This window comes from Jaculus jaculus, chromosome 6 (genome assembly GCF_020740685.1).
Source record: "Jaculus jaculus isolate mJacJac1 chromosome 6, mJacJac1.mat.Y.cur, whole genome shotgun sequence".
Classification (NCBI taxonomy): Eukaryota; Metazoa; Chordata; class Mammalia; order Rodentia; family Dipodidae; genus Jaculus; species Jaculus jaculus.
Window position 1 is genome coordinate 74,863,083 of NC_059107.1, and position 72,089 is coordinate 74,935,171.

A 72,089-nucleotide genomic window follows, 5' to 3' on the forward strand; every position below is an offset into this window, starting at 1 on the left:
TTAACTTTATCTAACAGATGTGACTTTAGAACTTTCAGAAGAGCTCTTATTCCATGAATCTGAGATATATCTATATCTATCTCTATCTCTCTATCTCTCTATCTCTCTATCTCTCTATCTATCTATCTATCTATCTATCTATCTATCTATCTATCTATCTATCTATATTGGTGGGAGGCAATGTTACCCATGACAGAGAAAGATTACAAATGCCAAGACCAGAGGGCAATGTTCCTGAGGGCTGATTAGCACATGGGGGATTCCCCAAAGCTCCAGGTGTGAGCCTGTCCACAAGTTTAAGAGGCTGGTGACCTGCCCTACAGGCTTTTAAGAGGTTGGTGTGTTACTGGGGTTTTTGTGTGTGTGTGTGTGTGTCAGAGAGAAATAGATAGAGGGTTTTTGCCAACACCCAATGGAACATCAGGCTCCAGGCAAAGGACGGCTGGCCTTCAGCCAATACCAAAGAGTGGCCTTGGCCAAGAGACATCAGATGCCAGTTCATCGTGTCTGGTCCCACGCGATGGTGTGAACTGAAAATAAAGGAGGAGAAAGAGAAACCTGCCAGCCCTCAAAAACATGGAGGCAAGGCCGCATGGGCTGATGTTTCCCGGTCCCTCTGGGAGAGCACTCATCCACCCTGTCCATCTCATCAGTGCCCCCACAAGAATTGGGGCTGAGGCTTCAGCAGTGGGCTTGGTGTCTCTTCTGGGTGTTACTGCCAGCACCTATAAAGGAGGGGGCAAGGAAGGGAGGAAAGACTTCACCCAGGGGAGAGGCTCTTCTATCACGTTCCTCCAGGTCACAATATAAGGGATTTGATCAGGTGTCCACTCCTAAGGTGAAAAACATTTTTTTTTTAACCTCAAGTATAGTATTTAGATGAAAGGTCCCCTCTGGTAGCCATCCTACATTGAAGGTAGGCCATTTAGTGGAACAAAATGTAATCCATCTGTCTTTTTTTTTTTTTTTAACTTTACCCCATTTTTATGGGCAACTGCTTTGATGTCCTTCCAGTGCACAAGGCAGAGTCCTAAAGGGAAGGAAGGAATATGTCCCATGTTATTGAGTCAGGGGAGGAATGTCCATAGGATTAGGGCAATGGCAAGACACACAAGTATTACACAAACACACAGCCCCCCCCGGAAAAAAAAAAAAAAAAAAAAACAGATGCACACTACAGATTCAGTTCCATGGTGGCCAGAAGAGTAATACCAAACACAGTACAAATGGGAACAGGTCTCCCCAGCAGGTTTGCTCTGTCCAGGACAGAGCCCCCACTCAGATGAGGGGACAGGACATCTCCTGCCTTCTCCAGGTCTGTCCTTATAAGCATCCACCAGCACATATGACCTGATAAGAAAACAGATGCAGCTAGCCTACAGAGTGAAAGAGAAAGGACAGTGCTCATGTGGAAAACTTACTGACCAGTCAGAGAAGAAACCTTCAGGATCTCGGGTTCATTTGGGGGGGGGGGGGTCTCCAAGGATCCCAGACAAGTCCCCAAGATATTGTGCCAAGACCGTTGACCATGAGTGAAGTCTGGCAGTCATGCAGGATTCACCCAGAGAACCACTACAGAAGCCAAGACACTTGAATATAAAAGCAGCAGGTTTCTTTATTGCAAGCCTAGGCCTGGGCTCTGTCCGCATAGTCCCGCACAGGGGTAGTGAGGGAGAGAGCGCCAACCCTCAGAGGAAAGGGGTTTATAAAGGAAAGGTTACATCATATTGTGACTTTTAAAATGATTGGTTCTAAGAGGGCATGCACGGGAATTTCAGAGAGGGCGCATGTGGGAGCTCCAGTGTACTTATATTAGGTAGTAACTTGTTTGCAGAACCTATTGCAAGACCTGTTTGTAGATCTTATCTTTTGCAAGAGGCTGAAGCCTCCGTGGCCCGGTATCTCTGAAATGTCCTTGAAGAGGAGGCTTCCCAGAAATCAAGGGGGCGGGGTACCTATAGCTAAGCAAGCATAGATACAGAAGCCAAAATAGCACATTAGTCAGCTAGTTCCTCATCTGAGTCAAAATGGCTATCTGATTTTAAATGGCAGCACCACTGTCCAGCCACTAAACAAGGTCACAGAAGCCAGATGCAGCACATTACATCTCCTTGGTCTTTCATTTCCCTCTCTCTATGTACCATGAGGAGCCAATCTTGGATCCCAATTGATTTTAGATTGCCTTACAGACTTAAAAAATTTAAAAAATCTCAAAATTTAGGTGGGATTAATGATTATAATAAGACTCCTCTTTTTTAAAGTAATATTTTACTTATTTGTTTATTTGAGAGAGAGAAAGACAGAATGGGCATGTCAGGGCCTCTAGTCACTGCAAATGAACTCCAGATGCATGTGCTCCCTTGTGCATCTGGCTTACCTGGGCCTTGGGGAATCAAACAGGGGTCCTTAGACTTCTCAGGAAAACACCTTAACCACTAAGCCATTTCTCCAGCCCATACTCTTAATTTATTTAAGTTTTGAAGGCAACAAGCTTGGGGGGGGAGGGGGAGTAGGGGATAACTGAGACAGTTTTTTTTTTTTTTAAATTCTTTATTTATTTGAGAGCAACAGACACAGAGAGAAAGACAGATAGAGGGGGAGAGAGAGAATGGGTGCGCCAGGGCTTCCAGCCTCTGCAAACGAACTCCAGAGGCATGCACCCCCTTGTGCATCTGGCTAACGTGGGACCTGGGGAACCGAGCCTCGGACCGGTGTCCTTAGGCTTCACAGGCAAGCGCTTAACCGCTAAGCCATCTCTCCAGCCCTAACTGAGACAGTTTTGAAGGCTGATTTCCCTTTTCAGATGAGAGAGAGGAGAGTGTCAGAATAAGAAAAAAGAGCTAGAGTTCAAACTGGGTTTACACAGAAAATCACCAATATGAGCCCCTGGCCCTTGAAGGCATATGAGGCTTTTGCCTCCTACATAGGCAAAATCTGTTCAGGTCAGGCTGAAAGCTGTTTAACCTCTTAGAGGGCAAGATGGGTGCACCCAAATGAGTGATCAGCCAGCAGTTAAAAATGAGATCTTAGGGGCTGGAGAGATGGCTTAGTGGTTAAGTGCTTGCCTGTGAAGCCTAAGGACCCCGGTTCGAGGCTCGGTTCCCCACGTTAGCCAGATGCACAAGGGGGCGCACGCGTCTGGAGTTCGTTTGCAGAGGCTGGAAGCCCTGGCGCGCCCATTCTCTCTCTCTCCCTCCCTCTATCCGTCTTTCTCTCTGTGTCTGTCGCTCTCAAATAAATAAATAAAAAATTTTTAAAAAAATTTTAAAAAATGAGATCTTAGGAGGAGAAGGGAAAGAGGAAAGGCAGTGGGGTTTTGTTTTTATGTTCCTGGCGGTGGCACTTGTGGTGGTGGCCATGGTGGCAGTGAGGGCCATTGCCAGAGGCATGAATATAAGAGCAACTTGGGAGACAAAGCCAGGAACTTGAAAATCAGAGTGGCTCAGTGCCACTAGTGGCCAGGGAAGTTGGATGCTCAGAGCCAAGGCCAGTCACAACATAGACCCAACAATCCTGTGAAACTGTGGAGCAGCAGCAGGCAGCAGCACACATGTGCCATTATGGCTGAGAGTAGCTGAAGCTTGGCTGGGAGGGGCAGGAAGGAGGAAAGTGTGTGTTCCCCTCAAAACCAGGCCAGGGAAGCTTGGTGGAGAGGAGGAAGGGGCTGGGGAGGAAAGTGGAGGAGACTGTCTGCTCCTCTCTAAGAGTGGCCAAGGAAGTTAGGTACAAGAAGGAGCAGAATAAGGAAGGAAGACTGTGTCCCCAAAGCTGGAAAATCAAGCTGAAAGGCATCCCTTAAGGCTCCTTGTGAAAGAGTCCTGAGATGTCAAGAGTGTATTTTGTTAAAACCTGGGGAATCTCAGAAATGGTGAGGGGTGTGACCTGGCATACCAGTAAGGCTTAGATGAGAAAGAGCAAGGGAGTGAATTTCCAAGAGAAGGCTAACCCATGAGAGACACGTACCAAGGAGAAGAGGACAGGGGAAGTAGGAGTGAAGCTAAATAGTGGTGGGTGGGAGAGTAGCACCTGACAGATGATCCAAGGCCATCAGAAGTTAGTGACAGCTCAGTGGTCTTGTTGGGGGAAAGGACCCTAGAGGGTTCCACACTGGAGGACAACTGGGAGTCTCCTATCTGGGTCACAGAACCAGGTGTAAGGTTCATGAATGACCAAAGAACATACACAACAACTTTGAAGCAGGAAAAGACCTGCTTAATGGGCCTAAGCTGCTGGGATGTCTGGCTGGTGGGGGGAAAGAGTTGGAGTGAGTCTGTATGTTTTTTATTTGGTAATATTTTATTACTTATTTATTTGAGAGGTAGAGAGAGAAATAGGCATTGAGAGAGAGGGAAAGACAGGGAGAAAATGGGTGTGCCAGGGCCTCCAGACACTGTATACCAACTCTAGATGCATGTTCCCCCTTGTGTATCTGTATGGGTCCTGGAAAATCAAACATGGGTCCTTTGGCTTTTCAGGGAAGTGCCTTACCATTAAGCCATCTCTCAAGCCCTGAGTTTTTATAGAGTATTTCTTCGGGGGGAGGTTGTAGTAGACAGCTTCAGGTTCACTGAGATGAACTTCCAGACCAGGTACAGTTATGGAGCAAGGGATTTATTGAAGCTTACAGATCCCAGGGAAGTTCTATAATGGCATAAAAAGTTGGCCTCTCTTTTAAAAGGACCATGCAGAGAGTGAGAAGCCACAAGCCAAAGCCAAAAGCCACACAGCACAGCACACTTCAGGAACTCCAGCTAGGCACACTTTGCATATCTTTAGATTGAAATCTTAAACCCATCACCACACCTTAAGATCCACCCAGTGACACTGCCTCCAGCCAGATAGCTGCAGATGCAAACTACAAACTAATAAAACACTTACTATATTGGGGGCCATCTACTCAAACTGCCACAGAGGGGGATACAGAAGACAAAAGGACTGAGGAATTCAGGGGTAGGCAGGGACCAAGATGAGGAGGTAATCAATCATAGAGAATGCTTTGCCATCAGAAGAGAGTCAGGTTGTCTCTAAGGTAAGAGCTGCAGAAAAGCTGTGGCCCAGGGCATTGTGAGGTCAGAAGAGTAAGTGTCAGGCAATGTAAACATCTAAAGTTCCATCAATCAGGCTGGTGCTTTTGTCCTACCTAATACTAGTATGGTTCAGAGAAGGAATCACAGAGGGCTTTCTTGCATTATTCTCTGTCTTTAAGGGAATGATTCCAACAAAAATAACAAAGATTAATATTTGATGAATTTTGTTGTATATTACCCTGAAAAGTCAGGGAAGTTCTTTTATGTATAGGTACGAAAAGTGGATATTTTAAAAACATTTATTTAAGAGACAGAGAGAGGCAGATAGATGAGCATGCCAGGGGCTCTGGCCACTGGAAAAATATCCAGATGCATGTGAAACTTTGTGCATCTGGCTTATGTAGGTATTGTGGACTCAATCCTTGGTACACAGGCTTCACAGGCAAGAACCTTAACTGGCAAATCATGTCTCCAACATCCCCCACCCCTTTTGAAATATGTTCTTTAAGAATATTTTGTTTAATAAACTTATCTATTTATTTATTTGAGAGAGATAAAGAGAAGTGGATATTTTTGTTTAGTTTGCTTTTCTTCCCCTCCTCTCATATATACAGGCTGAAAACACTCATAATTTAATCTAAATTTTTGAGAAAGTCAGATCATTTTACAGTTATCTGCTGATTTAAAATCAGTGCCTAAATTTTTGTTGGCATTTCACATATTTGGGGATTCAAGAAATTTTCAATTTCATAGAATCAGATGCCCAGGAAAATGAAAGAGGTCTGAGAACCCAGCACTCACCTCAATGTGTCTGTGGTTTAGGGCTCAAAACTGTAGGACTAAGACGTTTCAGCTAAGGGGCTGGGATGCTAAGTAGAGCATTCAGTGATTTCTTATGGCTCTTCAAACAAAAAAGGAACAGGTGAACAGCCTGCTAAGCAGGAGAATCTGTAACTTAAAAATAAACAAAAATATCAATTCTAGTTAGGCCCCTGTTTGAGCTTTACTCTGGTAAGCAGTGAACTTGCTCTATATAGCACAATGTCTGTAACCTCAAAGCTCTTGGGAGTCAGTCCTGACAGCTCATGTTTTCCCCAAATGAAAGCTTTCATCTTTGCCTCTGAGTGGTCTCTGCGGTCTTGGTCACTTTTGAACCTTACATCTGGTTGTTGTGACTTGGAGGAGGCTCCTGGATGCCCTTTTGGGTGGCCAGACCTCCTTTTTCCCTGACCAGACCACCAAGCTGCCATTTGACTCTCTGAAGGCCTCGGAATATCTCTGTCTGATACAGGCCCTCACACCCACCACAATTTGGCTTGCTCTTCTTCCCTTCTCCTTCTCTACTCCTCTTGGGTTGGCCTGTCTATGGTTTCATGCCTGCTTGTGGAAGTTGTGCTGGCATGCAAGGCTACACCTCTTGGCTTCTAAGCCCCAACCCCAGGTCTTGAGAAAGATGCACTCTCAAAATGATGGGTCTATTGCTCTCTAGTCTACTGTACCTTAAGGGGTGCCTTTTGGCTCCGTTGCACTTTCTTGGGACACCCTCTCCCCCACCTCCTCTCCCTTCTGAGAGCATTTTCCACTTCCAGCCAATTTCATCTTTCACAGCCAGCTTCTTTGGCCATCAGGAGCACAGTTACCCTCCTTACTCACTAACAGGCTAAAAAGCCTACAGTTGTGACCTGTACAGCCTTTGCCCACATGGGAGGTGCAGACCCCATCTACCTTAATGGACCAGGGGTCATATTGGTGTTCTATGTAAACCCAGCTTAAGCTCTGGTTTATGTTTTCTCTCACCCTTGCTTTGCTCTTTCCCTGTCTCCTTAAGAACTTAAAGCCTCTATGTCTCTTGGATAATATCTTATCTTTCTCTGCAATTCTGCTTGGCCACATCCATAAAATGGACAATGGGTCCACATGGCCTGAGAATGATACTTTTGATTTCAAAATTCTCAGTGATTTAAAAAACTTCTGCCAATGTACAGGCAAATGGTCTAAAATACCCTATTTTCACTCTGTGTGTATGGCCTTCTCTCTGTTCTACCTGCTTTTATCACTTCTAGTCACCTTGCCTCATCAGCTCCTCCAGCTCCCTCATCATCTGACACCCTGCCTGGTCACAAAGTTTTATTTTAGTCTCAAGAGTTGTAAATAAAGTAGAAATTTAAAATGGGAATGCATAACTTCTGAATAAATGGATGAATGAATATGTGAAGTGGAAATGGATTTCTAGAGTCTATATGAAAAGTGCACTTGAAATGAATGTCTGTTTATAAGTATGTACGTGACTCACAGCTCTGAGGCTGCAGAATGATTTCTGTTCCGAGAAGTACAATTTCATTGTGGGGATGTTTTCCACCAAGTCCACTGTACTACACAGCATAGCCGGATTTTATTGCTGAGTGTCCCCTAGAAGGAACACTAAAATTAATTAAGATCATAGAAAAAAAATACAAGATTCTCCTCATTTTTTTTTGTTTTTTGTTACTTTTTATTTATTTGAGAGCAACAGAGAGAAAGAGGCAGATAGAGAGAGACAGAATGGGCATGCTGGGGCCTCCAGCCACTGCAAATGAAATCCAGACATGTGCGCCCCCCTTGTGCATCTGACTAACGTGGGTCCTGGGAAATCAAGCCTCAAACTGGAGTCATTAAGCTTCACAGGCAAGCACTTAGCCACTAAGCTATCTCTCCAGCCCTCTCCACCTCGTAAAGAGTAGTAAAGTAGCAGGATTGGAAAGGAGCCTAGAGTCCTGCGGGAAGACCAACACTCTCCCTGGAATTTAGAAGGAAAAAAAAATCAAAGGCTCTTTCTTAGCTTCCCTGACTTGCAGAGCCAGGGGGCTGAAAACACAGGGAATCTCAGGATCCTGGCCCCAGCATGATGATGAAAGAATGCCAAGTTGCTACAAACAGATAGGGGCTTCTTATAAGAAATGTGTAACTATTTTATGTTTACTTTATCTTTCTATGCTTCTATGGAAATACTAACAGACAATGGCCTCAAAATTTATGCTTAAATTTTAAACTACCCAATACTGAGTTTGTAAAAAATTTTCTGAAATTTCCAATGTTCAAATGTGTTTTCATATTTTTTTTAAAAAATGTGTTTGAGGAAAGTGATAAAAACATAGTTCCAAAATCAATGTTTATTCTGGATAAATAATATAAGTCAAGACTGACCTAATCTTTCTTTTAACAAAACATTATTTCAAAAGGCCTCTTAAAAAAAGAAAATGCTCATATTAAGAGTGTTATGGTAAGGACAATAAACATTTGTGTTGGTATTTATGAGGTGAACTAACTAAAGAAGATAAACTGGAGAGAAAACTTTATATGTTGGATGCTAAATTTTTGGTGAAAGACATTGTTACAGAGTGATTACATGGATTGTAAAGTAAAAATATTTAGATGAAGGTATGAGTGAAGTATGGAGATGAAGATATGAGTAAGCTTAAACAGAAGGTAAAAGACAAAGCACTCAATCATATTACGGATTTCCTGAGATATAAAATGACTATTAGCCTATGGTTTATATCAGACTAATAAAGTATGGTTCTGGCTGGTAGCAAGTTACTATGGTATTCAGGTTGTAGACTTAATAATAAGTAAGTTTTAAAAATAATAATGGTGGGAAGATGGTGGCATAGGTACCATGCCAAAGCAGCCTGGGGGAAAACACCCCCCCCAAAAAAAAAAATCCAGCAAAATACACACTTTTACTAAAAAGTGAGGTATGTAGGAAATTTTAATGGCAGTGGAGAAGTAAAAAAGATCCAGAGCATCCAGAGCCCACACAGGCCAGCAGAAGCCCCTCCAGCAGGTCCATGTGCAGGACCTCGGAGGCGTGCACCAGCCAGCTGCCAGGCTTGGCTTGAGCCACAGTAAAAGCCAGGTAAGGGGATTTTCCATTCATACCAGAACTCTCCGCAAACTCAAGAAACATGAAGGGAGAACAGTGGTGAACAGCAGAGGAGCAGATCACAAGCTAGAAGAACACGTGGAACAGTGAGAGAACTAGAGCAGCATTGGCAGCCACCCCTCCCCTGACACCAGTGCCTGGCTCCCTCTCCCACTGCCAGTGCCCAGCTCCAGCGAACAGAGCAGTGGTCTAGGGACTTGGCCACTCCTACTGAACCAACAGTGGGACCCAAGCATACCTGAGACCAAAATCATCCCAAAAGGTAACTGGGATTACAACACGTCAGTACCAACCTAAATAAACCTGGTATATAGGCCTAAACCAGAAGGGTTAATTGCATCTTCCATATAAGGATAAATTATATATTAAATCTGATGGATAGTCAGATTTATCATTAGTAAATAAACTGTATTTTGGGATTGTTATTTGTTGCTTCTTGATTTTTAGTGGCTTTGTTTCCTATTCTATTATAAAATAGGGAAAGGTCTCGCCTGGTCACAAGCTGACTTGAAACCCTCTACAGACCAGAATCATAACCTCCTTGTTGTCAGGATGAAGGGAGTGGGCGGGGCACAACACATCCTAAGGGACAGACATAGGATCTGGTTGTTATAATACCTACTCTTGGATAAATACCTGTGCTGTTCTTCATTGAAAGGGTATATTGTTTAGTTGAATTTTGGAAACTTCCTGCATTTGGTTCCACTCAGCCTTGAATACTCTCATAATAGGCAAACACAGCAACTAGAGTCACTCTTGTAGATACCCCATGAGAGTATTGAGAGCCAAACCTAGTGCTGTAAGCTCCTGCTATGAAGATATATAACATCACATTGGTTGATGCATCTAATAATACAAAGCTAACTAAAAAATCCAATCATTAAATAAACCAAGAAGCAAAATATATACATTATAACACATGAAAAACCAAAAATCAAGACAATATAAACCCACCCAAAAGTATTAATGCATCATAAATGATCTCCAGTGAGAATGAGATAGAGGAAATGCCTGAGAAAGAGTTCACTAGAATGATTATAAATATGTTCAAGGAACTCAAAAAAGAAATCAAATGAAGCAAAGAAGACAGAGACCGCCAATTTAATGAAATAAAGAGGTAAATACTAGACATGAATATGGAAATAGAAATAATGAAGGAAAACCAGTTAGAATTACTAGCAATAAAGAACACAGTTAATGAAATAAAAAATTCTGTAGAAAATCTCACCAGTAGAATGGATGAATGAGAGGACAGAATATCTAAGATAGAAGACAAGGTGGCAGATCTAATAGAGTCCAACAAAGAGGATGACAAACTAATAGAAAAGTATGAGTGGGAATTTCAAGATATTTGGGACACTATGAAAAGATCAAACATAAGAATTCAGGGCATAGTAGAAGAAGAAGAATTTCACTCCAAAGCACAGTAGGCATGGTCAGCAAAATCATAGAAAAAAACTTCCCCCAAATTGGGAAAGAGGTGCCAATGCAGATATCGGAATCCTTTAGAACACCATCCAGACAAAACCTGGAAAGAACCTCTCCTTGCCATATTATAATCAAACTACCAAACACACAAACCAAAGAAAAAATATTGAAAGCAGTCAGAGAGAAAAATCACACCTACAAAGGCAAGCCTATCAGGATTACAGCAGATTACTCAACACAAACTTTAAAAGCCAAAAGTCCATGGAGTGATGTATTCCAAGTTCTGAAAGATAACAAATGTCAACCAAGGTTACTATATCTTGCAAAGCTATCCATTCAAATAGGATGGAGAAATAAGTACATTCCATGACAAAAGCAAGCTAAAGGAGTATTTGAAGACTGAACCAGCTCTACAAAAAATACTTGAAAGAATCCTCCATGCTGAAGAGAAAAAAAAAAAAAAAAAAAAAAAAAAAAAACACACACACACACACACATAGAAGGAGCTGGGGAAAAAAATACTGAAATACTAGTTAACACAAGACAGCAAAGGTAAAACTGGAAGAACTACAAAATAATGGCAAAAATGAATACACACGTTTCAAAATTATCTCTTAATATCAATGGACTGAATGCCTCAACCAAAAGGCATAGGTTTGAAGACTGGATTAAAAAGCAGGATGCTTCAATTTGTTGCCTCCCAAAAACTCACCTTTCTACAAAGGATGGACACTATCTCAGGGTGAAAGTTTGGAAAATGGTGATTCAAGCAAATGCACCTAGAAAACAAATAGGGGTTTCTACCCTAATGTCTGACATGGTAGACTTCAGTCCAACATTAGTTAAGAAAGATAAGGAAGGCCACTTTATATTGATTAAAAGCACCCTCCAACAGGAGGACATTACAATCCTAAACATTTATATTCCTAACATGGGGGCCCCAAATTCATCAAACAAATGCTATTAGAACTAAGGTCACAGATAACACCAAAAATAGTGGTAGTGGGTGACTTCAACACCCCACTCTCATCAATTGACAGGTCATCCTGGGAAAAACTAAACAGAGAGGCATCTGGACTATATGAGGTCATAGAAGTAATGAACCTAACAGATATCTACAGGACATTTCACCCAAATGCTGCAGAATACATTCTTTTCAGCAGCACCTGGAACATTCTCTAAAATAGACCATATATTAGGACACAAAGCAAATCTTAACAAATACAAGAAAATTGAAATAATTCCTTGCATTATATCTGACCACAATGGAATCATACTATGAATCAATAGAAGGAAAGGCTACAGAGCATACAGAAAATCATAGAAAATAAACAACACAATGCTAAATTATTAATGGGTCAATGAAGAAATCAAGAAGAAAATCAAGAAACTTACAGAGGCAAATGATAATGAAAACACAACACACCAAGATCTCTGGGAAACAATGAAGGCAGTCCTAAGAGGTAAATTTATAGCTTTAAGTGCCTATATTAAGAAATTATAAAGGCTGCAAGTAAATGACCTAATGCTTCATCTCAAAGCCTTGGAAAAAGAAAACGGCAAAGCAAAAATTAGTAGATGGGAAGAAATAATAAAGGTTAGGGTTGAAATTAATGAAATATAAACAAACAAACAAACAAACAAAAAAATCCAAAGAATCAATGAAACAAAGAGTTGGTCTTTGTAAGGATAAACGAGATTGATGAACCCTTAGTAAATCTGGCCAACAAAAAGAAAGAAGAGACACAAATTAATGAAATTAGAGATGAAAAAGGTAACCTAACAAAAGATGTCAGAGAAATAAAAAGCCTCATAGGGATATACTATAAAAGTATATTCTCCACAAAGTATGAAATACTGAAAGAAATGGATGATTTCCTTATTTATATGACCTATCTAAATTAAAGCAAGATGAGATTAATCACTTAAATAGACCTATAACAAGCATAGAGATGCAAGCAGTTATCAAAAGTCTCCCAACTAAAAATAGCTCAGGCCCAGATGTATTCACTGATGAATTTTACCAGACCTTCAGGGAAGAACTAACACCATTGCTTCTTAAGCTTTTCCATAAAATGGAAAAAGAAGGAATACTACCAAACTCCTTCTATGAAGCCAGCATCACCCTAATACCAAAACCAGGCAAAGACAGAACACAAGAAGAAAATTACAAACCAATCTCCCTAATGAACATAGATGCAAATATTCTCAACAAAATATTGGTTAACAGAATAAAAGGGTATATCAGAAAGATTATTCACCTTGACCAAGTAGGCTTTATCCCAGAGTGCAGGGATGGTTCAACATATGCAAATCGATAAATGTAATACATTATATAAATGGACTGAAGAAAAAAATCACATGATCATCTCATTAGATGCAGAGAATGCATTTGACAAAATCCAGCATTCCTTCATGATAAAAGTCCTAGAGAGGCTGGGATAGAAGGAACATATCTCAATATGATAAAGGCCATTTATGACAAGCCTGCAGCCAACATATTACTAAATGGGGAAAAACTGGAATCTTTTCCACTAAAATCAGGAACAAGACAAGGGTGTCCCCAGTCCCCACTTTTATTTAATATATTACCAGAAGTCATAGTCATAGCAATAAGGAAAGAGACACACATAAAAGGCATTACATTTGGATAGGAAGAAATCAAGTTATCATTATTTGTAAATGACATGATTCTATTTACAAAGGACCCTAAAGACTCTTCCGGCAAACTGTTAGAGCTGATAAAAACCTACAGCCATGTAGCAGGATACAAAACAAATACACAGAAATCAGTAGTATTCCTATATGCTAAAAGCAAAGGCATAGAGGATGAAATCAGAGAATCACACCCATTTACAATTGCTTCAAAGAAAATAAAGTACCTTGGAATAAACCTAACCAAGGAAGTAAAGGATCGCTACAATGAAAACTATAAAAAACTCAAGTGAGAAATTGCAAAAGACACTAGGAAATTGAAAAACATCCCTTGTTTCTGGATTGGAAGAATCAATATTGTGAAAATGGCAATCTTACCTAAAGCAATGTACACATTTAATGCAATTCCCATCAAAATTCCAATGGCATTCTTCATGGGAATAAAAAGAAACAATCCAAAAATTCATTTGGAATCCTAAAATACCTCAAATATCTAAAAAAATACTGAGCAACAAAAATAAGGCTGGTTGTATCACCATACCTGATTTTAGCCTATACTGCAGAGCCATAGTAACAAAAACAGCATGGTACTGGTACAAAAGCAGACATGTAGATCAATGGAACAGAATAGAGGACCCAGATATAAGTTCAGGTAGCTATATCTACTTGATATTTGATAAAAAATCTAAAAATACTCACTGGAGAAAAGACAGCCTCTTCAGCAAATGGTGCTGCGAAAATTGGATGTGTATCTGAGAAGGATGAAAATAGATTCTTCTCTCTCCCCTTGCACAAGAATTAAGTTCACGTGTACTAAAAACCTTAACATCAGACCTGAAACTCTGAAATTTTTATAGGAAAACATAGGGGAAACCCTTCAACATATTGGTCTTGGCTAAAACTTTCTGAATATAACCCCAATTGCTCAGGCAATAAAACCACAGGTTAAGTACTAGGACCTCATGAAATTACAAAGATTTTGTACTGCAAAGGACACTGTAAATAAAGTAAAGAGGAAACCTACAGAATCGGAAAAAATCTCTGCCAGCTATATATCTGATAGAGGATTAACATCCAGGATATACAAAGAACTCAAAAAGTTAAATAATAAGAAGTCAAACAAGCCAATGAATAAATGGACTATGGATCTAAATAGAGAGTTCTCAAAAGAAGAAATATGGATGGTGTATAAGCCTCTAAAAAATGTTCTACATCCCTAGTCATCAGGGAAATGGACATTAATACTACATTGAGATTCCATCTCACTGTTGTTAAATCAGGTACCATCATGAAAACAAATGATCATAAATTCTGGCAGGGACATGGAAAAAGAGGAACCCTTCTACTCTCTTGGTGGGAATGCAATCTGGTCCAGCCATTGTGCAAATCAGTGTGGAGGTTCCTAAGACAGCTACAAATGGATCTACCATATGACTCAGCTATAGATAGCACTCCTAGGCATATATCCTCAGGACTCATGCTATTTCCTTAGAAGTACATGCTCAACCATGTTTATTGCTGCTCAATTCATAATAGCTGGGAAATGGAACCAGCTTAGATGTCCCTCAACTCATGAGTGGAAAATGAAGATATGACACATTTATACAATGGAGTTTTACTCAGTGGTAAAGAAAAATGAAGTTATGAAATTTGCAGGAAAATGGATGGATCTGGAAAGGATTATAATAAGTGAGGTAACCCAGACCCAGAAAGCCAAGCATCAAATGTTCTCTCTCATATGTGGATCCAAGCTACAGATGAGTGGGCTTTTGTGTGATAAGGAAAAAACTCAGTAGCAGAGGCAAGTAAGTTAAAAAGGAGTTATAAAGGGAAGGGAAAGGAAGAGAGGACTGTACTTAATAGGTTGGTATTGTATATATGTAAGTAGACGAATAGATTAATGGGGTGAAATGCCCCAAAATGAGATCAGGGGAAGAGATTGAGTAAAGGAAAGGTAGAGGGAGGGCTAATCAAAATCTAAGAGATACAAATAAATCACATTGAATCCTCCAGTTTTGGACAATGGAGCACTCAGGAGCCATAGATCGTTGCTAAAAATTTTCCATGCCAGGGATGGGATACCCTCCAGGGCATTGTTGGCCAGGGAGGTCCCTGATTGCCTTAAAACATTATAAGCTATTGCCAAGGCCCTTAGTTTCCCACCAGGAATATGTGGTATGACCCTATTGCTAAAGACTCCACATATTTTGGCTGCAAGGCCACTGAGAAGTCCTGCTGGAACTGAGCTGATAGACCATGTAGACCATCTGACAGAAAGCTGCAAGAAGCCATTCTACATGTAATACAATGGGAGAAAGAGATACCACCAGTGAAGATACTCAACAGTGGACACTGCAAGCCTTATAATTGGCCATCCAGGCCAAATGTGCCAATGGGTGAAATAGTAGCACATCTATCATGGTGGAAAGCAACTGCCCTCCAATTGGACTGGAAGCCTGCTCCATGGAAGGGAATACATCCCTGACACTGAAAACTTAAAACAGGGTTAGTCATGAGCCCTAGGGGGTGTAACATCTGCTGATGTCTGAATAAATGTATATACTATGCTTATCAAACTGCCCAGTAAGCACTTCTCTTAATATTTATACCCTTACATTAATGCTACTCTCACTTTGGGTAGAGAATCTTCTCTTTTCAGATGGCTGTGGCCTTGGGACAACTCAGAAGATATCATAGTGCTAGAAAGAAGTGACTGGAGTACTGAGTAACATCTCGATCTCACCTTCCAAGGCTCAGGGTCTAACGTGGAAGAAGTGTCAGAGAGAATGCAAGAGCCAAAGGAAGGGTAGGACTCCTTACAACATGCTCCCTCCAGACATAAAATGGCTTGGATACCCATGGCCTCATAGTGCCTGACATAACTTGCACAAGACCAATGTAAGATGAGGAAAAGATTAGGACATCAAAATAAAAGAGAGACTGATTGAGAAGGATAGGGGATATGATGGAGAATGGAATTTCAAAGGGGAATGAGAGGGGAGAGAAGGTATTACCATGGAATATTGTTTATATTCATCAAAATTGTTAATAATAATTGAGAAAAAAATTAAAATTAAAAAAATATTCCCAATGGATTCCAGAGATATATTTACAAATAATATGCTGTACATGAATTTCTTCATGCTATGAAAAATAATAATAATAATAATAATAATAATAATAATAATAATAATAATGGTGGGCTGGAGAGATTTCTTAGTGGTTAAGTGCTTGCCTATGAAGCCTAAGGACCATGCTTCGAGGCTCGGTTCCCCAGGACCGATGTTAGCCAGATGCACAAGGGGGCCATGCATCTGGAGTTCCTTTGTAGTGGCTGGAGGCCCTGGGGCACCCATTTTCTCTCTCTCTCTCTCTCTGTCTCTCTGTCTCTCTCTCTCTCTCTGTCTCTCTCTCTGTCTGTCTGCCTCTTTCTTTGTTTGTTGCTCTCAAATAAATATTTAAAAATTCTTAAAGTAATAATAATGGTGTTTATGAAAGACTGAATTTAGAGTACCCAACCAGGTTAACTAGGTTCCTCTATTTGTTAACCTTTAAAGTAAGTCTTAAATTTATAATTCACTCATTAATACTCTCTCCTAAGGTTATTATATCAAAAACACTGCCTCAAAAAAAATTCTTACAAAGGAACTATTTACTCTTCTTTTCTCATTTTATAAGGTAGTAGACCACATTAGAAACTTCAAGCAGTATTTATCTGTCACACACTTGAAAACTATTTACTTCATGGTAAAATAAAATTCTAAGCAACGTTAAGATTCTTCCAACAATCAGTCTTAACAATTTAAATTTACATCATTACTTAACAAGTTTACCAAAGTACCACAGACAGAATTATAAAGTTGATTAAGGTTTGAATGCTTATAGATTGAGTCATAAATTTTTGTGTATGTTTGGAATTCAATATAATTCTATAAAATTGATTTGGAAGAGATTAGAAATATTTCTTTTTGACTCATCAGTTAAAGGTGCTTATTTGCAAAGCCAAATGCACCTAGTGGAACATACATTTGGAAATTGTTTGCAGTGACAAGTGGCCCTGGCATGCTAATTCCCTCTCTTTGCCATGAGACTTGGGTCCCTTTTTCATTATATCATGGCAGTTTAACCTAGTTCCTCTATTTTTTGGGCATGTTAAATGTAGCTAAGTTAATTTCAGAAACTGACTTATAGATTGGATGAACATATTATTTAGCTTTTAAAAGTGCTAAATCTCCTCATAAAAATACACACACACAAATATATATATTTTTATATATATATACATATATATATGTGTGTATATATACATATATACATACACACACATATACATATACATATACATATACATATACATATACATATATATATATATATATATATATATATATATATATATATATATATAAAATGTATCCCACCTCTGGAATTTAAAAATTAGAAAACTTTTCATATCTTCATATTTAAGCCAAAAATGTTACTACATAATATAGATTTTATGTATAATTTAAATTCTGTCAGCAGATCTTTTGTTCATGGTTTACTCTGTGTAGCCTTATGTGCCTTAAATATGTAAACTCTACTTTTTGCTAATATCAGTCTTTCCAGATGTCACAATATTAGAATATTGTAAATTGATTTATAGAAAGTGCATGATGTTTGGCTATCAATAAGCATGTATCACCATGACTGGATAAAACTGTAATTTTAAGACGGTCTTGTCTGTTCAAGCTGAAATTGCTAGATTATTATCACTGAGGTTATAAGTTAACTCCAAGTACCAGCAGGTGGCTATAATCCACAATGTACTTTTAATAATAGAGACCTACAAGGTTTCCTAAAAGAATGAAAGATTTCTGTCAGAGTACTTGATGACCCACCAAAGGTTAGTGGTAAGAACCCACTGCTGAAGACACCATATGTGGTTGACACATAACATGGAGTGACATGCCTGGAAGCTGGAAGAGAGTCAGTCCCCAGACAGTCAGTGCATCTAGTGCCAGAAGGTGCTACATGGGTGACTGGGGGTAAATGACCAATATCTGTCCAAGCAACTCTAGACCTAACCTGCCCAACTAATCCACTCAGTGGAACGGGACCCATAGCTGGAGCTGGGAAACAAGTCAAAACCAGATCCAAAAATTATCCCACTCTCCATTATCAAGCTACCACCAGTTGTGGGTTACAAGGGGGCCTACACCTATTAAATTCTCTGTAAAAAAAAATAATGGCTATACCATTTGTGTGGTGCTAACGTTTTTTAACTTGTGCTAAAACAAAAAATGTATTTGCCATTTTATAAACATTACTTCTTCACATTAGTTTTAAAATATTTTAAATATTGGCTGTATATTTTATTATGTGCTGATAAAATGAAAATAAAAGCAATATTAATGCTAAGGGCTAAAAAGTATAAAATACCTGTCTTATATATGCAATTGTTACTTTTAACTGTCACCCAATAGGGAATTTGTTAGTATTTTCCCCATGTTTAATTCTGTTATGTTCTTTTCATATAAGAGGTGTAGGCTTCCTAGAAAGTAGAAATAATTGAATGACTTGCAGCAATTGAAGAAGGAAAAATACGAGAAATCAATATAAAAATTCCTAAGGTCAAATCTGTTGTGCATGCTCTATGCATGGTTCACTAGGCATTGATTTTCTAAACAAAAGGTGTTCTTGTAGATTATTTGATGATAATTCACATCCCACTAGACCTGAAATCACCTGTGTCTCTGACCTCTGCTAAGAGGAAGTAAGATGACTAATATTCATGAATTCTGATGCAAAACTGGAAAACTTAAAGAGTAGCTATACATTGATATGTAACATTACCCAAGGTAATCCATGGAATAAAATGCATTCTTTAAGCATGAGTCCAGGTGCCTGTTCAAAATACATCTCTAACTGCATTGGAAACACCTGACTGCAGACACACATCTGAGCTAAATACCTGCTGCATTAATTCTTATTTCAGAAGTGCTAAAATGATCATTGTTTAACTGTTTCTTTAAATATTTAAGGAATCATTCAACTTTGTGCTGGAAAGATGGTTTAACAATTAAGTCTAAGTACCCATGTTTGATTCCCCAGGACCCACATAAGCCAGATGCACAAGCTGGCACATATATCTGGAGTTTGTTTGCAGTGGCTGGAGGCCCTGGCATGCACATTCTCTCTACCTGCCTTTTTCTATCAAATAAATAAATAACATATATTTTAAAAAGAGTAATGTAATTTTATTTTAAATATGTATAACTTCCAACAAAATATAAATATGAACTTTTCATTTTTAAATTATAATTATTTGAAATCACCAAGATTTTTCTGTTTCATGTACTGGTGATTGGCCTTGGAATCTCATATATGATAGACAAGCATTCCTATACTTGACTACATTCCAAGCCTATTTGGTTTTGTAATGTTTTAACGTTGACATAGGGTCCCACTAAGTGGCCCAGGCTGGTCTTGAATTCACTCTATAGATCAGGCTAGGCTTGAACTCATGATTTTTCGGTCTCAGCCTCCCAAATAGCATGTTGGCACCACCAGACCTCTAGCATACTTTTAAATTTTTATTTATTTGTTTATTAGAGAGAGAGAGAATGGACATGCTCCAGCCACTTCAACTGAACTCCAGATGCTTGTACCACCATGTTCATCTCACTTATGTGGGTTCTGGGGAATCAAACATGGGTCCTTAGACTTCACAGGCAAGTGCCTCAAACATTGAGCCATCTTCCCAGCCCATATTTTAATTTTATTTTATTGATGCTAAATTTTTAGTTTAAACTTTTATGACTCTACTACTTGTATATACTATATAGACACTGAGAAAATATACGAGTGTAAAAGTCTGTATAAAAAATTGTTTCGGGGATGGAGAGATGGCTTAATGGTTAAGGCAAGGCCTAACGTCCAAGGTTTGACTCCCCAGAACCCATGTAAGCCAGATGCATATGGTGGCACATGCATCTGGAGTTTGATTACAGTAGCTAGAGGCCCTGGCATACCCATTATCTCTGCCTATCTCATGCTCCCATCTGTGTCTCATAAATAAATGAAAGCTTTTTTTAAAAAATTGTGTTTAGCCAGGTGTGGTGGTACATGCCTTTTATCCCAGAACTTGGGAGGCAAAGGTAGGAGGATTGCCAAGAGTTCGAGGCTACCCTGAGACTACATAGTGAATTCACCCTGAGCTGAAGTGAGACCTTACCTCAAAAAAATGTGTTTAATTTGGGATCAATTTCATCTTTATATACTATAAATTAATAATTCCTTAAGTTAGATCTACCTGTTCTCAAGTTATACTTTTTTTTTAAGGTTTGGACTTTGAATATCTTATGCCTGGAGACTCAAGCCTTAATTTAAAGCAAGTCCAGATATAAGTCCAGGTAACAATAGCCACCTGATATTTGATAAAAATGCCAAAAATACTCATTGGAGAAAAGACAGCCTCTTCAGCAAATGGTGTTGGGAAAACTGGATATGTATCTGTAGAAGGATGAAAATAGATCCTTGTATCTCTCTCTGTACAAGTTAAGATTATCAGATCAAAGTACACTAAAAGTTAGGACTATCAGATATCTTTGTTTGCATATAAACTATTTAAACATTAGAATTTTCTATTTCTCAAAATTTAGAAGATTTGTCTTCTCCATGATTAGCCAGTCCAAGAATGCACAAAATTAATCTGATTAAAAAGCGTTTTAATTTTCTGTTTGAACCAAATCACATTTACTACAAATATTGAAATCTCATGGCACATCGGAAACTGGATTAGCTGTTTTGTAGAATGTGAAGACTAGCTGTGCATGGTCCTCAGTTTTACTTGCCCTGTATTAGTCAGGGTTATCTAGAGGAACAGAACTGCTAGAATTAATTATTTTAAAAAGGGGATTTATTGGATAAGCTTACAGTACTCCAATAGCAGTTGCAGGCCCAAGAATCACCGAACCTGGTAGCTGCTCAGTCCTCATGTCCAGATGCCTCAGCAGTCCTGATCTAGCACTGCAGATGGTGCCGGAAAGCCTGGAGGCTTCCCAAGGAGCCTCTGGGTTTAGATCCACATGGGTCTTCAGTTGATGCTGGTCTTTAGTCCGCACTGGTCTTCAATCCACACTGGAAGGTAGCGAGTAGCTCCGCCAGCCAAGTGGAAGGAAGGAACTCTTTTTACCCAGAGCTTCCTTATATCCAGTCCCCCTCTGAGCGGGGCCGCCCACTCTGGGGGAAGGGCTCATTGTGGGGGAAAGACTTCCTCCTTTAGTTGATCCTCCTAGAAGCAACCTATGGACTACTAAACAGATAAAGTTGACAACACCTTAACTATCACAAGTCCACCCCTTGTCAACTTGGCATCAAATCATGTCTCCTTACATCATACTTAATTTCCAATGAAAACAGTAACTAGCTCATAATTCTGCCTAACATGGCATAACCATCCCATGTACAACCAGAACCTCAAAATCTTCCCCCAATACAAAGCTCAGTCTCTAATATAATGGGTCTAATATAACTTGAACAGTTAGCTAATGATATAATCATAATATTGGTGTAGATACATACAAACACCCTGTTATCAAGGCAGGACAGAAACATTGCAATCACAGTCCTCATTTCTGTAACTGGTCACATGGCCTTAGCTGGTATTTGTAACTGCCTTCTTCTACTACCCATCTGTATTTCCTCCACCTTCAGTAAGCATCTCAGCAGGTCTTGGTTCTTTACCTGGAGAGGTATCCCATACCTTCATTCCTGAAGGATCTGGGCCATTTATCACACTAACTTCAGGTTCACTGAGATGAACTTTCAGACCAGACACAGTTATGGAGGAAGGGATATTTATTGAAGCTTATAGATCCAGGGGAAGTTCCATAAATGGCAGAAGAAGCTGGCCTGCCTTCACAGGACCAAGCAGAGAGAGAGAGAAGTACAAGCCAAAAGCCGCACAGCACAGCACACTTCAGGAACTCCACCTAGGTACACTTTGCATATCTTTAGATTGAAATCTGAAACCCACCACCACACCTAAAGATCCACCTAGTGACATTGCCTCCAGCCAGGTAGCCAGCAGATGCAAACTACAAACAATAAAGAAGTGAATATTTTGGGGGCCATCTATTCAAACCACCACATTCTGCTCCTGGCCCCCAATACATTTATAACCATTACACATTGTATATTGTACTCAGTTCAATTTCAAAGGTCCCCACAGTCTTGACCAATTTAAGATATTAAGACCTGTAAAATCAAACAAGTTAAACATTTCTAACACACAGAGTAAACATTTTCAGCTGGTATAAGGCATAGCAAGGAGAGACTAAAACAATGCAAACTCAACCACCATCAAACAAACATCAAACTTCTGCAGTTCAAGTTTAACATAACCAGCGACTGACAGTCTCCAGATTTTCCAATTCTGCTCCTCCAACTGGGCAGAGTAGCAAGGAACACTTCCATCTTGGGCCAACAGTGCATAGTCCTGGTATATCCAAAACATCTTGAGGTCTTCATGCAAACCATTGTCCATCTTCCAAAGGCTCTTTCAGCCTATCAGGGCATCTCAGCAGCAGCTCCTGGAACCGTGTGCAATTCATGACCACTCCTCACAACTTCCATGCTTCTGAATCCAATACCAGGTGTACAGGACACAGCCATATTCTTAATTCACAGACAAAATAAATCATAACCTTGGAAAGCAGGTTCCTTCTCCAGTCAACTCTTTCCAAAAGTGTTTGCATTTCTATGATAGTCTTTCCTCAGGCATCCTTTCCATTGTCCTTTAAGATTGCTAATGTGGGGCTGGAGAGATGGCGTAGTGGTTAAGCGCTTGCCTGTGAAGCCTAAGGACCCCGGTTCGAGGCTCGGTTCCCCAGGTCCCACGTTAGCCAGATGCACAAGGGGGCGCACGCGTCTGGAGTTCGTTTGCAGAGGCTGGAAGCCCTGGCGCGCCCATTCTCTCTCTCTCCCTCTATCTGTCTTTCTCTCTGTGTCTGTCGCTCTCAAATAAATAAATAAAAAAATTAAAAAAAAAAAAGATTGCTAATGTGTTTGACAATAGCAGCTTTAGTAATCTAAAGCCAGTCTCTGTACCAGTAAATTTAACTTGCTTAAAGTTTTCCAGCTTAAAAATCTTAAGTCTCTCAGTCCAATATCTCTAGCCAAGCACATCAGTCCATTACAAATTTAACCTTGATCAAACTCTCTGGGACTGGGCAGCAGGATGCAGCCAGCCCTTATGCCAGTATCCCAGTTCCAACAAAGTCCTCTGCAGTCTTTCCTTCCCCTTAGAAAGCTCATAAACCAAGCCTCGAAGTTCAATGCTGTCTGCACTTAGCATTCTCAGACTCTCATCAGAATAGTCCATAAAACTTGGCTTACCACTCCAGAAGACATCTTCAGCTGCAAGCACCAAGTCCAAGCCTATTCCTCCAAAACAAAGGTTCCCAAAGATCAACATCCACATGGCCAGGTAAATCTCAGCCCATTCCTCGGTACCAAGTTCTGTAGCAAACAGCTTCAGGTTCACTGAGATGAACGTTTAGACCAGACACAGTTATGGAGGAAGGGATATTTATTGAAGCTTACAGATCCAGGGGAAGTTCCATAAATGGTAGAAGAAGCTGGCCTGCCTTCCTAGGACCAAGCAGACAGAGAGAAGTACAAGCCAAAAGCCACACAGCAGAACATATTTCAGGAACTCCACCTAGGTATACTTTGCATATCTTTAGACTTAAATCTGAAACCCACCACCACACCTTAATAGCCACCCAGTGACATTGCCTTCAGCCAGGTAGCCAGCAGATGCAAACTACAAACAATAAAGTACTGAATATATTGGGGGACATCTATTCAAACCATCACAGTGCCTAAATTAAATTTAAAACAATTTAAATTCTAGGAATAAAGTTGAAATGTTGTTTTGCAAGAGCATATAATTGGCTAAAAAGAGTTTAAGCCTAAATTTTTCTACTTATCATATATCACATTACAGCTTCTATAATCTGCATTGCTATTGGTTCAATTCTCTTCAGTGAAGGTGTAAAAGTCCTAGATGACTTAAATAACTGTACCTAGTTGATATTGTTACAGAAGCCTCTCAGGAGTTTGAGCAGAAGCACCCTGAAGAGGTGGGTATTGCTGCTCATAGGAGTCATAAGTTGTTATACGAAAATCCACTGCCAGGTGTAGGATACCTTCTGATGAGTTGCTGGTCACGGAGTTTCCTTGAAACTCCATAAACAATAAATCCATTGCTAATGTGCTCAGTTATTTGCCCATCAGAACTAGATGGTCGCACCATATCTGTGAATATACCTCTTGCTTCAGTTGCACAAAGCTAAGCAATCAAGGCTAGAAGTGAGCTAAGCTCCTCCCTGTTGCCTGTCTTCCATAGTGCTGGAAAATGCTGGAAAGGCTTCTAGTTGGGAAAAGGCATCAATGGCCTTAACCAGCAGTGTATCTTGAAAGCAATACAACTGGCCCACCAGGCAATAGACACACATTAGTTCAATAGTGGCATATCTATTATGGGGGTAAAAAAATATTCTTAGATTTTATTTGAGTCTTGCTCAATGAGAGAGAATTCATGCCTGATACTGAAAATATATGTTGTGCTCATAAAATTGTCCTCTAAAATGCTCATGTTCCTGCTCATATATTACTGTTGCCTCTCATTATGGTCAGAGAACCTTTTTTTTTTTTTTTTTTTCCTGCAGATCACAATGACTACTGAGAAGCTTCAAAATGTCAAAAGTTCTGAGAAATTAGTATCTGATGAGTTCTCAGCACTAAATGAGACATCTCTATCACACTCTACCACTCAGGGAACATTGTGGAAGTGATAGAAAAAGAATGTCAAAGCCAAAGGATAGATAGGAGTGCTTTTGAATGCTGCTCTCTAGATGCAAACCATCCAATGTCATTTATGACCTCCTAGCACCTGCCATTACCTGCATGAGAGACCCTGCATAATACTGACCCTATCAATATATCATCATGGGTTCAGGAGACCAACAAAAACTTAATACCAAACCACTATGCAAATGATGTTACAATGAGGCTGAAGTCTTTTAAGGAACATATTGGAAACGCTCTGGTGCCTTAGTTTTTATACAGTAAGCAAAACCTATCTACATCCTCAAGGATTTTAACCACAAAGAGGCATGCTTACTGTCAGGCAACACACCTACTAAGATACAGAGGCTTCTTAGTTACCTCATATCTAACTTCTTTAAAGACTGCTAAAGGTCACATGATTGATTTCATGGCTGTCACTTAAGATATGTTATTATCCTTTGGTTAAGACATTCTGTTAATTTTAAAATTTGGGCTTCATTTTACAAATAGGGAAGAGGTATTTAAAATAGTATGTCAGGCTATGTGAGATGCAGGATGCCCTGGCCAGCAGGGAGTTGAACAAGGACCCAAGGGGAAGTTAACATGAGTGGGAGAAGGCAAACAGACACAAAAAGGAGACCATGCTAGGTGTTTGTCAAGACCTCGAGAGTTTATTCTTACATGTAGGTTTATATAAGGTTGTAGGGGGGAGGGAAACGTAATCAGGCCAAAGACCACAGAGTTACTGGTTAAGCTGCAATGCCTTTGTTTCTTCATCAGCTACCGGCAGCATAGGGGAGCAGTCAGCCAAGCATACGATCCCTTTGTTTCTGGTAGTTGAATACTAGGTGAGGAAGTAGAAACTTAACTTTCTATATGGCAGTTTCTGTTAACATGGCCAAGGTTTGGTTCATAGCTCCCAACAGCAGGAAGGTTTGGTCTGTCATCTAGGATGCTCTACTCCCTAGCGCATCACTCAAGTCTATCTTCTACCTAATAATGAAATATATGAAGCTTCTTTTTTTCCTTTATTCAATTATTTTACTTGGGAGGTAGAGGCAGGAGGATTGCCACAAGTTTAAGAATAGTCTGGTCTACATGGAAAGTTCCAGGCCATCAGGGCTATATCATGAGACCCTGTCTCAGCAGAACAACCCTTTGTGACAAGTCATAAAATGGATACCTAAGAGTTCCAAGTCATTACTTCTACATACATGTTTTATAACCAGACAGATCTTTCTGAGCACTATAATTATCAAGCCCTAGGCTGAAGAGATAGCTCAGTAGAAAACACTCTCTGTGCAAGCATATCTGAGTTTAGATCCCTAGAATCTGTGTAAAACCCAACACTGTGGTGGGCCTTTGTAATCACAAAATACCTACAGCAAGAATTCAGTGCAGACAGGAGAAACCCCCAGAAGATGGTCAGACAGCTAGACTGGTAAACACAGTGTAAAAAACAAACATACTCCCTCAAACAAGGTGGAACACCCCAAAATATCCTCTGAACTCCACATTAATGCCATGGTAGGTGTGAAGCTTTACTAGCCCACTTGAACATACATGCATGCACACATATGCTGTCATACACTTGAACATGCATACATACATACACACATGCATTCACCCTCTTGAACATGCATGCATGCACACATGTATACTGACACACTTGAACATACATGAATAAACATACATATACACATGTATGCACCACACACAGTTTAAAAAGAATCAAGCCCTTCCTTTTCTCTGAGACACTCCACACATACTTGTACTCTGAACCTGAAGAATTCTGAACAACTCTAGAGAGAAGGGGCTGGGCTACCAGCAGTGGAAAATGTAGAGATACTGTATTAATTGTCAAAAAACATTTGATTCAGAGAGCCACATTTTCTAATATTGACATCTTCAGATGCAGCCTTAGGCATTAACAATGACAAATGCTCTCTCTTGTTAGTTCAGGCTGCAAAATCAAGAAGAAATCACTGAACATTAGTCAAAACTTTGACTTAACAAATGCACTTTAATATTTTTCCCAAGTATGCTCTGATACATATCACATCATGAATTACCCTCTGGCTTGGCCTAGAATTTTATTTCCTGTCAATATCCAGGTCATAACATTGGGTATAAAATTAAACTTAGCTCCCTGGCAGAAGCATTTATTTTCTGTGTATTACTCTTAATTCCTAAATTATCCATGAATGACAGAGGAAGACAGGGGTGGTAATATATTGATTTTTGGTAACTATAGACATAACAGATTTCTTTCACTGATATAAACAAGTAAAATTACTTTAAGAGAATTTTCAAATTTACACCAAAAATTATCAGCAAAGATTGACTTCAACAATGTTTCCCCAGCATTTACCATTGTGATTTGCATTCAAAAGCTTTTACTGGGTAGAACAACTTCCTATACTACTGATCTTTATGGTTCTGAGGGAAAACATTATCTTAGTTTACCTTTACAACTTAATTGCATTGGAACAACATAATTTCAGAAGGTTTAGAAAATTATATACTCTTTATGATCTCCTGAAAACACTATCAGTCTTAGAGTAATTCATCTCTAATTCTTCTAAGAAATATGATATTGCACTAAAATAATATTCATTCTAGGTGCATTTTCTCATACTCTAAAGCTCTGGAATTCATCACCTAAGGCAAGCCATACTCATTCAACCAGAAAAGTCAGTATGCCTGAATTTGTGCCCATCACTGTGCTGGGGCTGCTGCAAAAGATTGCTGCAAGTTTCATGGCTTAAAAGAATAGAACTTTGATCTCTTACAGTTTGGGAAGCTTAAAAACAAAAATCAAGGTGTTGACAAGGTAGTTCTCCTGCTCTGAAGACCTTGAGACAAGGTGGTACTCCTGCTCTGGAGACCCTGAGACAAGGTGGTGCCCCTGCTCTGGAAACTGTGAGATACCTGCTGTGTCTGGGCTCTCTCCTGGTTTTCACTAAGCACCTGGAGTCTTCAGCATGCAGAAGCATCACTTCAGCCTCTGTTTCCCTTGGTTGTTCCTCAGAGTCTCTGTGTCTCCACCTCCAAACCTCCCTCTCCTTACAAGGATACCAGCCACTGGAGTTAGGCTATATCTTAGTCCACAAGAGTTTCAACTGCTGTTGATTTCCTCTGTAAAGATTTTATTTTCAACAGAGACACAACCATGGGGTTCTGAGTGTACATGAAATTTTGGAAGACACCATTCAAACCAGTTGGCCAGGTAAGAAAATAGTAGTAGTAGAATCATGCATCACTTAACAATGGGAATATAGACGGAGAAATGCATCAGTAAGTGGCTTGTTCCCTGTGGAATCATAGAGTACATTTACATATTTATAGATGGCACACAGCCTAGCCTGTATATACGATGTCTTTTTCCAAAAGAATATGGACCAGAATTCCCCTAGCATACTGATGCTAGTGTGTGTGACTAGATTCTACCACAGAGCCACCAAATTGAAACCAAACCAAAATGGCATGAAAGAACAAACATAACCTTTATATTTGGCTCGGTATAAAATAAGTTTGCGAACTAAGTCTTTTACCTTCTCACACATTGTTTTCCTTCTTTGACTTTTCTAAGTCCTTTTTGTTTCTCAGAAGAGTACTAGACATTGAGTTCCTCAACAAACACAGGATAATTCATTTGATTTATTCACTTTTGCTTTAATTTTTTCAAATCACAAAATAAGGTATTATATATCCAGGCTAGTATTTCATTTTTTTATTAATTATTCAAAACAATTGTAGTTACTGAATTGAAACAAGGAATTTGGAATATGTACAAAGCAAACAAGTAAATTCTTTTTGCCTTTCCTTGGCTCTATACTTCCCTCAATAACTTAATAATTATCCTTCTCAGTCTTTTTTATTCAATTCTTTGATTAAAATTAGGAACAAACGTAGGGTTTGGTGTTCAAGGACTTTCATGGATGCTTAGCACTCTGTTACATATCCATATTTCTAGCTTTTCTCATCTTTTCTTTGTTTTAGCTAGTATTTATTGAGTGCCTATTTTATATTATATGTCAGGTCATAGGTTGAAATATGGGCAAAGCATGCTTGCTGTTCCTCAAAAGAACCTTATGGCTGAGGAATCAGTTAAGATACAGATGCACTGGAGTACTCTGATATCAAGTGCAAGATGGACTGAGATTAGGAACCAAACCAAAACATGAAAGGAAAGGATACTTTGTGAAGGAAAAAATGACATACTCAGAGATATTAATTTCCAAGAACGTGAACACTGCTTGGGGCATTTTCACAGGAAAGACTAGAAAAGCACACTGCCAGGAGATGGTGAGAAATCTGGTCCAAAGAGAATTATGTTGGTTGTTGAGTGATTCAGGGTATGGAATATAGAACCAGCTGGATAATAATGAGGCTGGACATTGTCTTACAAACAGATTCTAAAGTACTGTGATAGTCTTTTTACGTGTTCTGCATGTCTTGCACTATTTCAGTAATTCAACCACAGCTAAGTTATTCAATTGTAGGAGCAATCCACAAAGAAGGATATTAATATTTTCAGTTGCTAATTTTCTTGAAGCAGAAATTAACATGTATTCCTTGATCTTTTAATCTTTTAATCTACACTCATCAAAAGTTTACCAAGTCATCCAGCAGCAACTATGTTGGTAGAAATATAACTGGTAAAATTAGGTAGAACTAGAAATTCACCTCATTTCTATAATTTTGATGATACATAAGTTGCCTTGTTCTGTCTGCAGATAACTATGTAATAATGCATTTCAAATGCCTGCTTTCTTCTTTCCTTTTCTTTTTCCTAATAATGAATTGTTTTGAACATCACCCACTACCAGTGATATCCAGTCCACCCTTCTAACCAGTGAGATTCTGAAAGAAGCAATTACAATATTTATTGCCTCTGGCAGATGTGGGCTAATGCCTGCCATTTGAGTGCTCGTTTGTCCCAGAGGATGCTTTGCATTCACAAAGCAGTACTCTTTTCAAATTGGGAGCTCTTTGAAGCCTGACTTTCTGTTGTTATTACACACACACACACACACACACACACACACAGAGAGAAAGAGAGAGAGAGAAGAAAGAAGACCCCCCCCCAAAAAAAGCAAAACAATCCACTTCCCACCCCTCTTAACCTTTTCATTTTTTGTCTGAACAGCAGTCCCAACCAATAGCTCTGGTTCAGCAGTCATCCTTGGAGACGAGATAAAGTCCCTGTTGGCTCCAGATCATCATTTTCTCCACACCTGCTTTCTCTGTCTGGTCCAGACACCTGCACATGTATTTGGGAAACAAAAATTAATACAGAAAAAGAACCACTTAAAACACATTGGCTTCTAACAAAGACATAGTCATTTCAAGATGAAAATCCAGCTTCATTTTAACACCTCTTGTAGGTTATATTTTGTATATGGTCAATCTGTGTTTTCAATAAGAGAAAAGAATAAAGATAATAGTTGAGACATATTACTACATGAAGCTACATTAGCTGAAGGCAGAGTTAGGCAGCCTGAATAATAGCAATTTATTTTTTTAGTTTTAAAAATTATTTATTTATTTGCAAGCAGAGATAGACAAGGGGGATATGAATGGGCACACAAGGGCCTCTTGCCACTGAAAATGAACTCCAGATACATGTGCCACTATGTGCATCTGGCTTTACATGGGTACTGAAGTATAGAACCTGACTCCTTAGGTTTTGTAGGCAAGCACCTAACTGCTAAGCCATACCTCCAGCACCATAAATTTTTATTTTATTTGTCTATTAGAGAGAGAGAGGGTGGGAGGGAGTGAAAGAAAGGGTATGCCAGGGCCTACAGCCATTGCAAGAAAACTCCATATGCATGTACCACTTTGTGATCTGGATAATGTTGGTACTGGGGAATCAAACCTAGATCCTTAGACTTTATAGGCAAGTGCCTTAGCCACTAAGCAATCTCTCCAGCCCCCATTTTTTTAAAAAATAATATGAGGTTTGTTGTATTCTGTTCCTCTGAGAAAGGTATAATTTTGAAGGAGAAATGGGAGCTAGGTAGTTTTTTTTATTTATAGGAAATCATCTAGGGAAAGGACCAAAGAGGACACCAAAAGATGTCACCCCACCTGCCTTGGAATTTAGCACCTGATCCACAATGGTGTCAGGCCCTGTACTGCTTCTCCAATCTAGCATACTACCTAGGTGGTGTAGCATCTGGGTCAGCCCCTTGAGTCCAGACCAATTAGCATTCTCCAAGACTCACCTAAACCTGATAGTAAATCCCATCCAAAATAAACTACAAAAGAGGCTTACAAGGTAAGCAAGACATAGTTGGGGGTGGCTGCTCATTCACCTCCATCTGTTAAGCCCCTTTCCCCTATTCTAGAATGGCTGGGCTACATGGTAAAGGCTTCTTCTTCTTTTTTTTTTTTTTTTAATGGTAGGGTCTCTCTATAGCTTGTAGCCCAGGATGACCTGGAAGGCACTCTATAGCCTCTGGATGATCTCAACCTCACAGTGATTCCCTCGTAGTTCTGCCTCAGGAGTGCTGGGATTAAAGGCCTCTGAGAAGAGGAGTCCTTTTCATTTACTCACTCTCCTCTAATTTTGGGTTCTGACTTTTTTTTTTTTCTAATGTGAAGGTGAAAGGCTGTTATCCTTTTGCTCCATTTTGTGTGTGTGTATGAGAGAAAGAGAAAAAGAGAGAGAGAGAGAGAGAGAGAGAGAGAGAGAGAGAGAGAGAGAGAGAGAGAGAGATGGAGGGAGAGAGGGAGAGAGGGAGAGAGATTGAGATTCTTTAAGCTTTGGCCCTTATTCAGTTTTCCCAGAAATGATCTCCACTGTCCTAGCCTTTCCCTGGATACCAATTTTCTCAACCTTATTAATTTAACCTTTTTAAAATCTTTTTTTTTCAATATTTTGTTGTAATGAGCAAGAATCCACAAATTGGGATTCACAGACCAGGGAAAGAATTTCCCTGCTTCCCATTATCCCATAGCATTTCTTCAAACAAGGAGCCCCAATTTCTAAAGAAAGCACTAGGACCCTGCTTCATTTTCAAAATATATTCTACTTATTTGAGAGAGAGAAAGAGGGAGGGAGAGAGAGAGAGAGAAAGAGAGAAAGAATGGGCATGCCAGGGCCTCCAGCCACTGCAAACAAACTCCAGATGCATGTGCCTCCTTGCGCATTTGGTTTACATGGGTCCTGGAGAGTCAAACCGGGATCCTTTGGCTTCATAAGCAAATGCCTGAACTGTTAAGCTATCTCTCCAGCTCTAGAACCCAGGTTCTTAATCATGGTTTTATATGGGGTCATACTGATGCAGGATTTAGGGCCTCAGGAGAGGTCTCCCAAACTTATGCACCCCAATTTTGCCTCCTTATCCAATTCTTAGTCCCCCCCCCCCAAAAAAAAATGTTAAAAATTGACTCAGGAAGGATACATTATGATTTTTAAGTTGATTTAGGGAGAAATCGTAAATCATGAGGTTACTTAAGGGACATTAATATCTAGGAAAAAGCTAGAGGAGATTTACATGCATGTGGAAGACAGGCTTTAGAAATTCATGTAGAAGAAAGGTGCACTCATGTGGGAGGCACAACATCATCTCTGAGCCTCAACATGGATGAAAGTTAAGGAATTAAGCAGTTTTGACTTAAGGAAGAATAGCAGCGAAAGAGTATCAAAGCATAAACCAGCAAATTCATATGTGAAATGTGTAGTAAAGAGAATTACACCCATGGTTAACCTGAGTTTAAATAAAATACCTACATGGTAGATCTAGAGTTTAAAGGAAAAACATGCATGGTAGACTCAGATCAGAGAAAGATCATACATGTAACCAAAGTGAGAAGGTACCCCAAAGCATAACACAGATAGAAGGCAACAGAAAACAACCCAGGCCAAAAAGCAGTGCTCTCCCCTACCCAGTCAGGGGACATATGGCTCAGTGGATGAGTGCTTCCCATATAAGCATAAAAATATGCTAGGGCCTAAAACCACCAGAGTCAAATCTCCAGGTCTAACAAAGACAGCTGGGAATGGTCATGCATATCTGTTTCTCCAATCCAGCAGGGGAACAGAGGCCTAAGGATCATCAGAGCTCTGCAAGCTTCAGAATCAGTAAAGAAACTCCAGCTCTAAACAAGACCTGATGGATGAACAATGGAGTGGAATACCCAGTGATCTACTCCAAACACTGCAGGTGAGTGCTCAGTGCAGCAGGTGACTGTGTGGGGTACCATTCCTCCACAAACATAAATAAAATTAGTTAATGAATATTATATTAAATTAAGAGTGCTTGCCATACAAGTATGGGAACTGAGGACAGCCTGAGACCATCTGAGTTTGAGTCCCCAACATCCACATAAACCAGTGGAATTTAGGGACAAGGAGGAATATTAAGCTCAAAGGTCACAAACATTCTGGCCCTAAGTAAATATAATCCACTGCTTTTACCATCCTTGCCTGGGGAAACTATCTGTGTAAAGAATCTTGACTTTGTTAGTACTAAAGTCTGTTGACTCTGAGCCAACAGGAAACACAAACTACATCCCAGGGTGAGGATCTTTTTTCCTTTTGCTCAATTACCTTTGTTGGCCTGCTTTTCCCTCATGCTGCAACATCTACAGAACGATGACAGCCACCTTCTTGTTGAGATGATGCATCTGACCAGATGTAGTGATACAGTATTTTGGGGTTCTGGAGGGCTCTTTCAGAATTTATGAACCCCAAGATTTGGATTCAGTCTTACCTTTAGTAAAGAATTCATAAAGACAGAATCAAGAAAGATAAGTCATAAATTATTAAGCTTATTTAGTGGGTAATCACAAATTATGGGGTTTATTTAAGTGAGCTTGGGGGTCTAGGAAGGGAGACTAAATATGTGGGAAGTCAGAAACACTCTCATATGAAAACACTATATATTATATAAGGTTCATTTAAGAGAAACTGAGGTCTTTAAAAAAAGACTGGAATAGAGTGGTGAGCACATGGAAAGTAGAACTTAGAAGTGTATGTAGACAGACTCAGAAAGAACACACATGACATCTGCCATGTGCTTTCCTGAAGAGGGAAGGTATTAAAGCAGAGACCAAGAAATTGAGTCAAAATAAGTTATGAAGGTTACATTCATGGTTACCTTGAGTTTAGAGTAACTACAAAGGTAGCAAGTCTAGAGTTGGTGAGAGCACCCATGTGGTACATTCAGATATCAGAGGAAAATTATGTATGCAATCAAAGTGAGAAGTTACCCCACACTATAAGGCAAGAGAGAAATGTTTTGATCAAGAGAAACAATGCTATGCTTTTGCAACCCCACCCAGTCTGGCTGGGTGAGGGTAGAGGCCAGAATCACAAGTGTTTGAGCAGCACAGGTTAATATCTGGACACACACACACACACACACACACACACACACATTTATGCATACACAGGGTTGTGCCAGAGAAAAGGGAGGGGCTGGAAGACGGCAGCCTATATAGCATTTATAGCATCAGATTCAGGTATGTAAGGGGAAGACCTGATTGGTTAGTAAACTTGGTGGGTATATTTCACAACCAGGAATTTTATTTCGATAGTGTGATAGACTGTGGGCAGCAGGGTGCTGTGGATCAGTCTCTATCTGACGTGAGTTCCATTTTTGCCAAGAGTTTCATTCTTGTGTCAGGTGAGGTGCCATTTCATGGTTCTCTTTGAGCCTCAATCCCTAACTGAAAATGCCTTAAAAAAGCTGCCATTCTCTTAGCCTCTTTCATTAGCTTATGGACATAAAGGGTTATTGTTTCCAGCTTACAGTTTCCACAGGCTGTTTCATCATGGTGGGGAAAGCATGTATGAGCAGACAGCTAGGTATCAAATCACCACAGTATTAGGGATGAAGGAGAGTGAGCTATGAACACTAATGGGCCTGCACTAATAAACCTCAAGGCCAATTTTAGTGACACATCTCTTCTAACATGGTTCCACTTCTTCAAGGCTCCCCAGGCTATGTAAGGCTTAATCACAAACACATGAAGCTATGAGGGATAATCCACATCCGAACCACCTCAAGAACTGTTGGATAAATATTTTGAAGCCTCCAAAAATCTTAGCTCTGGTCATTAAATACCTCAGTGCAGAAGGGCATAAAGGGACAGCAAGGAACAATGAGGACACTGACATGGCAGGCAGCTTCTAATAAAAGAGCATCACCTGTTCTTGAGTCAATAGATCCACAAGCACTATACTGGAGACAGGGCGACAGGGTTGTATCCATTGTGAATTATACACCAACACACATTCTATACATGTTTTTATTTTCTAAAGGAGCATTGCAATTGAGGATCCTGCTGAAAAGGCAATGTGCTTATATTTACATACTATGATATAAAAGATGTTATTTTCAAAGACAGATTTATTCTTTATTTGTCAGGCTAGAAGATGAAGTTTGAAAGAAAAAGAACATAACCTTGTGCTGTTATTATTCCTTTACCTATATCCTCAAAGTAGTAGTTAAGTACCTGTTATTCCCTGCTGAAAGCGAATGGGTTGGAGCTTTGGTGGGGCAGAATGAGGCCCATGAGCTTCTTGGGGAATCTCCTGTCTCTACTTTCCATCTTGCCATAGGAGCACTGGGGTTATAGTTGTATTGCTATTGCATTCATCTATATATGGCTTCTGGAGATCCAAAGTCAAACCCAGGTGTTCATACTTGTGCAAGAAGCATTTTATAAACTGAGCCATCTTCTCAGTTTTGGCACACATTTTCCCCAAACAACTAATTGTCTACCTCTTAATGCCAGGACCAAACTATGATCTTTGTTATAACTTTTGCACAGCTATTTGTAATTTATGAAGATTCAACATGTAATTGTTAAAAACTATTTAAAGGTTAATTGTAAAATTGTCACCATGGTTTTGAATGCTGTCTTAAAGAATTATTTTCACATTTTGAAAAAAAAATACATGGTTTCTCTTTCAATGCAAAAGTTAAATAGATACCTACAAATGTATCTTCACAGAACAAGGTCAGTGCATGCCAACCTGTGCTTTTAAATCACAAGAGATAATTTGATTGCTGGTGTTATTACCTTACCAATGTGCTGGTAAAAATTTCTTCAGATCCATTGTTTAGAAGTCTTTGGGTGCTAGGAGATGTTTCAGTGGCTAGAAACACTTGCTATGCAAACATGAGAACTTTAGCTTAACACCCCTCCCAAAAAACATAAAAATCTGGGTATGTATGGGATGAGGGGATGGATAAGCTTGGTTAAAGGTATTTGTAAGTCTGCTGACCCAGGGTTAATTCCCATGCACACATATGAAGCCTGAAATAAAGAAGAACATGTGTCTGTAATCTAAACATGCCTACAGCAATGGAAGGCAGAGCCAGGAAAATACAAAGGCTCACAAGTCAACTAGGCTGGCTTACATGAAGCATCAAGAACCAAACAACAATGAAGATGCTTTTCAAGCAGAGTGAGAGGAAAAAACAAATATCCTAAGATTATCTCCTGACCTCCTCATGTGCATGGGGCATGCAAGGCCCATATACCCACATACCTGCATACAGATATGGATACAAGTATGCATCACATACACAAAGCCAGGTGTGGACATAAACTCTTATATCCCCAGTTCTAAAGAGAGCAGAAGCAGGAAGATCACTGGAGCTCACAGGTTGATCTAATTGAAAAAAATGGTGAGCTTTGGGTTCTTTATGAGACTCTGTCTCAAGGAGACAGGGCAGAAGAGTGATAGAGGAAGACATTTATCATCTTCCCCTGGCTTCCACACACATGCACTTGGGACACATACATTTGCATTCATATGTGCACACACCCAACATACACTACATTTATTATATGCACACATACATACTTGCAATATTCCTGAAATGAGATGCCTTGTGAAGATAATGAATAAGTTTAGACAGCATGAATAAGTTCTCCCACCACAAAAGCAGGATTTCAGACTGCAGATTTTAATTTGCGTATGGAATGGAAAAGAAGATATATGTGCAGATGCTGAGCTTTCTCACCCTGTCTAAAGCAAGGAAGACCTGTCATCACACCTGTAAGCAGAAACCAAAGCCACTTCAAGACATAAAACTCCTCAAGCTTTTTAACATGGGTATGGCTTTAACCTATAGAAAATAACTTACTGAATCAGAAGGGAGCAAGAAAACACAGGTCAAAAATAGCAGCATGGGGAGAAGTTGCAGTCCATAGCAGAGGGGACAGACTGCCAAAAACAATCAAAGAATACCTTTTAAAAGTTACTGAGGAACTGCAGATGTGGCTCAGTGATAGAACAACTGGCTAGCATACAGGAGGCCTTCAGTTTGATCTCCAGCACTGCAGATGATAAACAAAAGATAGATGATAGATAAATGATAGGAGATAAAGAGCTGATAAAATATACTTGGTGTAGTGGCACAAACCTGTAATCCAAACATTCAGGAGGCTGTGGAAGAAACAGCATGAGTTCAAGGAGAGCTTGGACTATATGACACCCAGGATCAAAAAATCAAATAAATGTGTGCTGAGTAGCAACATGTTTGGGGCCTGTGCAGTCCAAGTGGGTGAGGGGGCACAGTGTCTTTGGGTTCTGTGTTTTTGAGGTGCCATTGAGTTTTGGGCCTGTGCACTCAGGTCTGGTGAGAGGTATAGCATGCTTGGGACCTATGTATCCAATCCTTACCTCCAGTGCCCCAGTGGATCACCCTCCTAATCCCTCAGTACCTCCTGCCCCAGCAGAGCTTTAGGGCCTCAGCCATCTCCTCTGATCCTACCAAGCTGTGTTGCTGGCTGTCTTCTCTTACCAACACCCCTATACCAGCTAACTACTCATACCCAGTCTGGTATAGGGACACTAGTGACTCACACCCCATGCCCACCTCTACTAAGCCCCACCATGATATCTACCTATCTCTGTCCCCTTAGGACATTGCTTCAGTGCCAGACTGGGAGCATAGAAATATTTGGCAACCACCTACTAGGGGCTACCAGTGAGTCTTCTACAACCTTCTCAGCTGGGTACAGTATGGGAGCAGGGTCAATTTCTATGGCCCCTGGGCCTAACATGCAAGACATGGCTGTTATTTTGGGCTGAACAGATTTCAGAACTCCAATCACAGTTCTCACATCCACCACCAGCTCAGAGATGCAGATGCACTAGTTATCTCCACAATCTATGCAGCTGTGGATGCAATGACTTCCCACTCCAATCCAGTTTAAACCCAAAATAGAACACTCACTGAATATTCTACAAGGAGAAATACTTGATTGCTCCTTAATAAAACATACTTTTACCCTGACATGGATACACCCCCCCCCAAATGCAAGAAAAACAATACAAGTAAACATACTGGGCTGGAGAGATTGCTTAGTGGTTAAGCACTTGCCTGTGAAGCCTAAGGACCCTGGTTCTAGGCTCGGTTCCCCAGGACCCACGTAAGCCAGATGTCCAAGGGGGTGCACGTGTCTGGAATTTGTTTGCAATGGTTGGAGGCCCTGGTGTGTCCATTCTCTCTCTCTCTCTCTCTCTCTCTCTCCCTCCCTCCTTCTTTCTCCCTCTGTCTGTTGCACTCAAATAAATAAATAAAATTAAACAAAAATAAATTTAAAAAAAAAGAAAACAAACTGAGAGTCTTCCACCAAGGTTGCCTGTTTCCACAATGGAACTCTCCAGTGAAAACATAGAGGAGAAAGAGAAACTAAATTCCAAAATGCAAGGACAATAAGCTTATTTCCCATGATCAAGCAAATCACTGAAATGGAAGCACATGATCAAAAAGCTAACAATCACACAAATGAAATTGAGCAGAATTATCTCTTACAGCATGCAGCTTTCATCACCAGGATGAACTTAATGGAGGAAATCCAGAGATACCACAAAAGAGTGATAAATGAATTTAAGGTGAGGTGAATCAACAAATAGAAGATCTCAATAGCCAGCTGATTAAGCTTAATGAAGATGTGATTGATTGAATGCAATAATCAATTCCAAGAGGCAACAAGAAAATCAAACCATGATCTGAAATTGCAACTCAACAAAGGGATAGATTCAATATAGAAAAAGGCAATAGAAAACAAAAAAGAAAATCAAACAGAGCTTGCAAAAGTCTCCCTAGAAACCTTCAATAACAGAGTTAATCATGTAGAGGACAGAACTTCAGATTTGCAAGACAGGATGGAAGAAATGATTTGTGAGTCCAAAAACTCTGATAAATTCAAAAAATCATGGGAACAGGATATGAGGGAATTGTAGAATGCCCTAAAATAACCACACATCCAGATCATGGATATTCCAGAAGGGGAAGAAATTCATCCCAAAGGTATGGAGAACATATTTAACAAAACTATTGAAGAAAATTTTCCCATACTTTCAAAAGAGAGAGACATCCAGATATAAGAAACTCACAGAACACCAAACAGACTGGACCAAAGAAGAAACTCTCCAAGGAACATCATAGTGAAAACTTTAAACAATGAAAACAAAGAGCAAATGATAAAAGCAGCAAGAGGGAAACAACTCATAACATACAAAGGCAATATCATTCAAATTACATCAGATTTTTCAATGGAAATCCTGAAAGCCAGAAGGGCTTGTAATAGAAAACATCAAAATCTAAAAAAAAAAAAAAAAAACAAAAAAACAAAAAAACAAAAAAACTGTGGTTGACAACCTAAACTACTACATTCAACAAAAGTATCCCTCATAATAGATGGTGAAAGGAACAATCTTCTATGGTTAAAGTTATAAAAGTAATACAAAAGGACAAAGAAGGCCACTTTTTAACTCATCAAGGGAATGATCCAAAAAGAGGACATCACATTCATAAAAATACATGCACTAAACACTGGTGCACCACAGCTGATAAATCAAAGCCTACTTGACAACAAACCAGAAGTAAATTCTCATATTATCATAGTGTGGGATTTCAATACCCTGATACTATCAATAGACAGGTGATCCATGCAGAAAACCAATGGGGAAATAATAGATCTTAAAAACACAGTAGATCAATTAGAGTTAACAGGCATCTATACAACAGTCCACCCCAATACTGCAGAAGGCACATTCTTCTCAGCAACCCACAGAACTTTCACCATGCCTCCATAAATTCAGGAAAATTGATATTACTTCCTGCATGATATTGGACCACAATTCCTTGAAGCTAGATATTAAAAATAGGAACAACATAAATTATGCCAGCTCCTGGACACTGAACAACATGTGACTACACAATGAATTGGCCATAGAATAAAACTGTAAATTTTCTAGAACTGAATGATTACAAAAATGCAACATACCAAAACTTATGGAACACAATGAAGGCAGTCCTAAGGGGAAAATTCATAGCGCTAAAACCCTTCATAACAAAGACAAAGATAGCTTACACTAATAACCTAATATTCACCTAAAGGCATTGGTCAAACTAGAAACATACAACCATAGGAGCTCCATGTGGAAAGAAATAAGCAAGATCAGAACTTAAATTAGTAAACTGAAAACTAGGAAAATAATTTTAAACAATTGATGAAAAAAAGAGCTGGTTCTTTGAACAAAACAAACAAGACTGATTAACCCCTGGCCAATTTGATGAAGCAAACAAAAAACAATGGAAAAGTGGACAATTCTCAAATTGACAAAATTAGAAATGAAAAGGGAGTGGTCACAACAGACACCAATGAAAATTTGGAAGAGTCATCAGTACATTTTTCCAAAATGCCTATTCCACAAAATTGGATAACTTGGAAGATATGGATGAATTCCTAGACACATATCACATATCAAAACTAAATCAAAAGCAGATCAGTCTCCAAAACAAACCTATTATATCCATCAAGATTTAAAAGGTAATCAAATCAAAGACTTACACAATAAAAAAGTCCAGAAATTATTTGATTCTTAGCTGAGTTCTACCAAACCTTCATCAAAGGATTGAAACCACTTTTTCTCAAGATTTTTTTAACATAATAATAGCAAAGGGAATGTTCCCCAACTTCTATAAAGCTAGAATTACCATAATATCAAAATGAGACAGAGATATAAGAAAAGTATAGATTTGTATCCCTAATACACTTAGATCAGAAATCCTAAACAAAATCCTTGAAAACCAAATTCAACAATATATCAAAACCATTTTCCACCTCTATCAGGCAGGCTTCACTGTAGGGATGTTGGGATGGCTCGACATAAGTAACCTGAAAGATGCTACCAAAATACTTTGAAAGGTAATAAATTCCTTCAGCAAAGTGGCAGGATACAAAATCAACACACAAAAATAGTAGCCTTCCTGTATGCAAAAGACAAATACACAGAAAAAGGTCAGAAAGGCGGTCCCATTTTCAATACACACAAAAAATTAAATACCTTGAAATAACACTAATCAAGGAAGTAAAAAATCTATATAATGAAAATATAAAAGCACTCAAGAAAGAAATTTAGGGGACTTAAGAAGATGGAAAAACATACTCCTGGATAGTTAGGATTAATATTGTCAATCTAACAAAAGCAATATACATATTCAATGCAATACCAATAAAAAAATCCCACCTTCTTTCTTCATAGAGATAGGAAAATAATGTCAAAATTCATATGGGATGGCAGATGGTCTGGGATAACCAAAAATATCCTAAACAAATAACACATCTGGAAGTATCACCTTATCTCATGTAAAGCTATACTACAAAGCCATAGTAACATAAACAGCAAGGTACTGGCATAAATACTGACATGTAGAGCAATAGAAGAGAACTGGATACCCAGACCTTAATTCAAGTAACTATAGCTACTTTGTCTTTTTGACAATGGAGCTGACAACATACACTTGAGAAAAGATAGCATCTTCAACAGGTGGTGGTGGATAAATTGGATAACCACTTGTAGAAAAATAAAACTAGACCCACTGCTTTCACCATGCACAAAAATTAACTGCACATGGATTAAAGACCTCAATATAAGACCTTAAACTTAAACTACCTGAAGAAAAAAATAGAAGGAACTCTCCATGATAGAAGAGTGGGGCACTGACAAAGGATTAATATCTAAAATCTACAAAGATCTCAAAAAACTACATCATAAAAAATTATATAATCTCCTCAAAAAGTGGAGCAGAGAACAGAAAAGGGAATTCTCAAAGGAAGAAATATAAATGGCTAATACTCACCTAAGAAAATGTTGAAGATTCTTAACCTTCAGGGAAATGCAATTTATAACAACTATGAACTTCAACCTTACTCCAATCAGGATAGCAATCTTTAAAAAATTAAATGACCAAAAAAGGAAAAATCAAATTATTACAATAAATGTTGAACACTCCTTTAAAGGATGAAAATAGAGCTATCGACTGACCCAGCCATTCCTCTACTGGGCATCTACCTTAAAGTATCCACTCTTCACTGCAGAGATATTTGATCAACCATATTTAGCTGCTCAATTCATAATAGCTAACAACTGGAATCAAAACAGATGCCTATAATTTGACCAATGGATAATAAAGATGAGGTAATATAAAAAAATGAATTCTACTCAACTATAAGGAAAAATAAAATTTGTAGGAAATTGTTTGGACTTGGAACAGATCATACTAAGCAAAGTCACACAGGCACCAAAAGACATACACCACATTTACTCCTGCATCTGTGGTTCCTAAACTGGAACTGCTTGAGTTGCAGGCATACCTGAAAAGCATCTTGAAGGATAGATAAGAGGTATGGAATGGTTTGGAGTAAGAGGAACAGGAGAGCAGAGGGAGATATACACAAATCCAAATTCAAAATGAATTGCTACAATAGAAACCTTCCTCCTCAATGACAGACTAAAAGTTATAACCCTCATTAGGCATATGGAGAGATCATTTTGTAAGAAGGGCCCTGGAGAGAGTGGGAAAAGCCTAACCATTAAATATTTGGCCCTGGTTTGTAACTTCCAGTACCAGCAATTGATTGTAACCCATGTGGAGCTCTTGATCCAACAGAACTACAAAGTCCCCAAAACAAGACAGGCTTCTGTCAAAGCACTTGATTACCTGCCTGAGGTGAAAGGTAAGATCCTATTGCTGAAGATATCCCATGCTGCCTATGCAGAATATTGAGAGATGTGGCTGGATCTGCAAGGAAGCCAGCTGTCAGATGGTTTGCCCATATAGTGATGAAAAATGCTATATGAACTTCTGGGGGGAATGCATGTGTATGTGTGTATGGTATACATATTTGTGTGTGTGTATGTTTGTTTGTAGGTAGGCTGACGTGTGTGGAGGTTAGATGTCAATGGCAGGTGTTTTATTTGATCCATCTACACTTTATTTTTTATGTAGGTTCTAAGGATATGAACTCAGATCCTCATGCTTGTTCAGCAACCACTGTACTCAATTCATCATCTCCTCAGCCCATCTATTGTCTTCTTAACTGGCATAGTCAGGAAGCTAGTGGCCATGTCCAAAATCAACACAGAGGCAAGTTGGTGGCAACAAAGAGTAGAAAATGTAGGTGTCTTGGAAACAGCCTCAAAGACACTGAATGTAGCCAGCAACAGGTAGCTTCTGACTTGTCCCTAGATGAGTCTTTAGATGATGCACATGGGACAGCTGTTATCTTGATCCCAAACTTGTGAGGACCATGTAAATAGAATCTGGCTGAGCAATGTCTGGATGCCTATTACATCAGTAGTTCCTGTGGCCAGGGATATTGCCACAGCCTTCAATATAATATGAGAAGTGTTCATTCAGTATATTCATTGTATCAATTGGTGAGATAATACTTAAAGATCATTATCATTGGTTGAAACATTTGACATAGTGTGATGAGTGTCTTTTATGTCACCTTGACTGGTTCACATTATTTCTGGATGGGTAAGTGAGGATGTTTCTGGAGAGATTAACATGTATGTCCATAAACTAAGTGAGAAAGATGTGTCACTCTCCTGTGAGGGTGAAAGATTGAATGGTTAAAGAAAGTGTCCTAGTAAAAAGGACTACTTTCCATCTGCCTCACTGTCACTGAGCTGGGACATCAGTCACCTGCCTATAGACTCAGCCTCAGAGTGGCACTTGTACTGTCTGCTCTCCTTGGCTCTCTGACACTTGGACTTTGAGTAGATCTATAGCACCATCTGTTCTTGGTCTCTTGCGTCATGCTTTTCCAATTTTATTATACATCTAATGCTGAAAAAAAAATCACATGAAGCAATTACTCTTTGAAAAGAATCTCAACCTTTATAGAATAATATATAATATTTACATATTAATATGTTGTGGTAGTTTTAATAGATGCCCCCAATACATTCAGGAGATTTATTAAAGTTTCTTGGATTTACAGCTACATGGATAGAGGGGATGTCACAGGGCAGATCCTAGGGTCCATCCCTAAGGTGTGGTGGTGGATTTGGAATTCCAGTCTAAAGATATGCAAAGTACTTGAGTTTAGGCTGGAGTTCCTAAGCGTGCTTGCTTACAGTGCTAGTATAGCTCATGTGTGTTTTCTCTCTGCTTGGACCTGTGGAAGCGGACCATCTTCTTCTGTCATTATGGAACTACTTCTCTACCTTCAAACATCACCTCCTCCATAACTGTGCCTGGTCTGGAAGTTCATCCAGCAATCTGAAGTTGTTTACTACAGAATCAGTGCCAGAATGTAGGATCTGGATGACATGAATCTGACCATATGGATTTTGGTCTTTTGGAACCCTTCTTTTGGAAAAATGGGCATGGAGTTGGTAATTGCAACTGAAGTCCCCTTCTGGAGCAGCAAGCCAAGTGTTATGGACTATTCTTGTGAGAGTTTGAAAATACTAAGTGAAAAGAGAATTGTATTTGGAGTGTTGGCTTATGAACTTTTTAAAGAGAAGGAAAGACTGCAGAAAACTTTGTTGGAACTGGACTATTAGCAAAAAGGCTGGATGGGTTTGACTGCCCATGCCCAGAGAGTTCGATCAAGGTTTAATTTGTAATGGACTGATGTGCTTGGCTAAAGATATAGGGCTGAGAGTTTTAAAATTTTAAGTTGTTAAATTTGAGCAAGTTTAAAGTCTACTGTCACAGAGACTGGTTTTAGATTACTAAACCTACTATTGTCAAACACATTAACAATCTAAAGGAAGATGGCCTAAGTGCTTTACATTAAAACAATGAAAAGGATGCCTAAGGAAAGATTATGATAGAAATGCAAACTCTTTTGGAAGAGTTGACTTGAAAAGGAACCTAATTTTCAAGGTTATGATTTATTTTGTCCATGAATTAACGATATGTCTGTGGGCTGGAGAGATGGCTTAGAGGTTAAGGCATTTGCCTGCCAAGCCAAAGGACCCAGGTTCAATTCCCCAGGACCCACATAACCCAGATGCACAAGGAGCACATGCTTCTGGAGTTCGTTTGTAGTGGCTAGAGGCCCTGGCATGCTCATTCTCCCTCTGTCTACCTCTCTTCTCTCTATCTCTCTCTGTGCTTGCAAATAAATTAAAAAAAATTAAGAAAGAATATGGCTATGTCCTACACACCTGCTATTTGTTTTTAAAGCATGAAAAATGTGTGAAGGGGTTATAAATTACAGATGGTTCCAGGAGCCACTGCTGAGGCATGGCATATAGGTAGGGCATAATGACCTGAGAAATAGGCTGGCAAAACCATTGGAAGATGGACCAAAGATGTTTTGGATATACCAGAACTGTGCAAGGTCTACCATGGAGTATGTTGTTAGCCTGGGATGTAACATTTCCTTGGCTATTCAGCCCAACTGGAGGGCCAGAATTGGAAAATAGGAGGACTGTTAGTCACTGGTTGTGAGACATAGGCAGGGCCCTGGACTAAAACAAACCAAAGCTGTCTGACATGAAGGCCCCAGGCTATGGAGGGGTTGCAGCAGCCTAAGCCACTGGTCATATCTTGGGGACCAGACAGGCAGGGGAGCTTTTCCCCCCATTCTCGGGGGCTGCAGTGAGCCAGGATCCTCCCCCCATTTTGGGGGGTCACAGTGAGCCTGGAACCCTGGACAAAATCTCAGACTCTGAGATTGGCAGAAAATAAGGCTACTCCATCTCCAAGCATGGGTTACCTGGACATTCACATAAGACTTAGGCTTTGCCTATAACCCTGTGGCCTTGGGCCAGTTGCCTAGGAAATTCCTTATATGGTATCAATCAGCACCTGTGCATACCTTCTCTTTGCCATTACCTACATGCTGAAATGAATGTCCTCATATTAGGCATAGGCTAGCAACTTTTAAACCCACTAATCCCCCTAGGGTCCTCTTCCTGCATTCAACTGCTTATAAATTCATTTCCCTGACAATAAACCGAGAGCTGTTCACCAAAAATGACTCCCAGGAGTGATTCTTTCTCCCATAATGCGTGCACAAACTTGGTCTCCACAATTGCTTGGGATGCATTCAGAGAAACCATGGCCAGGTCCCGGAGGACACAGGAACCCACAACTGGTTATGATATTGGACATGAACTGCAGGAGTTTGATGTTTGCTTGATGGTTATTGAGTTTGCATTGTTCCAATCTCTCCTTTCTATGCCTTATAGCAGTTGGAAATGTTTACTCTGTACCTTTATATGTTGAAATTATATAACTTGTTTGATTTTACAGAATTCACAGCTAAGAGACAATCTTAAATCTTTGGAAGTATCTTAAGTTTGTAAAGACTGGAGATCTTTAAATTTGACAATATAAAATGTGATATGGTTATGAATCTGTTTATGGCTATGGGCAGAATGAGGTAGTTTGAATAGTTGCCCCCAGTAGATTCAGGTGTTTTATTAAAGCTTCTTGGAGTTCTAGCTACCTGACTGGGGGAGGTGTCACTGTGGGTAAATCCTAGCGTCCAGCTCTAAGGCATGGGGGTAGATTTGGAATTCCAGTCAAAGATATGCAAAATACCTGAGCTTTGCCTGAAGTAGCTAAGTGTGCTTACTTATGGTGCTAGTGTGGCTTGTGGCTTTTCTCACTCTGCTTGGACCTGTGAAAGTGGGCTAACTTCTGCCATTATGGAACTTTCCATGGATCCTTAAGCTTCAAATAAACCCCTTCTTCTATAACTGTGGCTGATTTGTAGGTTTATCTCAGCAATCCAAATCTATCTATCATAATAGTAAAGTATAATAGTACATATAATATATAGTATATATTATATATATGCACACAGCTATATATAATATGTATATTGCATATATGCACATTTACTGTGAATATATACATACATGTAGAGGATAGGTAGATGATAGATATTTATTTTCCATATTTTAAGGTTGGACAGATAGACAAAAGGTTATGGAAATGTGAAAAAGACAAGAAACCCCTCATCTTGAAGTCTAATTGAAGCCTTTTGCTAGCAAAAATTTCAGCACAATTAACAACAATTTGAGGACTTACTTTTAATTCCAACATAAACCTACAAGTTTCTAGAAATTTTATCCCAAACCTAATTTACAGAGAAAGGACAGGTAAAAAACCATTTTTCCAATGCAAGTAAATTGGTTTTATATTGTAAAACCATTTACATTCCACCAATGGCAATTCCAGGGCCACTTTGTAATTTGTAAAGGGCCAGGCATGGTGGCACATGACTTTAGTCCCAGCACTCAGGAGGCAAATATAGGCTTGAGTTCAAGGCTACCCTGAGACTACACAGTGAATTCCAGATGAGCCTGTGATAGAGCAAGAGCCTACCTCACAAAAACCAGACAGACAGGGAAAACAAAAGATCCTTGGCTGCCTTTTGAGATATATTGAGAACCAACAAAAGTGTATATATTTTCAGCTAATGCTGAGACATAAATAATGACTTCTCCTTAGGAACCCATTCACATACTTGTGCATCTCTTACTGTTTCTCAGTGACTTGCTTAGAAAGCCCACATCTATGCTCCTAAGTGTATTTTCATTCCCTTGTTGAGTTCTATTCTTAAAATCTTCCATAAATCTCTAGCTCTGCTTCATACTAGCTCTTCCTGAAATTCTTTTCTGTGGCAAAGCCATGAATCACAGGTTTGCCTGAATTAGATCCCCAAAAGCCAGGGGAGCTCTTCAGGCTACTGCTGAGGATGGTGGTGTGGAGCTGTGTCTCTGAACCCTCACAGTGGACAGTTTTAGTTTCTCTGGAGAACCAAAGCTAAAAGAGCACAGAATAGATTTCTGTGTTTCACATAATGTAATCTTTTAAATATCTTCACTCTGAGAAGGAAAATCGCCATTCATTTTTCTCCTTCTGCAAAGGAGAATGGTGCAAAGCTACACCATTAAAGAGAAACCTATATTTAAATAATTGTAGTTTCATCTGGTGATGTGGTAAATGTATGGAGAAGAGCATAATTGAGGTTCACTGCAGAGTAAAGGCACACTTGAAAGCTCCCAATACTTTAAAAAAAGGGGGGGCCTAACAGCTTGATAAAGCTGGAGGGGATGCACCCAGCATGAACATCTGAAGGAGATACACAATGTCTGTCACCATTCCCATCCCAGAACCTCTCACCCAGACCTTACTTTCATTCACTGACCTTGACTTCTCTATTTTGTTTACTTCTGAATAGACATGTACTGCATACTAAGTGTAACTATGCCATTACCTTCTGATGGTACTATTGCATTTCATAATTCTGCCAGAAGAAATGATAGGGATGACACCTTTACTTTAAATATTGGAGGAAAATCAAATTATTGGAATCATAGAAGCACCCAATAATACTATTTTTAAATATCGCATCTTCTGAACTACATACCCTAATATGTATGTTCCCAGGGACTTACAATATTTTATCACCATTAACTTAACTCAGCCTTATATCACCTCTATTCATATCACCACATCCTCTTTTGAAAGACATAGAAGAAGTTAGACTAAAATTCACAATAGGGAGCTCAAGGTCACAAGTTTCTGTGTCTAGAAATAAAACCTCCATGACTCAGACATCTTGGATGTTTTCCTTCTCCCTACTGACAAGAGCTAGTCATGCAAGTGACAGCTTAGGAACACTATTATTTGCAAGTTCCTCACATTTCCAAGTGTTTTGCATAACCATTTACATAAAGCTTCATGAACTGTAAATTCCCTGTATGTGCTTACTCTGTAAATGGTTGTGCAATCTTGAATTTATCATTTTTATATTTTTGTCTTTTTTTAATTCATTTTTTTCTTCTTCTCATTAACATAGTTCTAGTGATAGACATATAGTACTAAGTAAAAGAGGAAGAAATTTTCTCCCTAGTTTTTCATGTATCATCTTCTCAATTTTCTATGCTGACAATTCTGACTTTTGGCTGTGATTCAGTCAGGAGACACTGTTTCTCCAAACTTTCTCCAAAGAGAAAGTTTAGCTAATGAAAGAGTTACAAGACTAATAATGTTGATAATATGAAATTTGTTTCAAACTTATAATAGTCTGGAAGACAGTAAACTTGAAGAGTTGCTGGTCTTTGGGTAAAAATGATCCATCTGTAACACTCCTGCCTCAAGATGCCCCCAGCCAGAACAAGACCTTTCATTAAGGCTAGGAGCTTACTGAGAATGGTCAAAAATACTCACTCTTGTGAAATAAAATTAATGGTACATATAACATCATGAGATATGTATCACAAATAAACAAAAGTTTGGCATATAAAAATCAACGAATGTAGCCATCACACAAAGAAAAAAATACAATATACAATACAGATAAAAGCACTGATATGTAAATAATATTATTGAATATAAATATTCACTTTTAAGTCCAATATACAATAATGATTAAAAGAACACAAAGGTTCTTGGAGATAGCACAAATGGTAAGGCACTTGACATACATGCAAGGGGACCTGAGTTTGAATCCCTAAAACCCATGTAATTACAGAGCTTGGCAGCCTAGTGCTTGGGAGGCAAAATGGGATTTCTTGGGCCAGCTGGCTAGTTAGACAAGCCAAATCTGTGAGCTCTGTGTTCAGTGAAAAACCCTAAATAAATAAAGTGGAGAGGTGCTGAAGAAAATATTTGAAGTCAATTTCTGGCTACCACATGCATGTGGACACACTTCTACGCATATTTGCACAGACTTGTGCACTCACACATATATGAACATACATAAATACACAACACACACATAACATAAAAAAGAACAAAGAAATCAAGGAATAGAATGGAATTTTCTAATCCTGATAAAGATCATAGATCATCTAAGAAAACCAATGTAGCATCATACAAAAGAGTAAGGGACTAGACTGGAGAGATGACTCAGCAGTTAAAGGTGCTTACTTGCAAAGACTGATGGCTTGGGTTCAATTTCCCAGCATCCATGTAAAATCAGATGCACAAAATGTCATATGCATATGGAGTTCACTTGCAGTGTCAGAAAGCCCTGATGGAGTCATACTATCTCTATTTTCCTCTTTCTCTCTGTAAAATAAATAAATAAAAATAGTTACAAAAGAGTAAAGACATTATGCCTTCCCTAGGCAATAGAAAGAATTGTAAGAATGCCTTCTTCATGTTTTTATTACACACTACAGTGGGGTATTTAGCCATTGCAATAAGAAAAAATATAAAATTATTCATATTGTACAGGAAGAAGTAAAATGCTATATATTCACATATAACATTTTCCAACATGTAGGAAACTACACAGAATTCACAAAAGTCCATTATGATTAATAAATGAGTGCACCAAGTTTTTAGAATACAAGATAAATAAACTAAAAGTATTTATAGTTCTATATACTTGTATCAAAAATGCCTAAACAGAATTTAAGCAGGCAATTTCAGATACAATGCCACCAAACATAACAAAAGACTCCAAATAAACTTACCAAAATAATTTATATATTTGTTATAGTGAAAACTATTAAAAAATGCTGTGAAAAAAATTTAAACCCTCAATAAAATGAGAGCCATTCCATGTTCATAGAGTGGAAAATTCAATATTGTAAATATACACCTTATGTGAAATGACCTGTAACCTTAACACAATACCTGTCAAAATTAAACATTTTTTTAAAAAATGTTTATTTATTTATTTGTAAGGTGAGAGATACTTTTAAAAAGACAGGGAGAAGGGGAGGGAGAGAAAAAAAAAAGAGAGAGAAAGAAAGAAAGCATGTGTACACCAGGGCCTCTTGCCAGTATAAATAAACTGCAGATGCATGCACCATTTTGTGCACTTGGATTTACATGGTTACTGGGAAATTGAACCCAAGCCATCATCCTTTGCAAGAAAGGAACTTTAACCACTGAAAATCTCTCAAGCCAAAATTATTTTAAATAGAGTTTGGAATGCTGACTTTTCAATTTAAATGGAACTACAAAAGTCCAGTATTGCCAAAACAGCTTTGAAAAGACAAGTTTGAAGACTTTACTGATATGCTCTGATAAAATGGTCAATGTTCTATGCCAAAATAAGCATGTAATTGACATCTCTTTACATTCAATTGATATTATGCACAAATATAAAGATAATGTAATATGGTGATGTCAGTGTTTTCAATATATAATATGGGACAATTGGCTATTAATTTATACATGTTTAACATACAGTCTCACTATATAGTATGCAAAAAAACTAACTTAAACTGAAAATAAATAGATTGTACTTTAACCACACTTCTAAGCACATGGACCTCCCAGCTAGCTGTGTATGATTATTTCATCCACAGCATATTATATATTCTGTAAAGTGTACACAGAACACTGTCTAAGACAGGTCATATGTTTGACCACAAAATAAACTAACAAACTTAAGAAGGAAATCCTATCAATTACCATTTATGACAAAAATTATATGACACTGGAAATCAACAGCAGTAGGAAAACTGGAAAACTCACCAATGTGTGTATATAACATCTTACAGTGCAATTTACAAGATAAAGAAAAATCAAAGATCAAATTCTGAAATTGAGAAATAAAAGTGGAAACACTGTAGAACAAAATTATGGGATGTAGCAGAAGCAGTTCTAAGAGTAAAGAACTAAATACCTACATAAAAAAAAAAAAAAAAACACAAACTTAGATAGGCATGGTGGTGCATGCTCTTATCACAGCACTCAGGAGGCAGAAGTAGGAGGATCAGTGTGAGTTCGATGCCAGCCTGAGACTACATAGTGAATTTCAGGTCACCTGTGACTAGGCCTACCTCAACAAATCCAAAAGTTAAAAAAGAAAGAAAAATTTTAATTAAGATGGAATTTCTTTAAGGAACAAGAAAAGAGGGAAATTCGGAACCCAAAGCTAGTAGTAGGAAATAAATAACAAATATCTGATCACACATAAATAGATATCTAGAATTAATATGGAAAAGATCAGTAAAAAATATGTTTTATTTTATGAAAATATAAACAGAACTGTCAAACACAAAGACTACAATGGGGGAGATAAGAAATAGAACAAAAAGGAATTACAATTTATATAAAAATCCAAAAGTCCTAAGATCATAGGACATTCTTGTGGGCTGGAGAAATGGCTCATAAGTAGCATGTACAAAGACACAGGTTAACTCCCCAGCATTGGCCTTGGTAGTGCATACTTGTAATACTCATGAACTGGAGACAAGCTAAATAGTGTATTTGAGGCCAGATTTGTATAGGAACCCTTGTTTCCAAAGAAAGCCAGAGACATGGAAAGATTGCACTCAGGAATTATACGAAGACAAAGAATGATCTAGACAAAATGGGTAAAGTTGTAGAATGAGTCATCCCATTGAGACACAATCATAGTGAAAATAACAATTGACCAAATAAATGGAAAAAGTAATAAAATCAGTCATCAAAAATCACATATAAAAGACATCTCATAGAACGATGACTTCATGTTGAATTCTGTTAAACACCTGAGTAAAAATGAACACAATTCCTTCTCAAAGTATTCCAACAACTTAAAGAGCACAAAACACTACCACACTCGTGTTTTCAAGTATGGCTGAATCATGATACCAAGGTCAGATAAAACAAGAAAACTACAGCCCAAAACCTGATGAATTAAGTAACAAAAATCCTTGATGTCTCTAGAGTTTGTTTATAAAAGCAGGGGTCCCGGACATGCCCATACTTTCTCTCTTCCCTATCACTTTCATAAATACAACTATTTTTAAATAAAGAAAAAGTTCAGGATACTAAAATCACCATGGAAAAAAATCAATAGTAACCTGGCAAAATGGCTGATGCTTGTCAATAAAGTACTCAGAAGGCAGAGAAAGTAGAATTGTATATTCAATGACAACCTGGCTATAACGTGAGTTTTAGGGTAGCCTTGATTACTCCGTGAGTTTGAGGGGAAACCAGAACTATATAGTAAGACTATAAATATATAATTATTAATGACATTTAAATGTATTAATGATAACTTGAAAACTAATAAATTAATCCTGTTTACAGTACAATCAAAAGTAATTTAGGACTTCCAATTAAGATGGCAGCATAGGTACCACACCAAAGCAGCCTGGGGGAGAAAGCAAAAAAAAAAAAAAAAAGAACAGAAAAACAGCGAAGTACACACTTTTAGAAAAAGTGAGGTGTATAGGAAAATGAAATAGCAGCATGGAAATAGGAGCAATCCAGAGCAGCCAGAGCCCACACAGGCGGGCAGAAGCGCCTCTGGCAGGTCCACGCGCTGGCCTCAGCGGCAACAGCGATGGCGGCAGTGTGCTAGCCAACCACCAGGCTCAGCTTGGGCCACAGGAAAAGCCAGGTGAGGTTTTCCACTCACACTGGAGCTCTCCACAAATTACACAAATGTGAAGGGAGAGCGGCAGTAACAAGGGAGGAGCAGATCACAAGGTAGAACTCGTAGAACAGCAAGAGAACTAGAGCAGCATCAGCAGCCACCCCTCCCGCACCACCAGTGGCCAGCTCCAGCAAAAAGAGCAGTGGTCCAGGGACCCAGGCCAAGCTGACCTGAACCAACATCGGCACCCAAGCATAACTGAGACCAAAATCATCCCAAAAGGTAACTGGGATTACAACATGTCAGTACCCACCTAAAAAACCTGGTATATAGGCCTGAACCAGAAGTGCTAATTGCAACTTCCATATCAGAATAAATTATATGTTAAATCTGAGGGATGGTCAGACTTGTCATTAGTAAGTAAACTGTATTTTGGGCTTGTTATTTGTTGCTTCTTGATTTATAGTGGCTTTGTTTCCTGTTCTATAATAAATTAGGGAAGGGTCTCACCTGGTCACAAGCTGACTTGAAACACTCTACAGACCAGAATCTTAACCTCCTTGTTGTCAGGATGAAGGGAGTGGGTGAGGCACAACACATCCTAAGGGACAGACATAGGATCTGGTTGTCAAAATACCTACTCTTGGATAAATACCTGTGCTGTTTTTCATTGAAAGGGTATATTGTTTAGTTGAATTTTGGAAACTTTCTATATTTAGTTCCACTCAGCCTACTTGAATACTCTCATAATAGGCAAACCCAACACCTATAGTCACTCTTGGAGATACTCTGAGAGTTTTGAGAGACACACCAAGCACCTTAAGCTCCTACCCTGCAGATATATAACATCACATTGGCTAATACATCTCATAATACAAAGCTAACTAGAAAATCCTATCAACAAATAAACCAAGAGGCAAAAATATACATTATAACACAAGAAACATCAAAAATCAAGACAAAACCCACCAAAAAGTATTAATGCATCAGAAATGACCTCCAGTGAGAATAAGATAGAGGAAATGCCTGAGAAAGAGTTCACAAGAATGATTATAAATATGTTCAAGGAACTCAAAGAAGAAATCAAATGAAGCAAAGAAGACAGAGACTGCCAATTTAATGAAATAAAGAGGTAAATACTAGACATGAATATGGAAATAGAAATAATGAAGTAAAACCAGTTAGAATTACTAGCAACAAAGAACACAGTTAATGAAATAAAAAATTCTGTAGAAAATCTCACCAGTAAAATGGATGAATGAGAGGACAGAATATCTAAGATAGAAGACAAGGTGGTAGATCTAATAGAGTCCAACAAAGAGGATGACAAACTAATAGAAAAGTATGAGTGGGAATTTCAAGATATTTGGGACACTATGAAAAGATCAAACATAAGAATTCAGGGCATAGTATAAGGAGAAGAATTTCACTCCAAAGCACAGTAGGCATGGTCAACAAAATCATAGAAAAAAACTTCCCCCAAATTGGGAAAGAGGTGCCAATGCAGATATAGGAATCCTTTAGAACACCATCCAGACAAAACCAGGAAAGAACCTCTCCTTGCCATATTATAATCAAACTACCAAACACACAAACCAAAGAAAAAATATTGAAAGCAGTTAGAGAGAAAAAACACACCTAACAAAGGCAAGCCTATCAGGATTACAGCAGATTACTCAACACAAACTTTAAAAGCCAGAAGTCCATGGAGTGATGTATTCCAAGAACTGAAAGATAACAAATGTCAACCAAGGTTACTATATCTTGCAAAGCTTTCCATTCAAATAGATGGAGAAATAAGGGCATTCCATGACAAAAGCAAGCTAAAGGAGTATTTGAAGACTAAACCAGCTCTACAAAAAATACTTGAAAGAATCCACCATGCTAAAGAAAAAGAAAAGCACACATATAAGGAACCGGGAGAAAACAAACAATACTCAAACACTAGTTAACACAAGACAGCAAAGGTAAAACTGGAAGAACTACAAAATAATGGCAAAAATGAATATACATGTTTCAATATTATCTCTTAATATCAATGGACTCAATGCCCCAAACAAAAGACATAGGTTTGCAGACTGGGTTAAAAAGCAGGATCCTTAAATTTGTTGCTTCTAAGAAACTCACCTTTCTACAAAGGATGGACACTACCTCAGGGTGAAAGATTGGAAAATGGTGTTTCAAGAAAATGGACCTAGAAAACAAGCAGAGGTTGCTATCCTAATGTCTGACATGGTAGACTTCAGTCCAACATTAGTTAAGAAAGATAATGAAGGCCACTTTATATTGAATAAAGGCACACTCCAACAGGAGGACATTGTAATCCTAAACATATATGCACCTAACATAGGGGCCCCCAAATTCATCAAACAAATTGTGTTAGAACTAAGGTCACAGATAACACCAAACACAGTGGTAGTGGGTGACTTCAACACTCCACTCTCATCAATTGACAGGTCATCCTGTGAAAAAAATAAACAGAGAGGCATCTGGACTAAATGAGGTCATAGAAGCAATGGACCTAACAGATATCTATAGGACATTTCTTCCAAGTGCTGCAAAATATGCATTCTTTTCTGTAGCACATGGAACATTCTCTAAAATAGACCATATATTAGGACACAAACAAAATCTTAAAAAATAAAGGAAAGTTGAAATAATTCATTGCATTATATCTGACCACAACGGAATCAAACTACAAATCAATAGCAAGAAAAGCTATAGAGCACACACAAAATCATGTAAATTAAACAACACACTACTAAATGGTGAATGGGTTAATGAAGAAATCAAGAAGGAAATCAAAAAATTATAGAGTCAAATGATAATGAGAACACAACATACCAAAATCTCTGGGACACAATAAATGCAGCCCTAAGAGGGAATTTTATACCTTTAAATGCCTCTATTAAGAAATTAGAAAGGTTGCAAGTAAATGACCTAATGCTTCACCTTAAAGCCTTGGAAAAAGAAGCACAAAGCAAACCAAAAATCAGAATCAGTAGGCAGGAAGAAATAATAAATTTAGGGTAGAAATTAATGAAATAGAAAACAAAAACATCCAAAGAATCAATGAAACAAAGTTGGTTCTTTGAAAGGATAAACAAGATTGATAAACCCTTAGCAAATTTAGCCAAAAGAAAGAAAGAAGAGACACAAATTAATAAAATTAGAGATGAAAAAGGTAACATCACAACAGATGCCAGAGAAATTCAAATTATCCTAGGGACATACTGTAAAAGCATATACTCCACAAAATATGAAAATCTGAAAGAAATGGATGAGTTCCTTGATTTATATGACCTACCTAAATTAAATCAAGATGAGATAAACCACCTAAATAGACCTATAACAATCATGGAGATCAAAGCAGTTATCAAAACACTTCCAACTAAAAAAAGTCCAGTCCCAGATGGATTCATTTGTGAATTTTAACAGACCTTCAGGGAAGAACTAACACCATTGCTTCTTAAGCTTTTCCATAAAATAGAAAAAGAAGGAATCCTACCAAACTCCTTCTATGAAGCCAGCATCACCTCAATACCAAAGCCAGGCCAAGATAGAACCACAAAAAGAAAATTACAGACCAATGTCCCTCAGGTACATAGATGCAAAAATTCTCAACAAAATATTGGCAAACACAATACAAGAATATGTAAGAAAGATCATTCACTCTGACCAAGTAGGCTTTATCCCAAAGATTCAGTAATGGTTCAATATATGCTAATCAATAAATGTAATACATTACATATATAGACTGAAGGATAAAAATCACATGATCATTTCATTAGATTCAGAGAAAGCATTTGACATATCCAGCATCCCTTCATGACAAAAGTCCTACAGAGACCGGGAATAGAATGAATATATCTCAATATACTAAATGCTATTTATGCCAAGCCTACAGCCAACATACTAACATAGTAAATGGGAAAAACTGGAAGCTTTTCCACTAAAATCAGGAAAATGACAAGGGTGTCCACTATCCCCACTTTAATTTAATATAGTACTGGAAGTCTTAGCCATAGCAATGAGGCAAGAGACACAAATAAAAGGGATAAAAATTGGAAAGGAAGAAATCAAGTTATCATTATTTCCAGATGACAAGATTCTATATACAAAGGATACTAAAGACTCTACCAGCAACTGTTAGAGCTCATAAACATCTATAGCCATGTCAGAGGATACAAAATAAATACACAGAAATAAGTAGCATACCTATATGTTAACAACAAGCACACAGAGGATGAAATCAATTAATCACTCCCATCACAATTGCATCAAAGAAAATAAAGACCTTGGTATAAGCCTAACCAAGGAAGTAAAGGATCTCTACAATGAAAACTATAAAACAATCAAGCAACTAATTGCAGAAGACATTAGGAAATGGAAATACAAACCTTGTTCCTGGATTGGAAGAATCAATATTGTGAAAATGGCAATCTGACCAAAATCAATCTACACGCTTAATGCAATCCCCATCAAAATTCCAATGGCATTCTTCACAGAAATAGAAAAAACAATCCAAAAATTCATTTGGAATCATAAAATACCTTGAATATCTAAAATAACACTGAGCAACAAAAATAAGGCTGGTGGTATCACCATTCCTGATTTTAACCTATACTACAGAGCCATAGTAACAAAAACAACATGGTACTGGTACAAAAGCAGACATGTAGATCAATGGAACAGAATAGAGGACCCAGATGTAAGTCTAGGTAGCTACAGCTACCTGATATTTGATAAAAATGCCAAAAATACTCATTGAAGAAAAGCCTCTTTAGCATATGCTGCTGTGAAAACTGGATAAGTACCTGTAGAAGGATGAAAATAGATTCTTCTCTCTCCTGTTGCACAAGAATTAAGTCCACATGTACTAAAGACCTTAACATCAGACCTGAAACTCTGAAATTGCTGTAGGAAAAAGTATGGGAAACCATTCAACATATTGGTCTTGGCAAAGCCTTTCTGAATATAACCCCAATTGCTCAAGGAATAAAACCACAGATTTATCACTAGGACCTCATGAAATCACAAAGATTTTGTACTGCAAAGGACACTGTGAATAAAGTAAAGAGGCAACCTAAAGAATTGGAAAAAATTTTGCCAGCTATATATCTGATAGAGGATTAATATCTAGGATATACAAAGAACTCAGAAAGTTAAATAATAAGAAATCAAACAAGCCAATTAAAAAATGGGCTATGGAGCTAAATAGAGAGTTCTCAAAAGAAGAAATATGTATGGCGTATAAGCCACTACAAAATGTTCTACATCCCTAGTCATCAGGGAAATGGAGATTAATACTGCATTGAGACTCCATCTCATTCCTGTCAAATCGGCTACCATCATGAAAACAAATGATCATAAATGCTGGCAGGGATATGGAAGAAAAGGAACCCTTCTACACTATTTGGTTGGAATGCAATCTGGTCCAGCCATTGTGCAAATCAGTGTGGAGGTTCCTAAGAGAGCTAAAATTTGATCTACCATATGACCCAGCTATAGCATTCCTAGGCATATATCCTAAGGACTCATGCCATTTCCTTAGAAGTACATGCTCAACCATGTTTATTGCTGCTCAATTCATAATAGCTGGAAAGTGGAACCAGCCTAGATTTCCCTCAACTGATGAGTGGATAATGTAGATGTGGCACTTTTATACAATGGAGTTCTACTCAGTAGTAAAGAAAAATGAAGTTATGAAATTTGCAGGAAAATGGATGGATCTGGAAAGTATTATACTAAGTGAGGTAACCCAGGCCCAGAAAGCCAAGCTTCACTTGCTCTCTCTCATATGTTGATCCTAGCTACAGACGATTGGGCTTCTGTATGGGAAGGAAAAAAACAAAAAACAAAACTCAGTAGCAGAGTCCAGTAAGTAAAAAGGACACATAAAGGGAAGAGAAAGAAAGGGAGTAGGTACTTAATAGGTTGATATTTTGTATATGTAAGTAGAAGAATAGATTATTGGGGGTGAAATGGCCCAAAATGAGATGAGAGGAAGAGATTGACTAAAGGAAAGGTGGAGGGATGGCTAATCAAAATCTAAGAGGATATAAATAAATCATATGGAATCCTCTGGTTTAGGGCAATGGAAGACTCAGGAGCCATAGATCATTGTTAGAAAATTTTCAGTGCAGGGATGGGATACCTTCCAGTGAGTGGTTGGCCAGGGAGATACCTGATGCCCCCAAAACATTACAGGCCATTGTTAAAGCCCTTGGTTTCCCACCAGGAATAGATGGTAAGACCTTATTGCTGAAGACTCCACATACTTGGCTGCAAGCCCACAGAAAAATCCTGCTGGAACTGAGCTGATAACCTCCACCATGTAGACGAGCTGACAGAAAGCTGGAAGAAGCCATTCTACATGTAGTTCAATGGGAGAAAGAGATACCACCAGTGAAGATACTCAACAATGGACACTGCAAGCCTTATTATTGGCCAGCCAGGTCAAATGAGCCAACAGATGCAATAGTGGCAGGTCTGTCATGGTGGAAATCAACTGCCCTCCAATTGGACTGGAGGCCCACTCCATGGGAGGAAATGTATCCCTGATACTGAAAACTTAAAATAGGGGTAGTCATGAGCCCTAGGGCTGTAACATCTGCTGATGTCTGGATAAATGTATATACTATGCTTATCAAACTGCCCAGTAAGCGCTTTCTTAATGTATATACCCTTTTATTAATGCTACTCTCACTTTTTGTAGTGAATCTTCTCTTTTCAGATGGCAGTAACCTTTGGACAGCTCAGACGGTATCATAGTGTTGGAAAAAAGTGACTGGAGTACTGAGTAACATCTTGATCACACCTTCCAAGGCTCAGGGTCTAATGCGGAAGAGGTGGCAAAGAGAATGTAAGAGCCAAAGGAAGGGTAGGACTCCTTACAACATGCTCCCTCCAGACATAAAATGGCTTGGATATCCATGACCTCATAGTTCCTGATGTTTCCTACACAAGACCATCATAAGAGGAGGAAAAGTCCATGACATCAAAATAAAAGAGAGACTGATTGAGATGTGGAGGGGATATGATGGAGAATGGAATTTCAAAGGGGAAAGTGGGGGGAGGGAGGGTATTACCATGGGATATTTTTTTATAATCATGGAAAATGTTCATAAAAATTGAGAAAAAAAATTAAGATTAAAAAAATTCACAGTGGATTGCAGAGATATATTTAGAAATAATATGCTGTACATGAAGTTCTTCATGCTATGAATAATAATAATCATAATAATGGTGGGCTAGTGAGATTGCTTAGCAGTTAAGCCCTTGCCTATGACCCCTAAGTGCTGCGGTTCGAGGCTTGATTCCCCAGCACCCATGTTAGCCAGATGCACAAGGTGTCCGTGCATCTGGACTTCCTTTGCAGTGGCTGAAGGCCCTGTGGCACCCATTCTCTCTGTGTGTGTGTCTCTGTCTGCCTCTTTCTGTGTCTGTTGCTCTCAAATAAATTTTAAAATTCTTAAAAAATAATAGTAATGTTTATGAAAGACTGAATTTAGAGTCCCCAACCAAGTTAACTAGGTTCCTCTGTTTGTCAACCTTTATATTTTTTCTTTTATTTATTTTATTTTTATTTTTTGGTTTTTCAAGGTAGGGTCTCTCTCTAGTCCAGGCTGACCTGGAATTCACAATGGAGTCTCAGGGTGGCCTCAGACTCATGGCAATCCTCCTATCTCTGACTCCCGAATGCTGGGATTAAAGGTGTGTACTACCATGCCTGGCTTGTTTGTCAACCTTTAAACTGCATCTTAAATTTACAATGCACCCTTTAATACTCTCTCCTAAGGTTATTGTATATAAAACACTGCCTCAAAAAAATTCTTACAGAGGAACTATTTACTCTTCTTATTTTATAAGTAATAGACCACATTAGAAACATTAAACATTATTTAAAACTATTTAAACTATGAAACTGTGATGACAGAAATGTATGATGACCTTAATAGATGCAACAATAAATGTAACATGCTACGAACAAACTCTACAAACAGAAATCCATTCTATGGGCTTCCAGGTATGATGGCTGCATAGGAGTGACACCAAACCAGCTTTGGGAGAGATTTAAGAAAAAAAAAAAAGCAAACATAAAAATACACTTTTTTTTCCAAAAGTTGAAGGCTTATAGTTTTTTATCGGCCACAGTGGAGAAGCAGGAGAAACCAAGATCTATCAGAAAGGAGGAAAGGAGGAAACCACCCTGAATCACATGGAGGTACTTGCGACCCAAGCAGATCCATGTACCAGCCCAACCTGGTGCCCAGTTGTAGGAGCAAAGACAAAACAAAGAGATTTTCCAACTTCACCAAATTTGAAGGGAAGACAGCAGAGATCAGCTAAGGAGCTGCTGAAAGGGATACAGATGTGACCAGCAGACTAGTTCCAGTAAAACTCTTGGCTTCATGTACTACTCCCATCCTCCAACAGACAGAACAGAAATTTCAACCTCCCAGCTGACAGTATTAAGGGTGTAGAACAATGCACAACCTTGGTTGTTTTGGCCTTATATGGTTATCTGTTTCAATCCCTCACTTGCATACTCTGTGATGATTTTTATTGAATGGGTATTACTCAGTTAAATTTTAGAATTTTGCCAGAATTTCTCCACTCAGCCCACTACAATACTTGAATAGCAGGCAAATTCAACACCTATGATTACTTCCATGGCTGGCTTGGAGCACAAGTACGTAAAGATGTATTTCCAAGTCTAAGAGCACCACAGATAATTAGAAAAACCAAGCATCAAATCAACTCAGGATGCAAAAATCACTGCATTATAATCCAAGAAACACAAAAATTCAAGACAATACAATGCCACAAAAATTATAAATCTATCAGAAATGACCCTCAGTGAGACTGTTTTACATGAAATACATGACAAATATTTCAAAAAAAATATTTTATCTATACTCAAAGAATCAAAGAAAAAAATCAAAGGTATCGAGCAAGAAAACAAATGAATTTAAGAAGAAAACAAACTCCTGAATGAATTCCAAAAGAACACAGGAAACCAGCTTAATGAAATAAGGAGGTCATTACAAAACATAAGTAAGGAAATAGAAATCCTGAAGAAAAACTATGCAAAAATGCTAGCACTGAAAAACACAGTCATAAAAGAAAAAGAAGGAAGGAAGGAAGGAAGGAAGGAAGGAAGGAAGGAAGGAAGGAAGGAAGGAAGGAAGGAAGGAAGGAAGGAAGGAAGGAAGGGGAAGGGAAGGGAAGGGAAGGGAAGGGAAGGGAAGGAAAGGGAAGGAAAGAAGAAAGAAAGAAAGAAAGAAAGAAAGAAAGAAAGAAAGAAAGAAAGAAAGAAAGAAAGAAAGAAAGAAAGAAAGAAAGAAAGAAAACCCTGTGGAAAGTCTCAACAGTAGAATGGATGAATGAGAGAACAGAATATCTAAACTAGAAGACCAGGTGGCAGAACTAAAACAGTCCAAAAAAGAGAAAGACAAGCGAATATGAAGGTATGAATGGGAATTTCAAGATATTCAAGATACTATGAAAAGATCAAACATATGAATTCAGGATATAGGAGAAGGAGAAGAATTTCAATCCAAAGGCATAGTAGGCATTTTCAACAAAATCATAGAAGAAAATATTCTCCAAAGTGGGAAAGAAATGCCAAATGCAGGTATAGGAAGCCTTTAGAACACCAAACAGACAAAACCTGGAAAGAAACTCTCCTTGTCATGTTATAATTAAAAAACTAAACATAAAAACAAAAGAAAATGTATTCAAAGGAGTTACAGAGTAAAAGAAAGTCACCTATAAAAACAAGCCCATCAGGATCACAGCAGGTTACTTAACACAAACTTTAAAATCCAGAAGGGTTTGGGATGAAGTATTCTAAATTCTGAAAGATAAGAACTGTCAACCAAGATTATTTGATCCTGCAAAGCTGTCTGTCCAAATTGAAGGAAAAATAAGAACATTCCACAACAAAAACAGGCTAAAGGAATTTATGATATCTAAGGCAGCTCTACAGAAAATACTTGAAAGAATCCTTCACACTGAAGAGAAAGCAAAGCACTCACATGAGTAAGGAGGGAAAACAGACCATACTCAAATAACAGTTAAAACAAGGAAATAAAAGCAAATCAGGAACCACTACAAAAAAAAAAAAAAAGAAAAAGAAAGAATGGCAAGAATAAACACATACCATTCAATAATAACTCTTAATATCAATGGCCTCAATGCCCCACCCAAAAGACACAGGCTTGAAGACTACATACCATTCAATAATAACTCTTAATATCAATGGCCTCAATGCCCCACCCAAAAGACACAGGCTTGAAGACTGAATTAAAAGTCAGGATCCTGCTGTTGGTTGCCTTCAGGAAACTCATCTCTCAATAAAAGATAGACAGGGTCTTAGGGTGAAAAGATGGAAAATGGTATTTCAAGCAAATGGGCCTAGGAAATAAGCAGGGTTTGCTATGATAATATCTGACAGGATAGACATCAAACGAAGATAAATGGGGAAAGATAAAGGAGGTCACTTTATACTGCTAAAAGGAACACTCCAATAGGAGGACATTACAATCCTAAACATATATGCACCTAATATGGGGGCTCCCAGTTTTATCAAACAAACACCATTACACTTAAGGTCACAGGTAATACTAAACACAATTGTAGTGGGTGACATCAGTTACCCCATCAACTATCAGGTCATCCTGCCAAAAAAATAAATAAGTAAATAGAGAGGTATATGGATTAAATGATGTAATGGAACAAATGGACCTAACAAATATCTATAGAACATTCCTTCCAAACACCCCAGAATGTACAGTTTTCTCAGCTACACATGGAACATTCTACAAAATAGACCATATAGTAAGACACAAAGAAAATCTTAAAAAAGTACAGGAAAGTTGAAATAACACCTTGTTGTCTACCTGATCACAATGGGATTAAACTACAAATCAGCAACAACAACAACAAAAACTACACAGCATACAATAATTCATGAAGACTAAACAGTACACTATTAAATGATAAATGAGTCATTGAAGAAATTAAAAAGGAAATCAGAGTTCATAGAATTAGATGGTGATGAGAATACAACATACCAAAACTTTTGAGACATAATGAAGGCAGTGTTAAGAGGGAAATTTATAGCTCTAAGTACCTATATGAAGAAATCAGACAGCTCACATGTAAAAAATTTAATGCTTCACCTTAAGGCCTTGGAAAATGAAGAACAAGGTAAACCAAAGATCAGTAGATGAGAAGAAATAATAACAATTAGGGAAGAAATTAATGAAATAGAAACAAAAAATAATAATCAATGAAACCAAGAGTTGATTCTTTGAAATGATAAACATGATTAAAAAATCCCTTAGCAAGTCTGACCAGAAGAAAGAGAAAAGAAACAAATATTAATAAAATTAGAAATGAAAAAGACACCATTACAACAAATACCAAAGAAATTCTGAAAATCATAAAGACACAGTTTAAGAATATATATGCCTCTAAGTTTGACAATCTTAAGTAAATGAATCATTTCCCTGATTCATATGACCTACCAAAACTAAATCAAGATGAGATAAACCATTCAGAGAGTACTATAGCAACGATAGAGATCCAAGTAGTTATAAAAGTTCTCCCAACTAAAAATATCCAAGCCCAGATGGATTCACTGGTGAACTTTAGGAGACATTCTTGGAAGAACTACAACCACAGCTATTCAAACCTTTCCATAAAAAAATGGAAGGAATTCTACCAAACTCCTCTAAGAAGCCAGCATCACCCTGATAACAAAACCAGACAAAGACAGAAGAGCAACAACAAAATTGCAGACCAATCTCCTTCATGACTATAGATGCAAATATTCTCAACAAAATATTGGCAAACAGAATACAAGAATATATCAAAAAGATTATTCACCCCAACAAAGTAGGCTTTATCCCAGAGATGGAGGGCTGGCTTAACATATGCAAATTGATAAATGTAATACACTATATAAATGGAATGAAGGGCAAAAAAAAATCACATGATCATCTCAATAGATGCCAAAAAGGCACTTGACAAAATCCAACAGCCTTCATGGTAAAAGACCTACAAAAACTGGGAATAGAAGGAACATACCTCAACATAATGAAAGCTACTTGTGACAGACCTACAGCCAACATAATGCTAAATGGGGAAAAACTTGAAGCTTTTTCACTAAATTCAGGAACAAGACAAGGGTGTCCACTGTCCCCACTTTTCTTTAATATAGTTCTGAAAGTACTAGCTGTAGCTAGTTAAGTGGTTAAAGTGTCTGCAAAGCCAAAGGGTCCTAGTTTGATTATCCATGACACTCATAAACCATCTGCACAAGGAGGCACATACATCATTTGCAGTAGCTGGAGGCCCTGACACACCTATTCTCTTCCTCTCTCTCTCATTCTCTCTCTCTCAAATAAATAAATAGATAAAATATTTTTAAGTAGAAAAAATAAATTAATAATATTTTTTAAATGGGCCATGGAACTAAAGAGAGAGCTCTCAAAAGAAGAAATACAGCTGACATATAAACTTCTAAAGAACTATTCTACATCCTTATTCATCAGGGAAATGAAAATTAAAAGTATTTTGAGATTCCATCTCACTCCTGTCAGAATGGCTATTATGAAGAAAACAAATGATAATAAAGGTTGGCCAGATTGCAGACTAAGGAGAACCCTTGTACACTGTTGGTAAGAATGTATTATCATACTGCCATTGTGGAAATCAGTGTGGAGGTTCTTGAGACAGCTAAAAATAGGTTTACCATATGATCCAGCTGTAGCATTCCTAGGCATATATCCTATTGACTCATCTCACCACCTGAGAGATACTTGTACAACCATGTTTTTGGCTGCTCTATTCACAATAGCTAGGAAGTGGAACCAGCCTAGATGCCCCTCAACAGATGAATGGATAATAAAGGCATGATTCATTTAAACAATGGAATTATATTCAGTGGTAAAGAAAACTGAAATTATGAAATTTGCAGGGAAATGAATGGATGGATCTAAGAAAGATTATATACTAAGTGAAGTAATGCAGGCCAAGAAAGCCAAACATCACAAGTACTCTCTCATATGTGGATCCCAGCTACAAATGTGCAGACTTATGTGTGAGCAGGAACCAAAAATATAAACGAAGGGAGGAGAGGGAAGGACTTTAGGGGATGGTATTGTATATATGTAAGTCGAAGAACAGAGTAAAGGGAATGGAATGGCCTAAGTGAAGCCAGGGATAGAGATTGAGTAAAAGAATGGTGGGGAGAGAGTCAATCAAAATTCAAGATATGCTGTATAAGACATGTGAAAACCTACTTTTTTGGATAATAACATATTCAGAAGCCATAGATTGATTGGTACTACAAAATTTTCAGTGCCAGGGATGGGATACCTTTGAGTGAGTTGTTGGCCAGGGAGGTCCCTATTACCTCCAAAAAATTATAGGCTATTGCCAAGCTCTTTGGTTTCCCACAAGAAATACATGGTAAGACCTTATTGCTGAAGACTTCACATGCCTGAGCAGCAAGGTCACTGAGAAATCAAGTTGGGGCTGAGCTGAAAACCTCCTCCCTGTATACCAGCTTACATAAAGCTGGAAAAGGCTGCACTGCATGCAGCCTTATAGAAGCCTTAAGTTGGGCCAGACATACCAAATGACTGAATGGGTAGAGTAGTGGCATGTTTGCTCTAGAGGAATCCATCTGCTCTCTAATTGGATTGGAGGCCCACTCTGTGGGAGAGAATACATGCCTGTATCAAAAGTCTATGGCGGGGGAAGTCATGAGTCTTAGGGATATAAAACCTGTTCTTGTCTGGTTAAATGCATATATTATGCTCACCAAACAGCCTATTGAGCACTACACTTGATCTTCAAATTCTTAAATTAATGCTACTCTCACTTTTGGTTAGAGAAGCTTCTCTTTTCAAATGTCAATGACTACTGAGATGACACAAACGGCAATATAGTGCTGAGAAGAAGTGATTGTGGAAAGTTCAGCACTGAAACATCTCTAACACACCCTCCAAAGCTCAGGGTCCATTGCAGACGAGGTGGCAGAAGGGATGTAAGAGAAAAGGAAGGAATGTCTCCTTACAACGCAAATGTGCACACAGAACTTGGCCTTGATAGTCATGACCTCACAGCGCCTAGGAATGCCTTCACAAGACCCTCATAATAGGAGAAAAAGATAATGACATCAAAATAAAAGAGAGACTAACAGAAAGAGGGTGAGGATACAATGGAGAGTACAGTTGTGAAGGGGAAAGCAGGAGCAGAGTGGAAATTATCACAGTTTATTGTCTGTAAGTATTGAAGTTGTCAAAATAAAATTATACATTAAAAATGAAAATCCATTCTAGTAAAATAAAATTGTAATCCACTTATATGTATATATGTGAGTGTTCATAGAAGAATTGTTCATGAGTCACAAATAAGTTAAAAACAATCCAAATCAGGTAGTGAATCAATAAATGTATATATGTATGTTTAAACATAAGTATATTATTCATCATTTTTTAAAATTGAGCTACTCATAGATTTTATAAGAATGATTATTATTTTTTACTTCTCATTCATGGTTATCAAAACCCAAGTTCTCATGCATGCTCATCAAACACTGTCTTACTGAAGTATATCAGCAGCTTATAGAAGAATTTCAAAAGTGAAGCAAGCCACAAAAGGAAAAATGTACTTTATATGCTATTTATATAAAATATGGAGGTAAGGCAAATGAATAAGAAAAAAAAATAAGTCCTGTGACTTTGTGGTGAAAGAGCTAAAACTTTCAATGCAGTGAAAAAACATGAAAGTGCTCAACAATTAAAATCTTTCCACAAATTAATGAAAATAGGAGATAGGAACTGACAAGTTGGCTCAGTTGATGAAGTACTTGCAACTCACACTTGAGAACTTGAGTTTGAATCCTCAGAACCCATGTCAATGCTGGATGAGCATGGTATCCAGCCAAAAGTCTCAGAGTGCTCATGAGGAAGGAATTTGAGATCCCCATGGCAAGCTGGGTAGGCAGACTTGCTGAGTTGGTGAGCTCTAAGGACAAGGAAGAAACTCTGCCTCAATGAATCATATGGTGAATGATTGATGAAGACAACCCACATCAACTGCTGGCCTTTGCAGGCATATCTCACTCATATACCTCCTTGCACATGTTCATTCACACATTGTGAATTGTATATACAACTATATACCAATAATACACATGCAAAAAGAAAAAAGTCATGCTATTTGGTAAATATGTAAGAAATGATGAGTTACATAGGACAAAGATAGCATGGAATATTTAGAAAGGCTCCTTTCACCTTATGCAAGATTTAACTCATCAGAGTTCAGAGTGTGACTAAGAATCTCTCAACTTCCTTCCATGTGTATAGATATACCAACCACAAATTTCTCTAAAAGTATACCTGATCCACTTCGACTAAAGAACAGGAAATTGATAGTAATCCAACCATACACATTTTATATACATGAAAATATGCTGTTTCTCAAGACCATAAATTAAAAATACAAAATCAATGAAGAATTTGTGGGCTTTTAAAAATAATATAGTCACATCTTTTCTTGCTTCCCTCTTTGACACTTTTTCTGTCTATTTGTCTGTCTACCTGCTTGTTTGTTTTGTCTTCCAAGAAACACAGGATTTCTAGGAAAGACACAATTAGAAGTAAATATTGCTCATGAACAAATTACTACCTTTTGTCTAGGCAAGCACAGAATTTCTGTGGTACTAATACATTTTAAGCCTAAGAAATGGGTGTTTATTTATAAATGAGTTTCTTATATATTTATAAATCATAGTTCTAAATTATTCAAAAATTAACATAGATGTATGACAGAAATACAAACAGTAAAGTATACATAATGAAAGCAAATATAAAACACATCTCCCAATTCTCTCTGGAAGTAACTGTTATTCTATGTGCATACTTGAGTATGTGGATGTATTTAGACCTGCACTGATACCCCAAATATCTACATATCCCTGTCTTTTAAAAATATTTCCTTCTTTTCTTTATTAGTTATGTACATACTCAGTGTGTAAACAGTAAATGTTGGTACCACCATTAGCATCCTCCCTGTACTCCCCCCTCAGAAGGGACCCTCCTCATTGGAGATTGTGGGTCATGCATTATGAGGGTAGCCATTAGTTATGGGGAAGAAGCAATGTCTGTGCATAATGTCTCAACTTGTGGATCTAACAATCTTTCCTCCTCTTCTTCATAAATTTCCCTGAGCCATGTTGGGTACATTTTAGGTCTACTTCAGTGATGCGGCATTGGGAGCTTCTGTGTCTCTGGATCTCTGGTTTGGTAGGAGTTGAGTCTTTTCTGTGTCTATCTCCTTCACCCTTGTGCTAATACCAGGTTCACCAAGAAAATAGCACTTTTACTCATTTCCCCAATTATGCTATGGTTTCAGCTGGGGCCCTGGTGAGGTGCCATGGGTTGACTCTCTCCTCAGGATTTTCATCCATCTGAAAAAGGGAAGCAGGTTCTCCAATGGAGAGTGAAGTTAGCATAAATGCATAAATGGGATAACCATTATTATTTTAGAGAGAATTTAATAGGTGTAGGCCCTCCTGTAGCCAAAGACTGGTGGGAGGTGGGAGCTTGAATTGGAAAATGAACTAACTTTTTGGATATGATTCTGACTTGTTTTCTAGTTCTAGCTATGGATCCCATTCCACTGAGCTGATCCATTAGCCAGTCAAAGAGCAGTTGGTTACCCACCAAGGCTATGTGCCACTATTGCACTTGGGTGAGCATCATGTCAGTTTGATCGCTGCTGAGTAGCTTAGAACTCGAGTTGCTTATTCAGATGTTGTCCATTTTCCCCCAGTCACTAATGTAGCACCTTCAGGTACTAGACAAGCTAACTGTCTGGGGACTGACTCTTCTAGACACCAGCCAGGTCTCTCCATGTTCTGTACGTGGTGTCTTCAGCAGTAGGATATTACCATTAACCTTTGGTGGGTAATAAAGTGCTCTGACAGAATTCTATCTTCTTTTGGGAAGCCCTGTAGGTCTCTCTGATCAACAGCTCATTGTGGATATTAACTGAATTCTGGTACTGGGAGTTACAGGTCAGTGCCAAGGGAAAAGAAGGAAGAAATGATAGATAATACAAAAGAGAAAGATAGGCGAGAGATAGAGAGAGAGTGAGAGAGAGAAACTTGGTAAGATTAAGGTTCGTCTTGACCATATCCTCTCCAGGGCCCTTTGATTCAGGTGTTACCTCTAAGTACCTGATGATGGTTCAACCTTTTAGTCTGTCTTCCAGGATATAGGATTTTATGGTACCAGTTCCATTTGGGTCCAGTTTTGTGTCCCCCCCCCCTTTACCCTTCTCTCCAGCCCCACCCTCCCTATTGTCCAGTACTCAAGATGCCTATTATGGATGTCAGCATATCGGGTGATCCAGGTTAGGAGACACAGATGAGTGAGACCATGCAATAATTGTCTTTCTCAAATTAGGTGAGTTCACTGAGAATGATTGAAGTTCAATCATTTTTCTTCAAATTTCATTGCATCATATTTTCCAACTGCTGAGTAGAATTCCGTCATGTAGATATACCCCATCTTGGTTATCCATTCATCTAATGATGGACATCTAGGTTGATTCTAGTTCTTAGTTATTATGAATTTAGCAGCTATAAACATGGTTGAGGAAATCTCTCTGAACTGAGGCATGGAGCTTTTAGGGTAAATGTCCTGTAAGGGAATAATTGGGTCTGTTGGTAACTCTATAGTCAACCTTTTTTGGAGTATCCATATTGCTTTCCATAGTGATTATGTCATCTCACATTATCACCAACAGAGAATAAAGAAATATCCCCACATCCTTGATAGGATTTGTTTTCATTTGATATATTTTTTTAAGTTTGCTACCCTTATTGGGATAAGGTGGAATCTCATAGCTGTTTTAATTTGCATTTTCCTGATGGTAGGGATGTTGAACATTTTCTTAAGTGTGTTTTTGCCATTTGTATTTATTTCTCACAGAACTCCCTGTTCCATTCTCTGCCCCATTTTGTAAGTTGGATGTTTGATTGTTTTTATTGTTTAGGTTTTGAGTTCTTTCTATATTCTAGAAACAAGGTCTCTGTCAGTTGTATAGCCAGCAAAAATTCTCTCCCATTCTGTGGGTAAAGAATTTACTTGTGAGAGTACCCCCATGGACACTATTAGTCTATTTTCTCTTAACTATTTAATTTGTTTCATTCCTTTTTTTTTTAATGACATCTGCCATCTGAAAAGGAGAAAAATACATCAAATTTGCAATTTGAAGAGATATACACAGATTACAATGACTTTTTCATTTATTTTGATGATTCCATCATTTCATCCTATTATACTGGTCTTGTGTATGTCATGTCAAGCACTATGAAATCATGGATATCCAGGCCATTTTGTGTCTGGAGGAGTACATTTTAAAGAGTTCTATCCTTCCTTTGGCTCTTACATTATTCCTATCACCTCTTTTGCAATGGACCCTGAGCCTCGAAAGGTGTGATACAGATGCTTCAGTGCTGAACACTCCTCTGTTTCTTCTTCTCAGCACTAAGGTACTTTTTGAGTCACTTCACAGGTCACCACTATCTGAAAAGAGAAGCTTCTCTAACC